This window comes from Amia ocellicauda, chromosome 12 (assembly GCF_036373705.1).
Source record: "Amia ocellicauda isolate fAmiCal2 chromosome 12, fAmiCal2.hap1, whole genome shotgun sequence".
NCBI classification, from domain to species: Eukaryota; Metazoa; Chordata; class Actinopteri; order Amiiformes; family Amiidae; genus Amia; species Amia ocellicauda.
Genome location: NC_089861.1, coordinates 32318786 through 32390380, shown reverse-complemented (window position 1 = coordinate 32390380; position 71595 = coordinate 32318786). Strand labels below are relative to the sequence as shown.

General features: G+C 44.0%; 3 protein-coding genes and 1 pseudogene across 9 annotated transcripts; 2 read left to right on the top strand and 2 right to left on the bottom strand.

The window, feature by feature from the left end:
- Positions 1–1716: 1716 nt before the first annotated feature.
- erfl1 (Ets2 repressor factor like 1) lies at positions 1717–6872 on the top strand. Its single transcript, XM_066717898.1, has 5 exons — positions 1717–1790; positions 2027–2261; positions 3379–3562; positions 4417–4546; positions 5926–6872. The coding sequence occupies exons 1-5, from the start codon at positions 1727–1729 to the stop codon at positions 6870–6872; spliced, it is 1560 nt and encodes a 519-aa protein (XP_066573995.1). The 5' UTR covers positions 1717–1726.
- Positions 6873–13705: 6833 nt separating this feature from the next.
- arhgef1 (Rho guanine nucleotide exchange factor (GEF) 1) lies at positions 13706–43950 on the top strand. 7 transcript variants are annotated; one of them, XM_066719355.1, is made up of 32 exons: positions 13706–14243; positions 19732–19794; positions 19986–20066; positions 21268–21381; positions 21853–21951; positions 22441–22483; positions 22957–23062; positions 23218–23361; positions 26443–26472; positions 27033–27129; positions 27236–27350; positions 27716–27748; positions 28321–28518; positions 28673–28805; positions 31368–31556; positions 31909–32093; positions 32179–32325; positions 32506–32588; positions 32714–32839; positions 33486–33600; positions 33975–34075; positions 34169–34243; positions 36323–36398; positions 36513–36680; positions 36816–36903; positions 37040–37168; positions 37372–37439; positions 37699–37839; positions 40825–40929; positions 41058–41224; positions 41425–41526; positions 41787–43950. In XM_066719355.1, the coding sequence occupies exons 2-31, from the start codon at positions 19771–19773 to the stop codon at positions 41491–41493; spliced, it is 3249 nt and encodes a 1082-aa protein (XP_066575452.1). In that variant the 5' UTR covers positions 13706–14243; positions 19732–19770; the 3' UTR covers positions 41494–41526; positions 41787–43950. The 7 variants fall into 7 exon arrangements, with proteins under 7 accessions (XP_066575452.1, XP_066575448.1, XP_066575453.1 ...); XM_066719351.1 differs by having other exon boundaries at positions 13707–14243; positions 41055–41224; XM_066719352.1 differs by having other exon boundaries at positions 13708–13810; positions 41055–41224.
- Positions 43951–55165: 11215 nt separating this feature from the next.
- LOC136764071 (stonustoxin subunit beta-like) lies at positions 55166–56282 on the bottom strand (annotated as a pseudogene).
- Positions 56115–70595, bottom strand: LOC136764069 (tripartite motif-containing protein 16). The gene is made up of 7 exons (XM_066717897.1): positions 70484–70595; positions 69871–69930; positions 60611–60693; positions 60241–60474; positions 59732–59891; positions 59409–59468; positions 56115–56369 (listed from the first exon to the last, which is right to left on the bottom strand). The coding sequence occupies exons 1-7, from the start codon at positions 70593–70595 to the stop codon at positions 56290–56292; spliced, it is 789 nt and encodes a 262-aa protein (XP_066573994.1). The 3' UTR covers positions 56115–56289.
- Between the last annotated feature and the right edge of the window lie 1000 nt (positions 70596–71595).

Here is a 71595-nt window from a genome sequence, read left to right as displayed (position 1 = left end):
TAGTGTGTATGAGTGTGTTTGTCTGTCTGTATTAGTGTGAACCTGTGTTTTTCTATGTATTTAAGTGCCTGTTTATGTGTCCATGTTAGAGTGTGTGTGTCTTAATGTATGTGTGTTTCTGTTTGTGTGTCTGTGTTAGCATGTGTGTTTGTGTGTGTTAGTATGTGAGTGTATGAGTGTGTGTATTAGTATGTGTGTGTTAGTGTGTGTGTTAATGTGTGTGTATGTGTGTGTTAATGTATATGTGTGTGTGTTAGTGTCTGTGTGTGCGTGTGTTAGTATGTGTGTCTGTGTGTGTGCGGTGCGCTGCTCTCGCGGCGGCTCCCCCTCGCTGAATTCCCGGCGCTACTTGTTAAAATGTTCCTGCGGGTGATGGGAAGTTGAAAGCCCTCAGATTCCAAATCAAAACTAACAAGGAAATGATCCGTGCCTGTAATCTGCGCCGCGCCGCCGGGGGGGCCTGGGGGGAAGCGGGGGGTGCAGAAAGGAGAGAGAGAAAGAGAGGGAGAGGGAAGGTAGAAGGGGGGACGGAGGAGTAACGAGGAGGAGGGGGGGGTAGGACGAGAGACGAGGGAGCATCCTCTTTGATTTGTAAAAAATGCATTACCTCCGAAATCAAACGGAAAATTACTGCACAGAAGCAGAAAAAAAAGAAAAACACACCGAGAGAAAATAGGAGGGAGGAGTGTGTGTATATATAGGAAAATAATATAAAAGCACACACACATATACACGCACACTCCGTGCGCCATAGCCATTCGTGCGCAAAATTGACGATTTCCCATATGCAGTACGTGTTTAAAAGTCACTGCATAGACACACAATTATACAATTTTATGTATATATGTATGTATGTATACATTTATTATTATTACAACTGAAGTTTTAATTATGCTGTAATGATAATTCATACTAACACGCCTTAATAGAACCATGGATTCATATTCAGCATTATTATCTACACACAGTACATTGTAATTCAATATTAATATTATAGTATAGTGTAATAAAGTACGTTACAATAGTATATAATGTAATATGGAATAGTATAGAGTATTGTACTCTAGTAAAGTGTAGTATAATGTTGTGTAGCATGGAAGTCTGTATTGCAGTATAGTTTTAGTGGTAAACAGCATAGCATAGTATAGTGTAATAAAGTACAGGATACTGTAGTATAGTATAATATTGTGTAGCATAGTATTGTGTAATATAGTATTGTATAGTATAGTGTAATATGGAATAGTATAGAGAAGTGTATACTAGTAAAGTGTAGTACAATGTGTAGCATGGAAGTCTATTGCAGTATAGTTTTAGTGTTATATGGTAAACAGCATAGCATAGTGTAATAGAGTATAGTCTAGTGTAATATGATATAGTGTAGTATAGTATACTGTTGTATAGTGTAATATAGTATAGTGTTGTACAGTATATTAGTGTAATATAGTATACTTTAGTGCAGCATGTTATAGTGCAGCATTACATAGTATATTATAAATTATTCTATAGTTTAGCTCAGAGTCAACTAATAGAACTTCTCTTAACCTGCTCTGTCTGTCTGTGTGTCTCTATGAATCGTAACTCTTTTCGTCCGTGTCTTCTTCCCTCCCTCTCTCTCTGTCCCAGTGCAGTGTGAATGTACGGTGGTGTCTCATTGGTATGTCTATATTAACCTCTCCTTTTCCTTTTCTCCACCCCCCCTCCCTCTCAGGTGTGACTCAGGGTGGCTATGGACTGTAACTGTGTGAGTGACCTGCTCCTGACCCCCCCGGTACCTGCACTCTGGACCCCAGGTAACCCCTCTCTCTTTCTATGCATTGTACTGTAATGTTAAGTCAGTCAGTCAGTGTATCAGTCATTGTGTTAGTGTATCAGTCATTGTGTTAGTGTGTCAGTCAGTGTGTCAGTCAGTCAGTGTATCAGTCAGTGTGTCAGTCAGTGAGTGAATGACTCTACAGTAACTCCACAATACTAAACCCTGTATCTCCATGTGTTTCTGTGTGTCTGTCCCTCTCCCTCTCTCTTCCAGGCATAGCATTCCCTGACTGGGCCTACAAGCCGGAGTCCAGCCCAGGTTCGAGGCAGATCCAGCTTTGGCACTTTATCCTGGAGCTGCTGCAGAAGGAGGAGTACCAGGGCGTGATTGCCTGGCAGGGGGACTACGGGGAGTTTGTGATCAAGGACCCTGATGAGGTGGCACGGCTCTGGGGCATCAGGAAGTGCAAACCGCACATGAACTATGACAAGCTGAGCCGGGCCCTGAGGTGCATTTTTTCTCTGTGCCTCTGTGTGTTTGTGTGTCACTGTGTGTCCCTGTGTCTGTGTCTCTCTGTTTCTCTCTGTGTGTCTCTGTGTTTCTGTGTGTCTCTCTGTGTCTTTGTGTCTCTCTGTGTCTATATGCTTTTCTGTGTGTGTCTCTGTGTCTTTCTGTCTCTCTGTGTGTCTCTGTGTCTCTCTGTCTCTGTGTGTCTCTGTGTCTCTCTGTTTCTCTCTGTGTGTCTCTCTTTGTCTATATGTTTTTCTGTGTGTGTCTCTGTGTCTCTCTGTCTCTCTGTGTCTCTCTGTTTGTCGCTGTGTCTCTATGTCTCTCTGTGTCTCTCTGTGTTTCTCTGTGTCTCTATGTGTCTCTCTGTGTTTCTCTGTCTGTGTCTCTCTCTGTGACCCTGTGTGTCTCTCTGTGTTTCTGTGTCTCTCTGTGTGTCTCTCTGTGTGTCTCTGTGTGTCTCTCTGTGTGTCTCTGTGTCTCTCTCTGTGTCGCTGTGTCTCTCTCTATCTATCTGTGTGTTTCTGTCTTTCTGTCTCTCTCCTCCATTCCTCAGTTAAACAGCAACTCTGTGCTCTTCTCTCTCTCTCCCAGTATTTTCCTACACCCTGTCCCTCTGTGCACCCCCACCCCCCTCATTACACCAGCCTTTTCTCTAATTAACCCTGTGTTCTGCAGATGAGTGTAACAGATTAGACCTCCTTAACTGCACGATTAACATCTAGTTACAGCTGGCACTCTGACACTCTGACTGACTGACACACTGACTGACTGACACAATGACTGACATACTGACTGATACACTGTCTGACTGACACACTGACTGACTGACTGATACACTGACTGATTGATACACGGACTGACTGACACACTGATGGCCTGACTGACACACTGACTGACTGACACAATGACTGACTGACTAACACACTCTGACTGACTGTCCGATTGACTGACTGACTGACACACTGACTGAATGATGCACTGTCTCTCTCTCAGCACAGTGTTATCATATGGAAGGTGTGTATCTGTACTAATCCCTTCCTCCTTCCTCTCCTTCCCACCTCTCCTTCTCCCTACTCCCTCCCTCACTCATTTTCTACCTCGCTCCCTCCCCTCAGGTATTACTACAACAAGCGCATCCTGCACAAGACAAAGGGCAAACGTTTCACCTACAAGTTTAACTTCAGTAAGGTGGTCCTGGTCAACTACCCTCTGCTGGATATGGCGGCCCCTCCCTTGCTCCTGACCCAGAACCACTTTGCTGGATCCCCGGCCCCCGAATGCGGCCCCCTCACCCCAGAGGTCAGAGGTCAAAGTGCCTAGAGGGGACACTGAGGGACAGAGACAGACACTGAGAGACAGAGAGACTGACACACACAGACACAGAGGCACTGACAAAAACACACACACACACACACACACACACACACTGAATGAGAGAGACACAGATGAAAAATACATAGACACTGACAGACATAGACACTGACAGACATTGAATAACAATATTCCATCCCTTCCTTTTAAAAATACCCTTTCAATAAAGAAATAAAATAATACACAGACAGACAGATACACAGGCAGGAAGGCAGACAGACAGACAGAGCTTAATTATATTCAGGCTACTTAAGATCAGGGATCAACCATCTGAAGCCACAGCCTCTCCTCACTGCCAACTGAAATAAATAAATATAGAGACAGTATTGATTTGTATGGCGGTGAAATCCTTCTCTCCTTTTTGCTCTCTTTTCTTCTTCACTCTCTCTCTCTTCCCCTTACTTTCTCCCTAGGGACTGTCGTGACTTTGCTCCTTCAGTCTCCCTCCCTCTCTCTCTCTCTCTCTATCTCTCTCTCTCTCCTCCCTCTCCTCCCTCTCCTCCCTCTGTTCTTCCCACTCATCCTGCCCTTGAGAAGTCTGAGTGAGAGCCTCTGTCAGTGTTCTGCACTGATGGGGGTCGAGGACAATTTTGCAGGATCAGTATCGCTGACCAGACTGATATGAATAAAATGATTATTGAACACCAGTTTATTCCACTCAGTCAGTCAGGCAGTGAGTGTATCAGTGTGTCAGTCAGTCAGTGTGTCAGTCAGTTCGTCAATGTGTCAGTCAGTCAATGTGTCTGTATTAACCTCTTCCCTTCTCTCTCTCTCTCTCTTAGGCTCTGCAGTCGTTGTTTCCGCGGTTACCAGACTCCACGGCCCGGGCTGCACTATTTGACAGGGGGGCGGCGCCAGGACCCGAATCGGACAAACTCAGACTGGACTCTACCTTCCCCTTCCTCAGCTCTGGTGAGAGAGCAGAAGAAAGAAAGGGGGAGAGAAAGAGAGGCATGGATAGAGAGGGATAAAGAGACAGAGAGAGGGAGTGGGATTGACAGTGGGGAAAGCAGGGAGAGAATGGTAGCTTGAATGGGAGGAACAGGTGGGAGGGAGAAAGAAAGAGAGAAAGAAAGAAAGATAAAATGCATGACTGAAAGGAGAACGACAGAAGCGAAAGAGAGAGAGAGAGAGAGAGAGAGAGAGAGAGAGAGGGAGGGAGGGAGGAAGAGAGAGACAGATGACTGGCCAGTGCCACAGACTGTCCCGAGGAATCTGTGTCTCTCCTCTCCCTCCCTCTCTCTTACTCCCCTGTGTCCACCCTCTCTCTCCCTCTCTCTCTCTCTCTTAATCCTGATACTGAGGGGCTGGCCCTAATTGTGAAAGCTGCTTTGGCCTGTGGGTTCCCATTAGTGTGTGTGCACAGAGAGAGGGAGAGGGGGGTGCAGACACTGTACTGTGATGCAATATTCATGTTGCTTCTGGGTGTGTTACTAATAACAGGCAGCCTGCAAATTAGACAGGATATCAAACACACTCTGACACACACACACACACACTTATATACACACACTTACATACACACACACAAACTTAAATACACACAGGCACATACACTTATACACAGTGATACGCATACTAATACACACACACATACAAACACTTATCCAGACTTATCCAGGCTTTGACCTGGACACACACACATACTGACTGACAAAATCTCTCTCACACACACACACTTACACACTGACTGACAAACTCACTCACACATACACACACTCACACACACTCTCTCTCTCACACATAGACTGATTGACAAACATGCACGAACACTGACTGACAAACTCTCTCACACACACACTCATGAATACTTACACACACTCACACACACTGACTGACAAACACTAACACACAGACTTTCACACACACAATCAAACTGAGAAACACATACACACTGACTGACAAACTCTCTCACACACACACACACACACACACACACACACACACACACACACACTCACACACACAGACCAGTGGGGCAGTGGTAACATAATAAGCGGCTATACAATGGGCCACAGATGACTGTCCACTATGATACGCCTTGATCACTATGACACGTCCTGACCACTATGAAACGCCCCCGGGCCACTATGACATGCCCCTGATCACTATGACATGCCCTGTCCACAATGATACGCCCCTGGCCACTATGACACACCCCTGTCACTGATACTAAATTGTATCTTTGGTGACTAAAATCTAGTTATTATTATTATTATTATTATTATTATTATTATTATTATTATTTTATTTATATCTTATTAATGTCTGTCTGTCTGTCTGTCCCACAGGCTCTCAGTGCTACTCCAAGCCGCCATCCCTGTTGACACCGTACGGCCGCACCCCCCCCTTTGGCGACTACCCCTGGGGCTTTAACCCTTATCTGCCCGGAGCCTTCTCCCTCGGCACCCCCAAATTGCCCCCGGGCTCCCTCTACCCCTCCCACTTCTACCCCAACCCCCTGCAGACCCCCCTCTCCCAGCTCCCCAACCCCTTCACCTCACTCCTGCCCAGCGGAGGGGCAGGTGGGGCAGAGGGGGCAACCCCAGCCAGTGGTGGAGGAGCGGGGGGTGCAGGAGGGACACAGACTAGGGTGGGTGCCCCCCCCTACCACAGCCTCTCTCTGAGCAGGATGGAGATGCCGGTGGGAGAGAGGGAGAGGGAGAGAGGGGAGAGGGGAATGGAGGGGGGTCCGCCCACCCAGGTCCTCACAGGGCTGGGGCTCGGGGGGGCGAACGTGGCTGTAGGGGGGGCCCAGGCTGCCCTGGACCGGCGAGCGGGGGGCGTGAAGGCAGACCCCGAGAGCGACTCCGACCTGGAGATCACTGACCTGAGCGACTGCAGCTCTGAGGTCGACAACGAGAGCGAGAGAGACTACAGGGGGGGACCCGGAGGGGTGGGGCGAGGGGGCACTGTCGTCAAGGATATGACAGCGCGGCAGCCAGGCGGCAACATTAGCAGCAACGGCACCGGAATCCTCATGGACAACAGGAAATCGGCCGTGGCCCCGCCCCTGGCCCTGCCCCCTGCCCCCACCGCTTCTCCCACGGGCTCCACCCACAGCCTGCAGATTGTGCCGCCTCTCGCCCTCCCTCCCCCTCCTCTTCCTCCTGCCTCTTCCTCCCCCTCTCCTTCTGCTGTCTCCCCCTCCTCCCCTTTACCTTCTCCTTCTCTCCTTTTCTCCTGTGGAGTGGGGGGCCCTGGACAGACCGCCCCCCCCGCCACTCAGAGACACTGACAACACGCACACCCCTCCCTCCCCACCTGGCCTCCTTTACCTCACTCCCTCGCTCTCTCTATCTCTCTATCTCTCTCCCTCACTCTCTCTCTCTCTCTCTCTGATTGTCTGAATCTCTCTCACACTCTTCCCCTCTCCCTCCCTCTCCCCTTCTCCCCCTCTCCCTCTCTCATTGGCTCTTGAAGAGGACTGCTCGGCAATCGTGTCGTCCTGTTCTTTGCAGATAATAATTATTAGCCACTTAACTAATTAGTAGAGTATTTAGTATCTGTCGTGAGGTTTTCTGGTTGGTCACAATTTATTTGTATTTGTTGCTCAAAGACTCTGTTGCACTAATTTGCCTGTTTTTTATTTTGTATGTATTATTATTATTATTATGATTGGAAAGGGGGAAGGGTTAAATGCTCTTTAAATTTGCCACCTCCCCTTCTGCCCCCCCAAGGTGCTCACAGATGTGTTCTAAAGCCTTCTTTGCACTGTGGGGGGGTTTCCGTTCCAGTTCTGAATTGCTTAATTGGGCAGGATACAACAGTGCCCAGGGGAGGAGGGGAGGGGGGGCAGAGATAGAGAGGGAGAAGTCAAAGGAGAGAGAGAGAGAGAGAGAGAGAGAGAGAGAGAGAGAGAGAGAGAGAGAGAGGGAGGGGGGTGTTCAGCATTCAGCAATAATGATAATTAATACAAACACTTCATAATTATTCCAGTGCATCATGATTAATGGATATTTGGTTGTAGGGGATTCAAGATAAATCCACAATTCAGAGTAAAATATCATTAAATATAAATCAAGCCTCCTGGACTGGGACTCTCGCTCTCTCTCTTTCCCTCTTTCCCTCTACTTTTCTCCCTCTCCTTCTCTCCCCCTTTCCCTCTCTGTTCCTCTCTCTCTCTCTCTGCACCTGTATATTGGACTAACTGGCCACAGACACTACAGGAGCTGCAATACTAGGCTGTGCTGTGTAGAGAGGGGTGTATGTGAGTGTGAGTGTGTTTGTATGTGGGGAGATGGGGGAAGTGTGTGTGTGGGGGGTCCTGGCCTAACAAGTGCAGAACAGTGTTTCTGGGGTATTGTGGGTGTGACAGTGTGACTGTACTGGACTGGACTGATGGAGTTCCAGTTTATAGACCGTTTGGGGCTATGCATTTACACAACACAACTCAAAAGCACAACCCAGCATAGCAAACAAACACAACACAACACCACAGAACACTATACACTTATACTGGATAAGGGCGTCTGCCAATAAATTAATAATAATAATAATAATAATAATAATAATAATAATACAACACAACACAACAGCACACCACACAAAAGTGCTCCCTGTCACAAAGTGCAGTAGTGCCATATAGTACAGTATAGATAATATAGATCAATGTAGTGTAGTATAGTACAGTATAGTAGAGTGCGGTGTAGTGTAGTAAAGCATTGGAAACATTTTGTGGGACTGGTGGAATTATGCAATAGAGTACAATACAAGTTGTGGTCGGTGTCGCCCTCTTGTGCTGGTACTGTGGTATAACGAGTGAACAGATGAAGACGGAAGGACAGGCTAGAGATAGACACACAGACAGACATACACACACACACACCAACACAGTCACAGACACACATAAACACACATACACAGTCACTGATTATCTGTGTGTTCTGCTTGCCCCTTGAAAACTGCAAAAACTACTATGTATGTATGTATGTATGTATTTATTGATTTCACATCAATGTATTTACTTATGCACCTATTTATTCCTTGTCAACATGTGCAGTCAGACAGCGTGTGTGTACGCGTGTACAGATAGAGAGAGAGGGAGAGAGAGAGAGAGGCAGGGAGAATTAAATTCTGTATACATATATATTAATAACAGGAAATTGGTTATGATGATATTTCACTTCAATTGATTCTTACTTTTTAAAAGTGTGTGAGAGAGAGAAAGAGAATATTGCATTTTTATGTGTGTTTTCCAGTGTGTACAGTTATTATGACTATTATTATTATGATGAAAGATGACTGTATCGTTGTTCCAGATAAAATAATAATTAAAGATCTATATAAATATATATATATATATATTACAACAAAATAATCATAATAATTTGAGACTTCAGAGACAAAGTGAGGGTTTTGCAAGAAAATATACAAAATAACAATAATATAATATTATGTGTCAGTCAGTCGTCACAATGGGGTTAAAATGGTGACTGACCACTCCAGTGCAATTTGCTTAAGCAAGTTACTCTCAATTCCACTTCCCCTCTTTCTCTGTGACCCCCGTTTGCTTGTGACAAAGGGCAAAGGTCACACTGGCGCCCATGGTTGGACACTCCAGTCCTATTGCTGGCAGAGTTCCTGGGCTGCACATGAGGAGGACAGGGAGGGATTTGCTCACACAGAGACAGTTCTCGCCAGGTGACAACACTGGGGGGCGGGGGGGGTAGAAACTAAACAACAAAAAACTGCTTCCTTTGGGTAGGGGTCCCACAGCCCAGTCCAGCACAAACCAACCCAGCCCAGCACACAACAGTCTAGTCCAGCACAAACCAGCCCAATCCAGTACAAACAAGTCCAGTCAAGCCCAGTCCAACACAAATCACCTCAGCCCAGCCCAGCCCAGCCCAGCCCAGCCCTGTCCAGTAAAAACTATCCCAGCCCGGCCAGATGCCACCACAGCATGGCAGAGTGGGCAGGACTCCACAGTGGATGGGGTGGACGCTGGGCAGGGTACAGGTGAACATTGTAGCCCTTTGTTCACTTTGACTAAGGAGATCCTCTGACTGCCCACAGTCTTGGAGCTGCCAATGTTTGTGAGCTGCCCACTGTCTCTGAGTTGCCAATGTCACTAAACTGCCCACTGTCTCTGAGCTACCAATGTCATGAAACTGCCCACTGTCTCTGAGCTACCCAGTGTCTATGAGCTGGCATTGTGCCCGCAGGCCCTTGTGCAACAGTGCCCTAGTGAAATGAAGGCTCCCTCCCTGTCCCTGTAGATATACTGCATCTGTATATTGGACTAACAGGCCACAGACACTACAGGAGCTGTAGTACTGGGCTGTGCTGTGTAGAGAGGGGTGTACACAACAAACAACACTGCACTGCACTGCACACAACAATAACAAGCTGAGTGGTATACAGTGGGCTCTGACATAGCAGTGCACAGTACAGTGTAGTGTAGTGTAGTGTAGTATAGTGTAGTTTGGTACTGTTCAGTATAGTACAGTGTATTGCAGAAGAAAACAATACAACACTGATGTAAAGTTTACAGTCCAGTATAGTGCAGCCAAGCCCAGTCCGTTCCAGTCCAATTTAGTCTAGTATATTTCAGTACAGTGCAGTTCAATACAGCACAATACACTCACCTAAAGGATTATTAGGAACACCATACTAATACTGTGTTTGACCCCCTTTCGCCTTCAGAACTGCCTTAATTCTACATGGCATTGATTCAACAATCTGCTGAAAGCATTCTTTAGAAATGTTGGCCCATATTGATAGGATAGCATCTTGCAGTTGATGGAGATTTGTGGGATGCACATCCAGGGCACGAAGCTCCCGTTCCACCACATCCCAAAGATGCTCTATTGGGTTGAGATCTGGTGACTGTGGGGGCCAGTTTAGTACAGTGAACTCATTGTCATGTTCAAGAAACCAATTTGAAATGATTCGACCTTTGTGACATGGTGCATTATCCTGCTGGAAGTAGCCATCAGAGGATGGGTACATGGTGGTCATAAAGGGATGGACATGGTCAGAAACAATGCTCAGGTAGGCCGTGGCATTTAAACGATGCCCAATTGGCACTAAGGGGCCTAAAGTGTGCCAAGAAAACATCCCCCACACCATTACACCACCACCACCAGCCTGCACAGTGGTAACAAGGCATGATGGATCCATGTTCTCATTCTATTTACGCCAAATTCTGACTCTACCATCTGAATGTCTCAACAGAAATCGAGACTCATCAGACCAGGCAACATTTTTCCAGTCTTCAACTGTCCAATTTTGGTGAGCTTGTGCAAATTGTAGCCTCTTTTTCCTATTTGTAGTGGAGATGAGTGGTACCCGGTGGGGTCTTCTGCTGTTGTAGCCCATCCGCCTCAAGGTTGTACGTGTTTTGGCTTCACAAATGCTTTGCTGCATACCTCGGTTGTAACGAGTGGTTATTTCAGTCAAAGTTGCTCTTCTATCAGCTTGAATCAGTCGGCCCATTCTCCTCTGACCTCTAGCATCAACAAGGCATTTTCGCCCACAGGACTACCGCATACTGGATGTTCTTCCCTTTTCACACCATTCTCTGTAAACCCTAGAAATGGTTGTGCGTGAAAATCCCAGTAACTGAGCAGATTGTGAAATACTCAGACCGGCCCGTCTGGCACCAACAACCATGCCACGCTCAAAATTGCTTAAATCACCTTTCTTTCCCATTCAGACATTCAGTTTGGAGTTCAGGAGATTGTCTTGACCAGGACCACACCCCTAAATGCATTGAAGCAACTGCCATGTGATTGGTTGGTTAGATAATTGCATTAATGAGAAATTGAACAGGTGTTCCTAATAATCCTTTAGGTGAGTGTATAGCGAACAGCAAAGCAGTGGTAGAGTCACACACACACACTGTATCAGCAGTGTAAATACGCATTCAGTGACTCAGACTGTACAGTATGTGCTCACTCTCGCTGTAGTTTATTCACAGTCACTCTCTGTCATTGCCCATTGTAAAAAAAAAAAAAAAAATGAAAAATAACAAAATAAAAATACATTTTAAAGGAAGAATGGGGAGAATTTTGAAACGAAGAAAGAATGAAAGGATGAAAGCAGAAAAATGACTAAAAATCTGATATCTTGGAAAAAGCAATAAAAAAAATCTGGAGTTTAAAAAAGTCAGTCAGGCGAGTCTTTTGTGAGTGTGAATGTGAGTGTGTGTGTGTGAGTGTGGCACAGGCTTTGTTACCACCCCTGCCCACAAGACAGCGCCAGAACTCAATTTATCCCCTGGGCTGCTTCCTGTGTAACAACAGCGATTTTTCTTGCTTTAATTCTGTTGTTGTTCCTCTGATCCTTCAGTATAATACAGAGAAAATAGAAAAAGAAGACAGAGAGAGATGGAGAGTTGGACACAACAATAATGAGAGATTGCCTTCATTGATGGTTTTCTTTGCTGGAGGTAAATGAAAGAGAGGGAGAGAGAGAAGCAGAGGGAGGGAGAGATGTCAGGAAATGAGTGTGAGATAAAAAGATGCAAAGAGCACTCTGAAGAGATAATGGTTTCCTGTGAAAAGAGGGAGAGAAAAAAGATCATGAAGAGAGAGAAGTCAGAGGACAGATACATTGTGTATACTTACCCGTCTTTCTGTGTGTCTGTTTATCTGTGTGTGTGTGTCTGTGTGAGACTTTGTGTCTGTCTGTCTCTTTCTGTGTGACTGTATGTGTGTCTATCTGTATCTTTGTCTGTCTATCTGCATGTGTCTCTGTCTCAGCTTATATTCAGTTCTGTCCAGTCTTCTCTCTGGGGCTGAATCAGTGTTTCAACCAGCAGCTGATCAGACAGCCCTGATAAAGCAGTTACAGTTTAATGAGCAGTGACTGAGACACCAAACCCAGAGCACAGCCACACTGTGTCACATGTAAAAATTTGATACAATGACTATATATATATATATATATATATATATATATTGACTCACTGACTGACTGACTGGACACTACAGTACAGTAACACTGACTGACTGACTGGACACTACAGTACAGTAACACTGACTGACTGACTGGACACTACAGGACAGTAAAACTGACTGACTGACTGGACACTTCAGGACAGTAACACTGACTGACTGACTGGACACTACAGTACAGTAACACTGACCTACTGGACACTAGAGTACAGTAACACTGACTGACTGGACACTAGAGTACAGTAACACTGACTGACTGACTGGACACTACAGGACAGTAACACTGACTGGACACTACAGTACAGTAACACTGACTGACTGACTGGACACTACAGGACAGTAACACTGACTGACTGACTGGACACTACAGGACGGTAACACTGACTCACTGACTGGACACTACAGTACAGTAACACTGACTCACTGACTGAACACTACAGGACAGTAACACTGACTGACTGACTGGACACTACAGTACAGTAACACTGACCTACTGGACACTAGAGTACAGTAACACTGACTGACTGACTGGACAATACATTACAGTAACACTGACTGACTGGACACTACAGTACAGTAACACTGACTGACTGGACACTACAGTACAGTAACACTGACTGACTGACTGGACACTACAGTACAGTAACACTGACTGACTGACTGGACACTACAGGACAGTAAAACTGACTGACTGACTGGACACTTCAGGACAGTAACACTGACTGACTGACTGGACACTACAGTACAGTAACACTGACCTACTGGACACTAGAGTACAGTAACACTGACTGACTGGACACTAGAGTACAGTAACACTGACTGACTGACTGGACACTACAGGACAGTAACACTGACTGGACACTACAGTACAGTAACACTGACTGACTGACTGGACACTACAGGACAGTAACACTGACTGACTGACTGGACACTACAGGACAGTAACACTGACTGACTGGACACTACAGGACAGTAACACTGACGGACTGACTGGACACTACAGGACAGTAACACTGACTGACTGGACACTACAGGACAGTAACACTGACTAACTGTGCACCAAAACAGAGCACTGTGAGAGACACACAGAGAGAGGGGGGGAAACATAACAGTGTGACACAATCCGGAACTGAACGCTGAACTCGTCAGTGAGAGAGAGAGCCGACTACACTAGCTGTTCCCTTGCTCGTCCGCCCCCCCTCTTCTGAGAGAGAGAGAGATTTAGGGGAAGTAAAACAGGAAGAGAGTGGTAGCGGAAAACAGATAAAAAAAAGTAAGTTACCAAAAAGAAGATATAAAAATAATACATAGATTGTAATAATTCTCAATATAGCAACCGACCACAACCACTCGCGCGATCTGCATTTGGAGCAAGTCCCAGGGACATTAGATTCAAGATTACTATTATATAGCTGCAGTGAGGGAGAGAGAGTATATTTTTATCCTGCGATCATTAAGGGGGAGAGAGAGATAGAGAGAAAGAGATAATAGCCCGTCTTTGCGGATGTCTCTTTTATTGATGATGAAATAATTCAAAATATCATTAAGAATCAGCGTGCATTTGGGAAAGTTTTGCGCGGTTCGCCGGACACGGGTGACGCTCGACTGACTTCCGCGATCTTTTTCAAAATGCCCCTTTCAACCTCCGAGCACCGAGACTGTTATTAACAGGAAATACCCCGTCTGATCGACTCGGGCTATTTAAGGTAAGCGATTGTCTGCATTCCAGTTTCTCGCCTCTTCTCCTTCTCGCCTCCAATCAACACATCAATCAATAAACGAGCCAGCCGGATCGATAATATGAGCAAATCAGCGGCCGGCTGGGTAACTTGCTAGTAAGTCAGTGTTATTGTTATTAATGAAGATTGACAGCGGCGAGCTCTTTGAAGTCGCACGCAACTTGTGTGTGAGTTTTGTGAACTCGAGTACAGTCGTGCTATTGTTGTTGTTGTAATTGTGTCTGTCTGTGTGTGTGTGTTGGGGTGGATGGTGCAAAGTGTGCCCTTCTTCTGTGTGTGTTTAATTGAACTGAACACAAGTCTGGCGTGGAGGCCGCGGTGTCGGTTGTTACAAATTATCCACGGCTCGATACATCGAGCGGACCCGGACCCGGATACTTTGTAATGTGTCCCCTCTACTGTGACACTACGAGCCCTCATAATAATAACAACAACACTGGACATGCTGGCACAAGTCTAAGCCTGGCACGCGTTTTTTCTATTATTATTATTATTATTATTATTATTATTATTATTATTATGATTATGATGATGATGCTGATGATCATGATTATTATTATTTGTTTGTTGTTGTTGTTGTAGTTGTTTAACCTTGTTTTTTTGTAAAATGAATGAACAAGTGAAATTAAATATTTGGTGAAAGTACAAGAACAGGTTGATAATAGTATTTAATACTATTTAATAAGTGCTGTGTGTCATTTCTGATGCTCTGCTTCCTATTACAAAGTTGAGAGGACTGTGTGCTGCAGTGCAGTGCAGTGCAGTGCACTGGACTGGACTGGACTTGACTGGACTGGACTAGATTATAGTGACTTTTCCCCACAGTGGACCAGCACAGTATGAGCTACACAGGCCGGCACACTGGACTGCAGGAAATGCACAGAACATTGGACTGCACTATAGAACTGCACTGTAGAACTGCAGTGCACTGTACTTCACTGCACTATGGAATTGCACTACACTACACTGCACTGTACTGTACTCCACTATAAAACTGCACTATGGAATTGCAGTGCACTCCATTATAGAACTGAACTGTACTATAGAACAATAATACACTATAGAACTGCATTATACCACAATATATAACTGCACTATAGAATGGCACTACACTATAGAACTGTAGTGCACTATAGAACTGCAGTATTGAACAGTAATACACTATAGAACTGGACTGCATTATACAACTGCACTGTAGAACTGCAGTGCACTGTACTTCACTGCACTATGGAATTGCACTACACTACACTGCACTGTACTGTATTCCACTATAAAACTGCACTATGGAATTGCAGTGCACTCCATTATAGAACTGAACTGTACTATATAACAATAATGCACTATAGAACTGCACTGCAGTGCACAATAGAACAGTATTGCACTATAGAACTGCACTGTACTGCGGTATAGAACTGCATTATAGAACTGCAGTTTAGAACAGTAATGCACTATAGAACTGCACTGTACTGCAGTATAGAACTGCAGTATAGAACAGTAATGCACTATAGAACTGTACTGCACTATCGAACTACAGTATAGAACAGTAATGCACTACAGGACTGCACTGCACTGCACTATAGAACAGTAATGCACTATAGAACTGCACTGCACTACACTGTACTAGAACTGCAGTATAGAACTGCACTGTAGAACTGTACTGCACTAAAGAACTGCAGTATAGAACTGCAGTATAGAACAGTAATGCATTATATAACTGCACTGCACTACACTGCACCATAGAACTGCACTGTACCACACCATAGAACTGCACTGCGCTGCAGTATAGAACTGCACTGTACCATATCATAGAGCTGCACTGCACTGCACCACACCATAAAACTGCACTGTACTGCAGTATAGAATTGCACTGCACTGTACCACACTATGGCACTGCACTAGTGTGTCAGTCAGTGCTGTAGGTAGTCTCTACCTGTCAGTCAGACACAGTGTGAGTCAGTCAGTCTCTCTCAGGGGGGGCAGGTTCAATTTGGGGGTGCAGGTTCAGTCTTGTGTGAGCAAGGAGGGGGGACAGCTCTTCAGGAATTTGAGCAATTCCCCCCCAGCATCCCCACCCACACCTGCCTGCCATAGACCAGTGAAGTGTAGTACAGTATAGAACAGCACAGTGTATCTGGAATAGTATAGTATAGAGAACAATACTATGCTCAGTACAGAACATAATATAGAAAAGCACAGTATGGTACACAACAGTATAGTATAGACTGTACACACTGTACACCTGCTCTATATAGACTGTGCACCTGGTCTATAGCAGGGTTTCCCACAGAAATTAGCATTGGCATGGTGGTCTAGTACTTAATTATCGAGGTGGTGGGGCTAGCGGATTGTCAAGTGGGCAGGGGGTTTAGCTGTAGCAAATGAAAGCGGGGGGTGAAGATGTGCATTCAAGTTTTTTGTTGTTGTTTTTGCTGTTCATGCATTTGTTTGGCCAGGTGGCACTGATTTTTGGACAGGCGAGGCCACTTGGTCTGAATAGTGCTGTGGGAAACTCTGCTATATACTGTACATACTGTACACCTGATCTATAGACTGTGTGCACAGTAGACCTGGTCTATAGGGTCTGTAACAATCTGGTCTGTATATGATGCAGAAATGTAATCCAGATTGTGTGTGAGAGAGAGGTGCATGTGCGTGTTTATGTATGTCTGTCTGTAAATGTGCGTGTACATGTCTGTGGGTGTGATTGAGAGTGTGTGTCTGTGAGTGGGGTGTGTGTGTGTGTGTCTAGCCAGGTAAGTGTGGAAAAACAGTGTGTGTGAATGAGTCAGAGGGAGGGACTGAGGAAGAGACAGAAAGGGCATTCATTCACTGGTCAGTGTGGAAAATGTACACCTCTTTTAGACACTGTTTACAGAGAGAGAGAGAGAGAGAGAGAGAGAGAGAGAGATTCCTGTTGTAAGTTTTGAATATTTTACTACTTAAATACTTCAGTAGTGTCCAGTCAGTCAGCGTTACTGTACTGTAGTGCCCAGTCAGTCAGTGTTACTGTAGTGTCTGTTCATTGTGGGGGGGGGGAGATTGGCAGTAGGGTCAGACAGAGGTTATCAAAGACACTTGTGACATCTGCACAGAGAGAGAGAGGGACAGTGTCTTCCTCATTCCTTATTCTTTATAGCGATGGAAGGGGTTGAGTTTCAGTCCCAGGCTAAAAATGAGCAGTCTCTCTGTCCCTCCTCCTTCTCTCTCATTATACAGTGTGAGTTTGTGTGTACTCCTCCCAACCTTGACTTCTCCCTCATTCTCCTGTCTCTTTCTCACCATCTTTCCCTCTCACCCTCTCTCTCCCTCTCCCCTGAGATCTTTGGTCAGTATATGTAATGCCCTCATTCTTTTTTCTCCCTCAAATGTTTCTGTTTTTATCTGTGGTGCAGCAGTGTAACTTGGAGCTGTGAGAGGGACAGTGGGCGGCCAGATTTCAGGCTAAGAAGGCCAAACGTCAAACCAGGCAATATACACTCACCTAAAGGATTATTAGGAACACCATACTAATACTGTGTTTGACCCCCTTTCGCCTTCAGAACTGCCTTAATTCTACGTGGCATTGATTCAACAAGGTGCTGAAAGCATTCTTTAGAAATGTTGGCCCATATTGATAGGATAGCATCTTGCAGTTGATGGAGATTTGTGGGATGCACATCCAGGGCACGAAGCTCCCGTTCCACCACATCCCAAAGATGCTCTATTGGGTTGAGATCTGGTGACTGTGGGGGCCAGTTTAGTACAGTGAACTCATTGTCATGTTCAAGAAACCAATTTGAAATGATTCGACCTTTGTGACATGGTGCATTATCCTGCTGGAAGTAGCCATCAGAGGATGGGTACATGGTGGTCATAAAGGGATGGACATGGTCAGAAACAATGCTCAGGTAGGCCGTGGCATTTAAACGATGCCCAATTGGCACTAAGGGGCCTAAAGTGTGCCAAGAAAACATCCCCCACACCATTACACCACCACCACCAGCCTGCACAGTGGTAACAAGGCATGATGGATCCATGTTCTCATTCTGTTTACGCCAAATTCTGACTCTACCATCTGAATGTCTCAACAGAAATCGAGACTCATCAGACCAGGCAACATTTTTCCAGTCTTCAACTGTCCAATTTTGGTGAGCTTGTGCAAATTGTAGCCTCTTTTTCCTATTTGTAGTGGAGATGAGTGGTACCCGGTGGGGTCTTCTGCTGTTGTAGCCCATCCGCCTCAAGGTTGTACGTGTTTTGGCTTCACAAATGCTTTGCTGCATACCTCGGTTGTAACGAGTGGTTATTTCAGTCAAAGTTGCTCTTCTATCAGCTTGAATCAGTCGGCCCATTCTCCTCTGACCTCTAGCATCAACAAGGCATTTTCGCCCCCCCAGGACTGCCGCATACTGGATGTTTTTCCCTTTTCACACCATTCTTTGTAAACCCTAGAAATGGTTGTGCGTGAAAATCCCAGTAACTGAGCAGATTGTGAAATACTCAGACCGGCCCGTCTGGCACCAACAACCATGCCACGCTCAAAATTGCTTAAATCACCTTTCTTTCCCATTCAGACATTCAGTTTGGAGTTCAGGAGATTGTCTTGACCAGGACCACACCCCTACATGCATTGAAGCAACTGCCATGTGATTGGTTGGTTAGATAATTTCATTAATGAGAAATTGAACAGATGTTCCTAATAATCCTTTAGGTGAGTGTAAATGTAACAGGGTGCCCCAGCGTTGCTACCGCAATCTGCGCCATCAGGGGGCGAGCTCTTCTCTGCACACTGTGGTGCTTTTTTCCTGATGTTTTTTCTTCGTTCTTTACTTTCATCTCTTGGAAATATTCTGCAAACCGATCTCATGTTACTTGGTTTACTGAAGTGTTTGGTCAAACTCAAACTCTCCCTCTCTCTATTTCTCTATCGCCTTTTTTTTTTTCTCTGCATGCGTTCAGTACAAGGGGCGCAGTCAGGTCAGGAGGAAATGGGTTTGATGACTTCCTGAGTGAGACACGCCCACTTCCTGTAATGGCTCACAACCTCACAGGGAACCCTCTTGCTTTTCTGGGCAGGCGTGCAGAGGCCCGCAGCATGAGGACCCAACCGGTGGAGAGGGACAACACCCTCAGCTACTATAACACACACACACACACATAGAGAGAGAGAAAGAAATTGGTTAATAGAGCTATATACACACTCTGGTTGTGCGTTAATACAGGCTGAGTGGACACAACTGCACAGGTAGAGAGAGGGAGAGGTTTATACAGTCCTTGCTGTCTTGTAGCACTGTAATGAGCAAGAGAGGTGGTTAATATTGGACTATATTGTCTGTACTGGTCTATACTGGACTATATTGTTTTTTACTGCTCTGTACTTGTTTCTACTGTTCTTTACTGGTGTAGAATGACCTTTACTAATTTGTGGGCTCCGCAGCAGTTGCTCCTCTGTGTGACAGTGATGATGTCATTGCAGGAACCTTGACATTCAGACAGAGGCCCCTCCCACTGCAGCATGGACTGTGATGACCACGAGGGGGTGAGATCCAATTAAACAATTAATTAATTAGTGGATTATTATGATTTTATTGTATTATTTGTATTTAAAAAAAAAAAAAAAAAAAAAAAATATATATATATATATATATATATATATATATATATATATATATATATATATAATCTCTGACTTACATCTTACACCTCATCTTCCCTCTCTCGCTCTCTCAGCGGTTTGGGGCATCTCGCACAAATCCGGCCCTCAATATCATCGGAGCGGAGGATGAAGACTTTGAGAACGACATTGACCCGGTGAGAGAGAGAGAGACATCAGCGATTTTCCACCTCGGGACCTAGTCTAAATCTTCCAGTAATGTGTCTATGTGAATGGAGCGGGAAAACGAATGCTGACATATGACGTGTCACGTCCTTGTGTTGTTGACACAGTGCATCAGTGAACTGACATAACCAATCAGAATACGGGCACATTTTCGTGGTTTGACCACAACACAACCAGGTTAAGCCACCTTTGACCAAGAACTTGTGACCTTGACGAAAAACGGACCGGCTCGTTAGAAATGGCGGAGATATATAATGTAGTCGCAGTAATTCTGAATGTTATTGATGAACCAACAGGTTGGTGACATATGTAATACTAACTAATGTCACACATATCTCAGAAGTTAAATACCAATAAATCATGCAAAATATAATCTTTATAAATAGGCAATCATGTTATTAGACTTTGTTACAGTGTACACTGATGGTTGTTTGTTTCAAGTTATTTAATTTTAAGGCAGTAATGTCAAACTTGCAGATCTCTACACCCAGACTGGTAGATATAGATATACACACAATGTAATGTCATGCTTTTTCCCCCTAATTTATTTTAGTTTATTTAACTTTGCTGCAGTATATGTCAAGACCCACACAATGCCTCTCGTTACTCAACCATGAACTGAGAACCGAGTCTCATACTGGGTTCACTGGTCCAAATGATCTGTGAGCGCTAGGTCCGGTGACCACACCGCAAAAACACACAACCATACAACTGATTAACTGGGCATAGCGTGACAGCCCACCTAGATTGACATATTTTTTACATTTCCCTCCTGACTATTTGTTCTTGGTAGTGAGTCTGAACTGAACCAGCATACCAATAGCTTAGAACCAATAGCCCAGTAAACACAATGGGAGGAAACTGGCAAAATGGGGAAATTATCAAACTTTTACAAACACCTCCAGAGTATCAGTCCGTGTCTCCTGCATCCACAGGCTTCAGTAGCGACTCATTTCCATGGCTACAGCACTATTGCCAGCATTCTGTTTTGTGTGTGAAAGGGTACAAACTGGCATTTTGCAGGCATTCAAAGCCAGTGCGAATGGGGAGCAACAGGAAAAAAGCAAGCAAATGTTGTCTGCATTTTGCTGGAATCTCACTGTGAATGGGGCTATAGTGGGTCAGTCAGTCAGTCAGTCAGTGTATTAACCCCCCATCCTATCTCTCTCTCAGACAGTGGATGACAGCAGCAGTGCCTTCAACAGTATTGAGCTTCTGAAGAGCAGACCTGCTCACCTGCTGGTGTTCCTGCAACATGTCATGCTTCAGTTCGACTGCGCACCTGTGGTGAGAGACGGAAAGGAGAGAGGGAGAGGAAAGAGGAAGCAAGAGGAGGGATAGATTTACATGTCTGACTGTTGTGTGTTTTGTGTGCTTTGCATACGGTTTGTGTTGTGTGTAGTGTGTTGTTGAGTGTTTTTGTGTTTTGTTTGTGTTTTGCAGTCTGTGTTGTACGTTATTCAGTGTGCTAATCTCTCCCTTTGTTGTCCTGCATGCAGACACTGTGAGTAACAACCAGGTACCTACCCCCCCCCTCCGTCCCTCAGTGTTAGTGTCCTGTAGTGTCCAGTCAGTGTTAATGTACTATAGTGTCTAGTCAGTCAGTCAGTCAGTCAGTGTTACTGCCCTGTAGTGTCCAGTCAGTCAGTCAGTGTTACTGTACTGTAGTGTCCAGTCAGATCTGTCAGTATTACTGTCCTGTCGTGTCCAATCGGTGTCTTTACTATATTAACCCCTCTCCCTCTCCATCTCTCTCAGCTGTGTTTTCTTCATGCTGAAATATACAAAAACCTCAGTGCCAAGGAGTTGAAGAAACAGTTTGTGGATTTCTACAACAGCTTCCTGGATAAAGGAGCGGTCAGTGTCCATCCCCCTCCGTCCGTCCCCTCTCAAATTCAAAACAAGCTGTATTTGCATGACAAGTTTACACAAGTGTTGCCAAAGCATTTACAGATACAGGCAAGGGAATATAGTAAATACAATAACAAACTAAATGTAAACAATGTAGTTGGCTTTACAGATTGTACAGGTGTACAGTTTTTACATGCATGTCCAGACATTTCCAGGGCTTACTGTCATTCTTGTGCCGTGTTGTTGGTGCTGGTGAGGAGACCTCTGTCTCTCTATGCCTCTCCCTCTGTGTGTGACCCACGCTGTCATTCTGTTTCCTGTCACAGTCGTGGGAACAACACTGACAGTCTGTTTTATATCATTAAAGGGGGGTGCTGGAGACTGTGCCGTGCTGTACTGTACTGTTATGTATACACCATTTAAACACCATCTGGTGGTGGTTAGTGGTATTGCATGTGAGTGTGTATTAATCACCTTCTCTCCCTCCTGCTGTAGGTTCTCAGAGTTCCGGTGCCTTATAATGTCTCCTATGAACTAGGTCAGTGGTGAGATATTAGTGGGAGATGTGTGTTATGTTGTGATGTATGTGGTCTGTTATGTTGTACCATAGTGTCCAGTCAGTCAGTGTTACTGTACTGTAGTGTCCAGTCAGTCAGTGTTACTGTACTATAGTGTCCAGTCATTCAGTTAGTCTGTTACTGTCCTGTAGTGTCCAGTCAGTCAGTGTTACTGTACTGTAGTGTCCAGTCAGTCAGTCAATGTTACTGTACTGTAGTGTCTAGTCAGTCAATGTTACTGTCCTGTAGTGTCCAGTCAGTCAGTGTTACTGTTCTGTAGTGTCCAGTCAGCCAGTCAGTGTTACTGTACTGTAGTGTCCAGTCAGTCTCCCAATGTCTGTATTAACCACCCTCTAACACTCCTCTGGACTCTCTTCCCCTCCCTCTCTCTCTCCTTCCCCCTCTGCTTGTCTCTGTCCCTCTGTCCCTCCCTCCCTCTCTCTTTCTCTCTCAGATCGCACTCGTCCAGACCTGCTCCCGGAGGACAGTCAGCGTCGGTTTGTTCAAGAAATCCAGAATATGCACGGGGCTGAGGTCCTCCGCCAGCTGGACGACTTCCGGTGAATGACCTCACTAAACAATTGACTGCTAAATTAGTTCATTGATTTGTTTTTTCCAATTAACCAATTAACTTATTTTTTCTCTCCCAGTCAGTCAGTGTGTTTGTCAGTCAATCAGAGTGTGTCTATTTACTCTTTCTCTTTCTCTCTCTCAGTCAGAAGAGGATGATGGGAATGACCCCATGTGAGAGTGAGCTGCTGGAAGTGGAGGAGTGGGAGCGGACAGGTGACCGGTTGGTGCAGGAGAGCCGGGAGAGGGGCATGGCCGAGCAACTGCTGGAGAGGCTGGCGGAGATACAGTGAGTCAAGACACCTGTCAAGACGCTCAACCTGACACAGGATCCCACAGAGGGCGAGAGAGAGAGATGCAGAGAGGGGGATGGAGAGGGAGAATCACTCACATTAATACGGGACCCCACTGACAGAGAGAGGGAGACTGAAAGAGAGAGAGACAGACACACAAATACACTTAACCACTGAGTGAATACACACACATACTGTTGATGTGGACTGTGAAAGTCTGCCCTCTTGTGGTGAAACCATGACACTGCATGGTTTTGAATCTCCTTTTGCGACATCTGCAAGATGGGAAGTGTGTGTTGCAAAGGTAGCTGATGGGTGGGAGGGTGGAGGGAGAGAGGAGGAGGGATGGGACCAGAGGATGGGAGATAGAGGGATGGATGAGATAGTGAAAGGAGATGGAGGGAGAATTATGTGTATGTCTGTGTGTGTGTACGTGCGTGCACGTGCGTGCGCGCGTGCGTGTGTGTGTATGCATCTGTGTGTGTTTCTTGTAGAATCAGAAATTAACTTGAAGAAATGGAGACAGAGAAAGGAGGTGGGAGGGGAAGGAAAGAAGGATGCCACGCTGGCAGAGAGGGACGGGTGTTCCTTGGCACACTGCCAATCCTCCTGTTCTCAGAGAGGGAGAGATTGGAAGGAGAAGAGAGGAAGGGAAGGCTGGGGGAGAATGAGAGAAAGAGAGAGAGGTGGGGAAATGTAACAGGGAGAGAGAAAGAGGAGAGGAGAGGGAGAGAAGGATTACATAAAGTTATTGTCTTATGTGAAGTAATTGCATTGTTGTCAGTTATTAATATTTTACTGTATGAATATTTTATAGTTGCTTAAATGCTTTGGCAACACTTGCGTTTTGGTCTTAATTGATTTTGCATTACTGGTGTATTCTGAGTCGGGTCCCTAAGCTCAGTGCTACGGCAGCAGCACCTGCTCAACAGGAGTCATGTGTTGTTTAAGTGCTTTGGCAACACTGGTTTTCTCCTGTCATGCCATTAAAGCAATTTCTGAATTAGAATTTTGGAGGGAGAGTGAGAGAGCAAGAAAGAGAGAGAGTTACAAAGACAATGTGGTTTACTTTTTCCCCTCTGTCCTCTTTTTCTTTTCTCATGTTCACAATCACAGATGTTAAGTGTACAGCCTCCCCTCCTCTCGTTCCTGTTGTACACAATTGTTCTCACCTTTCTTTTCTTCTACACACTCCTGTCCTCTCTTTCTCTCCTTCCTCTTCTCCAAAAGTCTCTCTTTCTCTCATTCTTCCTTACATTCAGACACAGCTGTCCCCCCTCCCCCCCTTGTCCACCTCTTTCTTTTTATAAAAATAGCCTCTCTCTCTCTCCCCTTCTTTCTCACGCTCTTTCAAGCACAGATGTGCCAGTGTACAAGTAGCCCCGCCTCTCCCTCTCTCTGATGTCATCTCCTCTCATTCCCATTGGCCAGCTCAGTGCCAGCGAGGGAGGGGACAGCCGAAAGGGTTGTTCTCCAGCTCTGCGATTGGTCGGACATCAGAGAACCCCTGTCTAACTGCACCCCCCGTTCTCCCTTTCCACTTCACTCATAAAAAAGAAAACCGCAATTTAACAATAATATCAGATTTCTGAACTGTTGCACTAGAATTGCATCAGAAAGAAAGTGGAGTATAATAGCCTCTTTGCAACTGGAAGCAACTGCATTCACACCCTAACAAACAGACAGAGAGAGAGTAGTAGTAACTTGGAGGAAAATATAGCATCATTTAGAATCAGAATTGTAGTAGTTATTTGATCTTTTAAAAAAAAGACTTGTTTACAGAAGAAGTGCTACCGAATCATTTTAACTTTTTTCCCTTTTTTTATTATTATTATTATTTTTTTCCTCCCAGAATTAGATTGTGGAATGGGAGTTTGAATTGGTTGTGCAGTTACTTTTGTTTTTCTTTGATTCTTTGCAAAGTTTTTTGTCTTCTCAGAGGGGTTCTCCCAGAATATGCTCTGTTTCCTTGTATCGCTGTCCAATAGGAACCACCTTGTGCTTTCGCCCAGCTGTTGTTGTTGTAGCTGCTGTTGTGGTGACAGGTTGTGTAGTCAGAGGTTGCGTAGTGAAGTGTGTTGCTGCCCAGAGTTGTGCAGTGGAAGTGTGGACAGTGAGAGCGGACAGCTGGGAGAGATAGAGAGAGACAGACTTGCAGAATGTGGTTCAAACGGTGAGTGATGATGTGCGAATGTAATTGTATGTGTTTGCATGTGTTTGTGTGTGTTTGCTCAAGTGTGTGTGAGTTTGCACATGTGTATGTGTGAGTGAGTGTGGGTGTGAGAGGGTGTGAGTGTGGGTGTGTGACAGTATGTATGTTTGTTGTATTTTTCTGTAATATTAAAAAGGAGAAGGAGAAGTGGGAGACAGAAAGACCAAGAGGGGCAGAGTGTCTACTCAAGCCTGCACTGAGAGTGAGGGAGAGACAGAGAGAGAGATAGAGGAGGCAGAGAGGCAGGATGTTAAATGTATCCATGTGTGTTTGTAATTGTGTAGGTCTGTGTTTTTGTGTCTGTGTCTGGTGTATCACTTTCTGTCACTCTTTTTGCCTACCAATCTATCTGTCTTCCTCCCTCCCTCTCTCCCCGCTCTCAAATTGCTTTATTGGCAGGACCAAAATAAGTCTTGCCAAAGCATTAGTACTAAATGTCAAACAGTTTCCAATGTAAAGACACATATATACATACAGATACTTATGGCCCACAATTAACAATTATAAACATGTTGATATATATGAATGAAAAGTAGATTCATACATTTAAACAAATTGTAATTTGTTTTATTAAGGAGAAGATCAAGTAATAAATTACACATAAATAGTAGCAATCTTAAAGAAAAATAATTAAAATACTCTTCAAGTATTCCACTGGGCTGTCATGTCTTATTAGGGCCTGGTGGCACTCCAGTTTACCTTGTGCTTTTCTGTGTGTTTCCCAGTGGGTGATGTTGTTGTCTGTGTTTGTGTGCTGCTGTCCTGAGGATGATTTGTGTCTCTGTGTCCCCTTCTCTCTCCCTCCCTTCCCCCCCTCTCTCTTTCTCTCTCTCTAATTAACATTTCTGTTTCTCTCTTCCTTCAGCCCCACGATCTGTTCGGATGAAGATCGATGGTGAGCGTTTTAGTTTTTATTTCTCAGTCTTAATTGCTTTTGCATTACTGATGCATTTTGAGTTGGGTGCCTGCGCTCAGTGCTACGGCAGCAGCGCCTCGAACCCACTGCTCAGGAGTCACGTTTTTACATTGGGCGCCTGTTCCGGACAGCCCAAGCCCTTGGGACCCCTGCCAAGACATCACCACCTGAGAACAGCTGTGAGAACAGGCTCATTCACTAGGGTCCTTCAGGCGGGCTGTCCGGAGGGCTGCCCGAGGTGCTGTGACTCCGGAGTTTATAATCTAACAAAGGGTCCCTATGTTGAGCAGTGCGATACGAGTGAGCTCATACTTCTCACAAGATCCTGCAGATACAACCCCCCCCCCCATCTCCTTTCTCTCTATTTCTTTATGCTCTTTTTGATTTAATGTATCAGCCAGTGTGTGAGACAGTCAGTGTATCTGAGTCAGTCAGTCGGTGTATGTGTGAGACAGTCAATATGCGAGATGTGACAGTCAGTGTGTGAATCAGTCAGTCCGTGTGGGTTTCTGTATTAACCTTTCTGTCTCTCTCTCCAGCTCGGCGATGTTTACTGCTGTTGTCTCCTACATGAAGCATCTGGGAGTGAAGACCAAGACTGACAGCAAGAAATCCAGAGGGTTCTTCAGGAAGAAGGTCAGACATAACAGAACTCTGACACACTGACTGACTGACTGACACACTGACTGACTGTCTCAGTGTGAGTGTGTATTAAGCCTCTGTCTCTTTCTCTGTCTCTCAGCTCCCTGGGATTAAGAAGCCAGCTGATGACTCCTCCTCCTCCTCTTCCTTCTCAAAGCACAAGCAGCCTTTTCCAAAAATCCTGACCGACACGGCGCGCTGGATCAGTGGTGGAAGTATGTACCGTCCTCCAAACGCAACACTCCTCCCACTCTTGCTGCTGCTGGACAGATTATCAGTATTCTCATTATTATTAATATTGTTAATGTTGTACATAAATGCAACACTACATTGAGATACAACGTCCATCACACATAGTCAGTGCGTCACATCAGCCAATCATTGTGTCAGCCAGTCAGTGTGTCAGTCAGTCAGTCAGAGCAGAAGGCAGTGTTAGTACAGCTATACTAAGGAGCAGTGCAGGAGAGAGAGACCACAGTGCCTCCTGCAGTCTGTTCTCGTGTGGAGGAGCAATACACGAGATGGTGGATTATCATTATTAGAGACATATTTCCTCTCGCTGTCTGCTTTCTTTTTCCAGATGAACACAGAGCGTCTAAATCGGAGAGTGAAGGTACCCTAAACACCCCCCCAATATCCCCCCCCCCACACATATTCACACCATGGTCCTTCCTGCACTAATCTAAACCCCTGTGCATGCTGGCATGTACCAAATCAAACCAGGAGGGGTCGGACGTGATTTTCAGTAACCAATAGGGAGCAGAATAGTCTAATGATGTCATCGATCTCTTCTCATTGCATGTTCTCTGTCAATCACCCAGAGTCCAGGGCTGATTGCTGTGAGTGACCGATTGATTGATCAGCAAGACGATCGATGAGTTGGGTGCTCTACTATACTGTACTATACAATGTGCTGTAGTATACTTTACTATACTCTAGTATTCTCTGTGCTATACTGGACTCTGGGTATAACAGCACTGTCTAATTCTGATGGACACTTAGCTACCCTCCTGACTAACCCCCCCCACTGCACTACTATACTACACTACTACTGCACTGCATCCCTTTCTCTCCCCCTCTCTCAGTGCAGCGTTAAAGTGATGTCACTTAGTGTGTCTTTATTAACACCTCAGCATCGCTCTCCTCCCTCCCCCTCTCCCACTCTCCATCTCCCCTCTCTCTCAGGCGACAAAGACAAATCCTCTCAGGACAAGAAGGTGAACAATGGTCCCCCCAGCCGCACCCCCCCTGACCGGCCCGAACACCCACCCACAGGGGGCAGGAAGCTGGGGGTCCCTGCCCCCCCCACGGGGTCAGATGGCAGCGACGGGTCAGGGGTCACCATCAGCGTGACCTCCAGCTCTGACTCTGTCCACAGTGAAGGTGAGAGGGGCTGGTCAATGCATGAGTGTGTATGTGTGAGTGTCTGTCTGTCTGTCTGTGTCTCTCTCGCTCAGCAGTGTTGAACTATACTAACCTCTCTCTTTTCTTTCTCCTACCCTCCTCCCTCTCTCCCTCTATTCCCGCTTTCCTACAGTGACCATTTCGCGCTCTGACTCCCTGTCTCCCAGTGAAAGTATTGACCCATCAGTGCGGGGGGGCGGGACTTCTCCCTGGGAACTACCCCCCCCCAGTGACACGCCTTCTGAGGACAGCCAGGATTGGGAGAGGTGAGCAGGGGGGAGGAGAGCGGCAAGGAGAGGAAAGGGGAAGGACTGAAGAAGGACAGACGGGAGGGAATGAGAGATGAAGGATGACAGGAAGAGAGAGGAAGAGAGAATTAAAGTGGAAGAGAGATTAAAGGGATACTTTGGTATTTTAGCCGAATCCACACGAGTCCAGTCTGAAGGAATTTTAATTTTTCATTTCATTAGCTTAGCTCAATTGATTCAAAAGTTGACTCTCAAAAGTGGCTAATAGATCTTTTAAATACCCAAAAGCTGGGTGAAGCACATTTGTACATGAAGTATTATCTACAAGTCTATACAAAATCAAAAGTATTTTGATTTAATATGTTTAGAAATATTTTTATTTTGGATCTGTCTCATTGAACTACGCATTTCATCAACTGTGATGAGGCAGGCGCAGGGATATGCTTGCTGTGCACGAATGAAAACACAGAGAGAACCGAATGTAGTCTGTAAATCAGGAAGTATGTGGAAACTAATTTCTTACGATTACCAGTAAATTAATGAGTTTATTGAACTATTTATTTACTATTTATTGTATTGAAAGACAACAAATGACAAACAGCCAAGCTTTTGAATATTTAAAATATTTATTAGCCAGCGTTTGAGAGTCAGCGATTTGCGACCAATTGCTTCCAGCATTTGTGCTAAGCTAACAAAATAATAAATTCAAATTTCTTCAAACTGGATGCACAAAATTAAAAAAGTAACCATGCATTCGTATGACTCTGGGTGAGTAAGCAATCAGGCTAAAATATCAAAATACCGAAGTATCCCTTTAAGAGGTAGAGTGACAGATACACAGACAGACAGATGTATACATGAAGAGGAGGGTGTGAGAGAGATTGATAGGGGGAGGGAGTGAAATGGAGGTACAGAGAGGGGGAGGGGGAGGGGGGGGGGGGGACACAGCCCCTCCAGCTGCAGTACGGGGGCTGCTCCTTGTCCAGGGAGCGTGGTAAAACTCACTGGGTAGAGAGCAGGAAGAAAACTGCCTGCTGCTGCTGCCGCCGCCGCCGCTACTGCTGCTGACAAAACACTGCACTTTGGAGACGAGACCTGACCTGCCCAGTTCCACCTCTCCCTCCCAACCTCCCTACCTCTCTCTCTCTCTCTCTCTCTCTCTCTCTCTCTCTCTCTCTCTCTCTTTCTCTGTTAGTGTGTGCTTTTGGAACAAGTGAAAGGAGAACAGATTACTGTTTTGCAGAACCCTTAAAATTTCCATGTAACTTTCCTGTCTTTTAGCTCGATAAGAACCACTGAAAGTCAATCAGACCCATTCTGTACATCAGCTCTATGTATAGCACTATAATGACCGCATTTCTCAGCCCCATAGTGAAGGTAGAGTTTGTGTTGTGTTGTGTTGTGTTGTGCTGCACTGCGCTGTGCTGTCGTTGCATTGTGCAATTGGTTTTCTGGACCATGTTGCTTTTGTTGTTGTTGTTGTTGTTGTTGTTGTTGCTGCATTGCTAGCGCGACTGTGCGACGGCTGGCTTGTACAACAAGGTGGTGGGTGGGGGGGGCAGGAAATTGGATTGAAGCTGTGTAGCTGGGGGTTAGCATAACACAGTGTGTGTGTGTGTGTGTGTGTGTGTGATTGTGTGTTTTAGAATGTGTGCGTGTGTGTGTGGGAGTGTCTGTGTATATCAGACAGTAACTTGAAGATCCTGTGTTTTACAGACGGAAGCCGAGGTGGGTCTCTGACGGCTGAGAGAGGATGCTACAAACACACATACACACACACTCACACACACATAAACACACTAACTCACTCACTCACACATAAACACACACACACACACACACTCACACAAGCATACTCACTCAGTCAGACTCACAGACAAACTCACACACACACACACACACACACACTAACACAGACACTGCATGGCTAAGTATTGCTGTACTTGAATATATAAAAGTTTTGAGCATGTTGTTTAGTAAGGATATAGGCCTGCAGTAGGCAGAACGATCTATCTGTGACTCTGTACACACTGGAGGACATACCGAAATATGAAAGAAACTAATGACTGAAGAAATACTTGAATAAACTAATATATATAGGTGTTAAATAAATAAATAACCATCAAAACAATCAAATAAGTAACCTGTTGAAATGAACCAATGTCTTCATCAGTAAGTAGAGATGAGTAAATAGAGATTCATTCATTTCTACATCGACCCGATTTACTTGTTTATAAAGCTGGTGTTGTGCCGTTCTCCCCATGGCAGGGTCTTTGTGGCCCCCGATGTGAGAGAGCATTTATTCCTGCAGAGGCTCCCGGTGTTCAGGAGTGCGTTGTGTGTCGTGGGCAGCAGTGGACTGCATGTTGAACACTTGTCTTTTCCTCTAATTCATGAGCACTGAATACAATGGGTAGATTCTGCAAGTCATGCTATCACCCCTCTCTCTCTCTCTCCTCTCTCTCCCCATCGATCTCTCTATCTCCATCTTCCTCCTTCTCTTTCCCTCTTAAATTCTTTCTTGCCTTGTTTGGTACTTCTCTATTCCCTCTTCTCCCTCTCCCCTCACCCCTCCCCCAGGCTGGCAGTACGTCTGGGCCGCAGTGAGAGCCTGTGTGTGGACCGGCGCCGCTCGGTCCGCAATTCGGGCCGGGCCAAGCAGTCCCGCTCCCGCAGTGATGTGGACATCCAGGCGGCCACCACGGCCACCGGTCACCCACCCCCTTCCCCCGGTTCTCCCGCCCATCCCCCCAAGAGACACACCGCCTCGTACGTCAAGGAGGAGAGGGGAACAGGGGGAGGAAGCGGAGGGAGAGGAGGAAAGAAAGGAGAGGGGAGAGAGGGAGGTGGGGGAGAAGAGAGAAGTGGTAGGGGAATGGGGAGGAGGGAGGAAGGAGAGGATGGGGGAGGGAGAGGGGGAGTAGGGGACAGAGGAGCAAGGGATAAGAGAAGGGAGAGCAGGGAAGAGAAGGAAAAAGGGTGAAGATGGAAGAGGGAGGGTACAGGGGGCGGAAGGAGGACGCCGGTATTGGCCGTGGCTCAATCAGTCAATGTGTGTCTTGTCTTCTTGCCCGTGTCTTGCTTTCCCCTCTTTCTCTGGCGCTCTTGCTTCCTCTCTCAGCTCGGACAGTGTGGTGATGCAGGGCGAAGTGGTGCAGTCCCCCAACACTGCCGTCACCACGGAGGAGGTGGACCCCCGGGCAGCAGAGCTGGAACAGGACCCCCCCAACTGGAGAGAGAGTGCCACCTCCAACATCCTGAGCAAACTGAACAAGAAAGAGACTAAGAGGCAGGAGGTCATCAATGGTGAGAGAAGGGGACTGACTGACTGACTGACTGACACTCTGATTGACTGACTGACACTCTCTCTCTTGCTGTCTCTCTCTGTCAGAGCTGTTTGTGACGGAGCATGCTCACGTGCGCATGCTCTCAGTCCTGCAGTCTGTGTTCTTCAAGCCTCTGGAACGTGAGCAGATCATGACGCTGACTGAGCTGCAGGCCATCTTCCCCAGCCTGGACGAGATCATCGACATGCACTGTGAGTCACTGACCACGGGCCACTTAATTACACAAAGACACTACACACTGTGCCTGCAGGGATTGCTGGGTTGCTCTGTGTGTGAGAGAGTGTGGTGTGTGTGTGTGGTGTACTGACCTGACCTAGACACACAGAGTATCTTTCACCCCTGCAGTGTGCGTCTCTGCTTGTCGTCAATAGATTCCTTCTGCGAGAGTTTGAAGAAGCTGAGACAGGAGCAGCACTTCATAGTGAGGGAGCTGGGACAGACACTTCTCAACAGGGTAACTGTCCCGCCCACTGTCCACTCACTGTGTCTCCCTGTGTCTTTGTATCTCTCTGTGTCTCTCTGTCTTTGTCTGTGTTCATCAATATGCCTCTACAATATAAACATTTGTGCGTGCTGCAGTTCAGTGGTACAGAGGGAGAGTGGTTCCAGAAGCTGTCGGCCAGGTTCTGCAGTCACCAGACCTATGCTCTGGACCAGATCAAGGCCCGGCAGAAGAAGGACGCGCGCTTCAACACATTCATCCTGGTGAGACTCGCACACCTTGTCACACCTCAACACACCTAAGCACACATCATGAGGTGGAATGGCCTTCCCACCAAGTCCCTGATCACCGTCCAGCGATTCTTCCAGACACATCTGTTCACACTGTCCCTGTCATACAGCAGCTTATTCTCCTGAGCTGCTCAGCACTCCTGTAGTTTCACACTTTATAGAATTGCGCTTCCTTATCCTGCTGCTTCCTATACTGACAGATCTGCTGTTGTTTTACTGTGGTTTCTCCTCTGCCCCTCTCCCTGTAGTTCAGACCGCATCATGTCTGCACTTGTTACCTATTGAACTGCGATGTATGCATTGTATTTTATATGTACTGTACTTCTGCACTTTTGTCATTCTTAAATTGTACTTCGTATTGTATATACTACTGCACTTGTTTAATGCCAAAATATAATTTTGTATTGATTTCTATTACTATTTTGTAATGATTGTGTATTCTGTTAATTGCCCTGGATAAGGGCATCTACCAAGAAAGACATATTATTATTAATAATAATAATAATAATAATGATAATAAACACACCTCAACTTGAATAAGCATATTTGAGCACTCCTGGATACATCTGTGCAAAAAACACCATGACTAACTCCCCAACTCCCCTCCCTACCCCCCCAGGAAGCGGAGAGTAAGCCCCAGTGCCGGCGTCTCCAGCTGAAGGACATCATTCCCATCGAGATGCAGAGGCTGACCAAGTACCCCCTGCTGCTGGAGAACATCGCCAAGAGCACAGGTCCATCCCTCTGTCTGTCCCTCTGTGTGTCTGTCCAACTGTCCATCAATCCGGGTGTCCTCTCTCTCTGTCTGATTTGTCTCTTGTGTTTCTCGGTGTGTATCTCTTTCTATGTGTCCGTGTGTCTGTGTCCCTTTCTGTGTGTCTTTGGTGTCTGTCTTTCTGTATTTTAACCTCCTCCCCCCCTTTTTCACGTACAATTCAACAACTTCAAAAGCTTTATTGGCAGGACTTAGTGACAGGCCCAGTGCTCAGGAACAGGGCGATGGGAACAACATGCAACACAAACCGGTATTATAAATTTAACATGTATTTACAGACCTCCCTCTCTCTCTCTCTCTCTCTCTCTCTCTCTCTCTCTCTCTCTCTCTCAGAGGATGAGAAAGAGAGGAAAAACGTCCATCAGGCTGCTGAGTGCTGCAGGAAGATCCTCAACCACGTCAATGAGGAAGTGAAGACGATGGAGAACCTGCTGGTGAGAGACAGAGAGAGAACTGACTGACTGACACACTAACTGACACACTCACACTCTGACTTGACTGTCTTTCTGTCTGTTTTTCTTTATCAGACTTTGAAAGACTACCAGCGCAGACTGGATGTGTCTGGTCTCAAAACTTCCAACGACTTACTGGCAGAATACAAGGTGAGGAAGAGTGGGAGGGAAAGGGGAGGAGAGGGAGAGGGCTGAAGAGAAAGGCAGGGACAAATGGAGAGAAGGACTGTGAGTGAGAGGATTGATTCCTTCAATCTGGCACCATTGATCTGATATTATGAATCGCCCTGAAGGGGGGGACACTTTATAAATCGTCTCTCTCTCTCGCTGTGACAATGCTGCAGCTCAGGCCACTTCCATTCCTTAGAGTAATAAAGTTGCACTGCTCAATACACAGTCTCTCTCCAACAAAACGTTTATTGTAAATTATTTTATTTGTGGTAACAGCTTGTATTTGCTTTGCTTAACTGAGACATGGCAGGCATAAGAAAGGTTAAAATGTGTTTATTGAATGAAGCTGCTCCCCCGGATTACATGTACATAGACCAGGCTCACACCGACAAGGAGGAGGTCTTGTTGTTTAGTATCACAGCAACTTCAAAGTTACTCCATTTCCTCTTCTTGCTTATGTCATTTGACAGCATTGCATTTTAATGTACGTTCCTTCCAAATCTCATTGTTCTAGTCCAGTATTGCCCTCCCCCAACCTTATCTGTCTTTCATAAATGAGTTTTCAGAACTATTGACATCTCTATCAAAGATAATGATACTTGGTGATTTCATGTTGATAACCCACAGTGCTCTCTTGCGCTTGACGTCTGTAATTGGCTCAATTTAGAGCAGCATGTTGATGTCCCCACCCATAATCATGGTCATAATATATTAGATCTCGTTATCACCAGTGAGCTTGTAATTTCTGACCTCACTGTACTGGAATTGGGTGTTTCTGACTACAGAGCAATGAACATTACTTTGCCAAACCCTCCCAAAAATTGAAAATGGCTCATTAAGATCCGTAATATCAGGTCCATCAACAAGGACCAATTTCTTGAGGAAATGACTCCCTTCCTTGTAAATATCTAATGTAAATAGCCTATCAATAGATTAAATGGTCACCCTCTATAATAGTAGTACAATGTGTCATCTAGCTCCTGAGAAAATATGGCCAGTATCATTTACCCACTCATCTCCCTGGTACACAGATGAGTTTTGGATTTAATTACCAGGCCGTAGACTCGAATGCCAATGGCATAAATTCAACCATACCATTCCATCTGCTGGCTCTTAAAAAACACTGAGTTGCTTATGTTATAGCTGTTAAACTCACTAGGTCCACCTACTACTTTGCCCTAATAGACGCCCGCCATCTTTTTTTCTACCATCAACTGTCTACTCAAACCAGCCGAGTCTTCTACCAATGCTCCAACCACAGAAGATTGCATTCCCAATCTTCCTTTTCTGTCTAAAGTCATGGAATAAGTTGTGGCTAGTCAATTACAGTCACACTTGACCCTCAATGACCTTTGAGACTTTTCAATCTGGTTTCAGAATCCACCTCGATCACATGTGGCGTTCCTCAAGACTCTGTTTTAGGTCCCATTTTATTTCTCATCTACATCTTTAGTCTTGGTCTTTTAATCGGAAAACATGGTGTTCAGTTCCACTGGGAAATTCACATCACCCCTGTACTAGCTTCCCTTCACTGGCTACCCATCAAATTCAGAATTAAGACCAAAATGCTTTTGTTAGTCTTTAAAGCACTTTATGCCACTGGTCCACATTATCTTAGTGAGCTTCTCGATCTACTTCGGTCCATTGATCACAGACTTCGTTCACTCCCAAAGTCTTGCACTTAATCAATGGGGTATCATGCATTCTGCTCCCTTGGCCTCCAGCTCTGGAATGATCTTCCCCACCCTCTTTGTATGTCTTGAACCATCACTGCCTTTGTCTGGGCTAAAGACTCAATTTTACCAGCTGGCTTTTGTTTAAATTTAGTTGTCGTGTCTTCTGTCTGTTTTATATTATGTTTTAATTCTTAATGTCCACTCGTTGTTATTAATTAATTATTATTATTAATTGAAATTGTTGTTGATGTACAGAGATTTCTGTGATTTATGTGTGAAATGAAAAGTGCCCAATAAATAAAATGTTTTTCTATTATTATGAGTGTTAGGTTTATAAGTTACATTATCTCTCCCTCTCTCTGTCTCTCTCTTTGTCTCTCAGAATATTGACCTTACCCAGAGGAGAATGATCTATGAGGGACAGCTGACCTGGAGAGTGACCAAAGAGAAGGCAATCGGTTAGTCTTTCCGTCTGTCCAACTCTGTGTGTCTTTGTGTCTTTGAGTCAGTCATTGTTTTAGACAGTCAGTCTGTATTGAGCCCTCCCTTTCTCTCTCTCTCTCTCTGTGTAGAGGTCCAGGCTCTACTGCTCTCTGACATGCTGGTGCTACTGCAGCGGCAGGACGACCGCATGCTGCTCAAGGTGCAGAGCAAAAGCAACGTCTCCATCCCAGAGGGCAAGCAGATGCTCAGCCCCATCATCAAGCTGGGCTCTGTGTTCCTGCGCGACGTGGCCACAGGTACTATCCACTGTGCTGTACTGGCCAGGACTTGAATCACTGGAGTTCTGTCAGCAAGCTGGGCTCTGTCTTCTTGCTGGTCACTATTTCTGTATTAACTCTCCTTCGCTCCCTCTCTCCCCCTCCCTCTCTCAGATCGAAAGGCGTTCTATGTGATCTTCACCTGGGAGAGTGGAGCTCAGATCTACGAGCTGGTGGCCCAGACTGTATCAGACATGAAGAAGTGAGGGACTGACTGCCACACTGTCTGACTGTCTGACTGACACACTGTCTGACTGACACACTAACTGACTGACACAGAGAGTATTTATCTGACCCAACCCCTGCCAATCCCTCACTCTGTTTCTCTGTCTCCCTAGTTGGACTGAACTGATTATGGATGCAGTGAGTGAGCTGAAGCAGTCGGGGACACTGATTCCCTCCCTGGACAGGAAGAGGAGCACCACCATGGCTCCCTCTGGTGCCAACTTCCCACAGAGCCCCACCCTGTAAATACCCCACCCTGTCACTCTGAGACTAAGCCAAACAGTTACTGAGACAATTAATTGTACTGATACTTAAACTATAGATGCTCTTGTTACTGCTACTGTTTCTGATACCTCTGTTACTGTTAATGACACTGATACAATTAAATTAAACCTATTCCTCTCCCTCTTTCCCTCTCTCCCACCCTCTTCCCCTGTCTCTCCAGCACCCATCCTCCGCTCAGCCCATCTGAGAATGGAGGTGGTCCACTGAAAGACCATCTGAGCAACACAGGTGAGAGAGGGGCACTGGAGGAGTGAGAGAAGGGTAGGTGTGGGAGAGGTGCAGAATGAGAGAAGGGGAGGGGGGTTAGAGGAAGAGAAGGTAGAAGGGGAGGAGAGAATCTGTGAGGGAGGGAGAGAATGAAAGGGGGGTCCATGCCAATCCTATTTGACTGCAGACACAGAGAGAGAGAAGGGATTCCGAGAGCTCCACTCATCGACGTCTGATGCCCAGTTAAATGCACAATTGCCTAATTACTGATTCATTATAGATCGAGACAAGGACAACTTGTCGGACTCCAAACCAGGGGAACCCAGTTTGCTGGCTGATTTCCTGACCACCCAAGGCATCAAGACATTGCATCGGGCCCACACCTCCCAGGAGAAGATAGCCAATGGGGCGCTAAAGGAAGGTGAGGCGAGGGTTCTGATTGGCTGCAGTCCCTATTTGTTTTGTTTTCATATCTCTGTTGGTCTCTCTCTCTCTCTCGCTCTCTGTCTCTCTCTCTCTCTCTCTCTCAATTCAATTAATCTGTGCTTTATTGGCATTGCCAAAGTGTTTCCAAAGCAGTTGACATCATTATAAATATCGGTAAGCACAGCGGGAGGGAAGTGTGTGTGTATATATAGCACAGACATGCTCAAATTTGTTTGTACCCCTCTACAAAAAACGAAGAATGCACAATTGTCTCTGAAATAATCTGAAACTGACAAAAGTAATTGGCATCCACCATTGTTTATTCCATATGTAATAGAAGTCAGACTTTGCTTTTGATTTTGTTTTTCAACATAATAGTGTAAATAATAAAACAAATGAAAATGGCATGGACAGAAATAATGGGACCCTCAACCTAATATTTTGTTGCACAACCTTTAGAGGCAATCACTGCAGTCAAACGTTTTCTGTAGCTCTCAATGAGACTTCTGCACCTGTTAACAGGTAGTTTGGCCCACTCTTCCTGAGCAAACTGCTCCAGCTGTCTCAGGTTTGATGAGTGCCTTCTCCAAACTGCAAGTTTCAGCTCTTTCCATAGATGTTCAATAGGATTCAGATTAGGACTCACAGAAGGCCACTTCAGAACAGTCCACTGTTTTGTTCTGATCCATTCTTGGGTGCTTTTAGCTGTGTGTTTTGGGTCATTATCCTGTTGGAGGACCCATGACCTGCGACTGAGACAGAGCTTTCTGACACTGGGCAGTACATTTTGCTCCAGAATGCCTTGATAGTCTTGAGATTTCATTGTGCCCTGCACAGATTCAGGGCACCCTGTGCCAGGCACAGCAAAGCAGCCCCAAAACATAACCGCACCTCCTCCATATTTCACTGTAGGTATGGTGTTCTTTTCTTTGAAAGCTTCATTTTTTAATCTGCGAACATAGAGCTGATGTGACTTGCCAAAAAGCTCCAGTTTTGACTCATCTGTCCAAAGGACATTCTCCCAGAAGGATTTTAGCTTGTCAATATGCATTTTAGCAAATTCCAGTCTGGCTTTTTTGTTTGGAGTCCTCCTGGGTCTTCTTCCATGGAGGCCACTTTTGCTCAAAAAGCGACAGATGGTGCGATCAGAAACTGACGTACCTTCACTTTGGAGTTCAGCTTGTATCTATTTGGCAATTATCCTTGGTTCTTTTTCTGCCATTCGCACTATCCTTCTGTTCAATCTGGGGTCGATTTTCCTCTTGCGGCCGCGCCCAGGGAGGTTGGCTACAGTTCCATGGACCTTGTACTTCTTAATGATATTTGCAACTGTTGTCACAGTAACATCAAGCTGCTTGGAGATGGTCTTGTATCCTTTACCTTTACCATGCTTGTCTATTATTTTCTTTCTGATCTCCTCAGACAGCTCTCTCCTTTGCTTTCTCTGGTCCATGTTCAGTGTGGTGCACACAATGAATACGAACAGCACAGTGACTACTTTCCTCCATTTAAATAGGCTGAATGACTGATTACAAAATTGGAGACGTGTGATACTAATTAAAGAAACTAATTAGTTTGGAATATCACTATAATCCAATTATTTATTATCTTTTCTAAGGGGTACCAACAGATGTGTCCAGGCCATTTTAGAATATCTTTGTAGAATCTCTTTTCACAGCTTCTTTACTTTATTCTATGACATACCAAAGGCATACAAGTATACATGATGCAATAGCTTTTAATTTCATCACTTTTCAGGAGGACTGAAACATTATTTCAATGAGCTGTAAGGGTACCAACAAATTTGAGCACGCCTGTATGTACAGCTCTGGAAAAAATTAAGAGACTACTGCAAAATTATCAGTTTCTCTGGTTTTATAATGTATAGGTATGTGTTTGGGTAAAATTAACATTTTTGTTTTATTCTATAAGCTACTGACAACATTTCTTCCAAATTCCAAATAAAAATATGACTGGAATGGAATGGCTGCCATACATGTAGAGATGCTGATTTAAGAAAAAATTCTCTCTCTTAATTTTTTCCAGAGCTGTATATAAATATACAACAGGCAAACCATAAGACAGTAGGAATAATCACAGAACCCATAGACAGAAAACAGAGGAGTGACTGATAATTATAATTATATGGGAAGAATAGGAGAGGAGGAGAGAGTAAAAATAAATATATTAATAATAATACATAAATTAATAAAAAAGTTAGAAATGTTTTACATAAATACATGTATACTCAGCAAAAAAAGAAACGTCCTCTCACTTTCAACTGCTTTTATTTTCAGCAAACTTAATGTGTAAATATTTGTATGAACATAAAAAAGATTCAACAACTAAGACATAAACTGAACAAGTTTCACAGACATGTGACTAACAGAAATGGAATAATGTGTCCCTGAACAAAGGGGGGTCAAAATCAAAAGTAACAGTCAGTATCTGGTGTGGCCACCAGCTGCATTAAGTACTGCAGTGCATCTCCTCCTCATGGACTGCACCAGATTTGCACCAGATTTGCCAGTTCTTGCTGTGAGATGTTACCCGACCACCAAGGCACTTGCAAGTTCCCGGACTTTTCTGGGGGGAATGGCCCTAGCCCTCACCCTCCGATCCAACAGGTCCCAGACGTGCTCCATTGGATTGATATCCGGGCTCTTTGTTGGCCATAGCAGAACACTGACATTCCTGTCTTGCAGGAAATCACGCACAGAACGTTTGTGCCCATAGGTGACGTTGTTGCCAGTGATGTCTGGTAAGGACCTGCCTTACAACAGGCCTACAAGCCCTCAGTCCAGCCTCTCTCAGCCTATTGCGGACAGTCTAAACACTGTTCCTGGTGTAACTCGGGCAGTTGTTGTTGCCATCGTGTTCCTTTTCTCTTAGTGTTCTATGAAGTGTTAATATACTGGTATATCCAGTTACTCCTTCAATATGTGAATAATACATCTCCCTCTCTCTCCCCCTCCCTCAGTCCTGTCTCTGAAGCGGTTGCTAGTTCGTAGTATCAGTGTATCAGAAGAGTCACAGCCACCAACCACTTCCCAGAATGCACCTGGAGGAGAGGAGGAGAAGCCAGGTGAAACTCTGACACACTGACTGACACACTAACTGACCGACCGAACAACACATGGGACCGACTGACACACTGACAGACCGACACACCAACCAACGACACACTGACCAGCTGATCTATTTGTTTAGAAGATGTTGCTGCTGCCGAAGACCGAACAGGAGCAGCAGGTGGGGGAGAGGAAGGGCAGAAGAGTGACTGGGAGGACAGTATCAGCGCCCCCCTGGTCCTGACACAAGACCAGGCCACCGATGTGAGGCAGCACCTCGCCAACCTGGAGCAGCAACTGAGACAACTGCAGGTACAGAGAGAGGAGAGGGGAAAGAGTGGGGCGTTGTGTGAAGATGAGAGGGAGAGAGGTAGCAGGGAGGAGTGTCCAGGAGTGTGTATAGTCAGTCAGTTTTTTTTTTTTAACCATTTTAACCCCTTCTTTTATCCCTCTTTTTCATTCCTCTCCATCTCTCAATATCTCTCCTTCCCCCCCCCCCTCTCCCTCCTCAGTCTGTAGAGGAGAACTTTCAGAGGCTCCAAGAATACGTGTCAAAGTCCTCTTTCTCTCCACAATTCTAGTCCTAGAGCACAGCACCCCAAGTGGACACACAGGTGAACTGCCACGTGCAACCTGATCATTATTATAATAATAATAATAATAATAATAATAATAATAATAATATTAATAATAATAATAATAATAATAATAATCATCATCATCATAATAGCTTATACTATCATGTTAACTTTAACTTGACTGATTTCAGTAGTAGTAGTGACAATAATTATAATAATTCCAATAATAATGTTATTAATGAGAATACATTATTCATGGTAAACAAAAATCTCTTTCTTTCCCCATTTCTATACAGTGCTGTTTTCTTTGCTGGTCTGAGCTCTGGGTTGGTGCCTTGCCCTTCTGGATGTGAAAGTGTCTGTGTGCGTCTGTGTGCATCTGTGTGTGTTTCCTGTTTTTTCTCTCCACTACTGTGCCTGGCCTGGCCCACCCTCCCAGCAAGGATTGACAGCTAGACAGCCAATCAGTATCCAGAGCCCAGGCTGGAGTAGTCTGGAGAGCCGGGACAGCGAGAGATCACAGATGCTGGTTTCTAAAGAGGGAATGTCTGTCTGTCTGTCTGTCTGTTGTGTAAACTGGAAAGATGTCCGTGGGCTGGGTTTGGGCATTGGTTGGGGATCAGTTGGGGTGGTGGTGGGGTTTTCCTATGTTTCAAATACAACTTTGCTGTACTGCCTTCGGAGAATGTTACTGACACTCACACACCCACTGTCACGCATTCACACACACACACACACACACACACACACACACACACACACACACTGCTACCACACACTGTTACACTGACAGAAATGAAAAGTTTTTATTGTTCTTACAATTATGGTTGCACCATTTGATATTGAAAGTGTTTTTAAATTAAAGAAAATATTGTAGTTGCCAAACATTCACATTGTGTGTGCGTACGGCTGTGGGATTGTCTGTGTTTGTGTGTGTGTATACACACTTCACATACCCACACTCAAATGCCCTCTCGCACACAGGAGACTGTATATTTGATTTGGGGGCCAAGAAACTGGTTAATTTTCATTTTTTTATTCTATATTTTAAATGGTTTATTCTGTACTGTACTTGACCATACTGTAGTGTACATACCATACTGTACTGTACTATTCTACTCTGTACTGCACTGCACCATACTATACTGTGCAGTACTGTGCTATAATGTATTGTACTATACTACTCTGAGCAGTATTGTACTCAACTGTTATGTACTATACTATACTATGCTAAGTTATAGTGTAGAGTAGCATAGTGCTGTATAGAGAGATTGTTTTGTAACGGGAGGGGGGGTCTGTCTCATTTTACAAGGAGGAAGAATAGTAGATACTATCTGTTGCAGCAGTAGGAATGGCGGGTATAGTAGTAGTGGGAGAGTAACAGTTACGTTGAGATAGTTGGGTGAGGGGAGGAGAGGGAGGTGGAAAGGTGGAGTAAGAGGGAGGTGAGGAGACAGGATTGAGGACTTTAGACTGCAAAAAGAATCTATGGAGAGACAGATTGAATCAATAGAGCAACAGATAGATGCAGAGACAGAGAGAGACAGTGTATCAATTTTATTTCAGTTTTGTCTTATTTTAATGTACAATGGCAGTAGTACTATTTGTATAAGTAGCAGATATTTTATGTTAATATTATTATTTTTATTGTTGTTGTTGTGTTCATGGTATTTTCAACTGGACACAGGCTATATTCAAATGTTTCCGAAGTATTCAGCAGGACCAAAAATAGGACTGTCTCCCTCTCCCTCTCTCTATCCCCCCTTCTCTCTCTCCCCCTCTTTCCTACCTCTCTCTCTCTGCAGTCCATCACTTCCATAACTCTGAACTCCTCCCCATTGTTAGCTAACAAGCCAAAAAGTAATGAAAGGATGGTAGAAAACAATGCTCCCCTAGTGTCCAACTTTGGGACAGCGTTTTTTGTTTTAACTTGTATTTTATTATCTTTATTTTTAAATAATTGAGATGAAACTTACTATTATAATTATTATTATTATTATTTAGGCTAAAAAACAGTATTGCAATTTTATCAAAAGGATTATGCAAATGGTTGCTTTTTGAGTTGTTTTATTTTGGAAAACAAAAGTATATTTCTATTCACAAGCTATGCATTTTCACTCTAGCTTTTATATATATTTCTGCTTTATGAAGATGTGTGTGTGAATCTGTGTGCATTTCACTCTATATAAATATATATAAATATACTATATATATATATATATATATATATATATATATAGTATATTTATATATATATATATATACACACACACACACACACACACACACACACACATTGAACTATACTGTGTATTTTGAGATGGGCTAGTTATAGCTGTGTTTTTCTGGGGCGATTTTTCCTGTATAAAAGTTTGTCGGCCTGGTTGTGTTACAAATGTCGGATTCTCTTTTGTTTTTTACTCTAAATAAATAAATAAATAAATAAATAAATAAATACGTTTTTGGAGTCTTGGCTGATCTTTCACATCCCTGAAAGGGAGAGGGAGAAGGGAGGGAGATAGAAGGAAGGAGGAGGGAGGGAAGCGAGAAATGGGCATAGACAAGAAATAAAAACAAATCTTAGCAGCCAGATGAGATGGTGTGAGATGGAGAGGTGAGGGAGAGAGATAGGAGAGATGAGGAGGTAAAGGAGGAGGCAGACAGGCTGACCCGAGGAAGGGAGAAGGGGTGAAGAAGAAAAAGCCACGAGTGGCAGGAAGGAGAGCAGAAAAATGGAAAAGAGGGGTGAGAGACAAGGGCAGGCCAGGGTCACCCCATTGCCCCTGCTCTCATCACCCCAGTGGAACATAAAAAATAGCTAAACAAAAAAATGTAGCAGCAGCGGAATTATGATGCTTTAAGGAGACGGACTCGCATCAGTATCAACTTAATATATGGCAAAACTGGCTAAATTTGATGCGTCCGTATAGCACAGATTTCCGCAGTTCTGCGCAGATTTGCAGAATTCTACCTGTCCGATTAGTGGAGCAGCGCAGACCCACGTAGAACTCCATAAATCCGTGCTACGCGAACGTGACATTACTTTTCACAACAGCATATCACTTTTGGAAACAACCAAACTGTTACAGGTGAGCAAATACGGTTTCAAAACAAGATTGTTTAATGTTATATAAATGTGTAAGCTTAGTGGGTGTAGAGTCTATAAGAGCAAAGCCTTGAATTTGAATATATTTGTGAATATTTTAGCTAGAAACCATAACAATCAGATGATACAGCTGTTGTAAAATGATTGGTTTGTGTTCTCTGCCTGCCCACTCAATGGATACATCTTTCATGAAACAATGTGTTGTGATGTGTGATTTACCTGCTGCAATTACTGTGCTCAAGAGTAGCCAAATTGGTTAATTTGTTGTGTTGGTGGTATCTACAGAGATAAGAAAAACGTGCTCTGTCATTGAATAACTACATATACAGACGGGTGACAAATTAAAGGAAAAAACAACATAAAGTGTCTCAGTAAGGTGTTGGGCCACCACGAGACACCAGAACACCTTCAATGTGCCTTGGCACAGATTCTACGACTATCTGTAACTCTACTGGAGGGATGGAACACCATTCTTCCAAAAGATATTCCCTCCCATTTGGGGTTTTCATGATAGTGGTGGAGAGCGCTGTCTAACATGTCGGTCCAAAATCTCCCTTAGGTGTTCAATTGAGGTGAGATCTGCATATGATTCACATTATTTTCATGCTCATCAAACCATTCAGTGACCCCTCATGCCCGGTGGATGGCGGCATTGTCATCCTTGAAGAGACCACTCCCATCAGGATAGAAATGTTTCACCATAGGATAAAGATGATCACTCAGAATAACTTGATAATGATTTGCAGTGACCCTTCCCTCTAAGGGGGCACTAAATACAGGAAAATTCTTTCAGTCTTCCAGAGATGTGAGACTGGGACAGAGGTTAACCTCCCAGCAGGACAATGACCCTAAGCATACTGCTAAGCAACACTCAAGTGGTTTAAGGGGAAACATTTAAATGTCTTGGAATGGCCTAGTCAAAGTCCAGACCTCAATCCAATTGAGAATCGGTGGTATGACTTAAAAATTGCTGTACACCAGCGGAACCCATCCAACTTTAAGGAGCTGGAGCACGTTGGATTGAAGTGGAAATATGCCCTTAGCAGACAGGCAAAACCCCACAAACTCGACTTCAGGGGCTGTGAACACATATTTTTCAACACTGAGGGTGAGTTTGTGTTGCTGGAGTGCAGAAAATACCCTGTCCAGATGCTGATTGTGTGTCAGCATCAGACCCATGGACCACAATGTCATCTAGGTAGACAGCTTCCCTTGGAATTTTGGCAGAGATAGATGTGTAGAGTAAGGTACACTTATAAATTTCAGTTAAATAAGTGAATTTAAGTATCACCTTATCAAGAATCCTAGAATCTTGTAGAACTCAATTTCTGCAATAATTGGACACAGACACCAATTCCAAAGATATAAATTCTCAAATTTATTAAAAACAAAGATAAAATGTAGCACTAAAAAGGGAAAAACGAATTAAAATTCACTCAAGATCAACAAATCAAAGACAAATCACTTCCATGACCAAATCAAAGACCATGGAATCGCATATGATAACACACAAATCGTTAAACAAAATTACAAACACATTGAATACAATACCAGTTAGTAAGACGAAGGTGAGTCTCTCATTAGTATTGTTAGTCGGACATTAAATAACTAATGCAGGTTAGTATTTATGTATTTATGTCAAATAACTTCTCGTTATATGGGTGCCGAGAAAGATTATATCATTTTTTGTTACCACAATTCTCCCTAATTGATTCCTGTTCAATGATTAAGGATAGGCAGGGCCACCAATAATCTAATGTCTATTAACGTGTGTCAATTTCAGACTAAACAGTTAAACAGGAATGAGAAGATATTTCTCAGCGTTGACAGATTTTATTTCTAAAATTGTCAAACAAAACAGTTTAATGCAGCACTCATTTATATTTAAGAAAATACTAAATGATATTACACATTCAAAAGTTTATGACTCACATAATAACATTTCTAATTGATTTCTCAAATGTCATGAATAATAAACTCCAAACTGTTAAACTTATCTGAACTTCCTTGTAGAAAAAAACACACGGCACGAGGTTCCATGGGGTGGGATGAGGTCCGTGTGGTTTGGAACAAAGGCAGTCCGGTTCGGCTTTCTCCAATAACTTCCACTTCAGTCGATGCGTCTGGAAGTTGGGGTTTCACGAAAATAGAGTCTTTTCCAAACAGATTTTCTACTGGTTTGAAGGCTCCAAGGGTGTGCACAGGATGTCTTCTTGGCAAGCAGGGTTTTCCACCGTAGTTACTTGAAGACAAAGTCTTTGAGGAAAGCAGGGCCCTGTTAGTTTCCAAGGGTCAAGTTTCTTAAGACTCAATAGCTATTTAAATGACTGAACACTTCTGTATTACAGTCGACTTAGTCAATTGTCCAGCTGCATACACTCCACTGATCAGGTGGGTACAGGTGGGCAGGCGCAGTTTCTAATGTTCTTTACTTAGTAGAGTTCTTTAAAGAACGTACGGCTCAATCTCAATCTCTAATGTTCTTTACTTAGTAGAGTTCTTTAAAGATCGTATGGCTCAATCTCCTTCTCCCAGTTAAACTCTTCTGTTGCTGGCAAAGACTTGGTTGGTTTCCGGTTCCGTTTCTGGCGACAGAGCTACAGGTTGAGCTGTGGCAGCGAGTTACTGGTTCAGGTGAGAGAGAGAGAAAAAGGTGCTGTGTGCTACTTTTTATGCCCTCAGATCATAGGCGATTGGTCCTTGAGTTTGCGAGGTTGGATTTGTGCCAACCCCCCAGTCTCCTATTGGAGGAGGCTCGATTCATAGATTCAATATACACCCCCCTTAACGCTACAGATTACATTATTTTTTGAAAGCAACTCGCTGCAGAACTGAGACCAAATGGAATGCGTGTGTACCTGAACACGCCAGTGTGTGAGACGAGGTCCCTGCTGTTGGGGTGGAGGGGTACCTGCAAGTAACCCTGCCAAAGGTCAAGCTTGGAGAAGACCTTAGAGCTGTAGAAGTTGGCAGTGAGCTCCTATGGGGTGGGGAGAGGGTATTTGCCTGGTATTACAGACTTAATCACCTCATGGAGATCACCGCAGATTCGCAGGCCACACGACAATGACGCGGTTGGACATCCAGGGTGAGGCGTTGACCGGTTCAATGATTCCAGCGTCCAGCATGAGGCGGAGTTCAGCCGTGACATCATCACGCAGTGCAAGGGAAACCAGCAGGGGCTGATGTGTGGAAGAAGGGAGACAGCCCAAACCTTCAAAAACAGGCGTCCACATCTGCTGCCAGGAGGAGATGACATGTAGAATCTTCGTATTGCAGTTGTCAGTGAGGGAGAACCCCAACCCCACAAAAAGGTTGAGGCCCAAAAGGTTGGTACCGCACCGTGTCACATGGAAAGTAAAAGAGGGCAGGGATCTAGTGCCATAATGGACTGGAAGCTGGAGAGCACCAACAACTGCGATCCTAGCTTGGCCATAGCCAGTGCATGGGGGCTGAAGGGGAAGGTGGGCAAACAACTGCTGGTAGGTGTCGAAGTTCAGCAGTGACACTTTAGCGCCAGTGTCCAGAAGCAGAGGTATGCACACATCCCCCAGTTGCACAGCACAGGACTGGAAATCAGGTGAGCCAGAGCAGACAGTGTGGATAACTGTAGGTGTTGTGTCGGTGGGCTGAGGCCGTGACCAGAGGTGGTAGTGGGGACAACAGTGATGGCAGCAGCAGCAGGGGCAGAGCGGCACAACCATGCAAAATTATTGCATTTGAGGCAGTTCCGAAATTTTTGCCCACGGGCTGGGCAGCTGGATGCCTTTGTGGTACGGCTGGAAGACCCACAGTTATGGCAGTGAATCCCAGGGTACACAGACTGTGGCTGTGCCTGTTGTATTGGGAGAGTGGGGCCAGTGTATGCTACTGCAGCAGATAGCTGTGAGGCTCGCACAACGTGCTCTGTGGAAATGAGAGTTGGACGTGCTTTGACAATATTCTTGTCTTCTGTCCTACATTTTCCACTCATGCCTCCCATGTTTGCCAGGTCCTGCACAGTCTTCTGCAGTACGGGGAAAGAGGAAAAGTGTGAGTTCCACTATGAGCAGGTCAGTTTCCTGGGCTGTCATCAATGCAGATGGTGTGCATATGGACTTCCACAAGGTGGGATTGGCTCCAACCCTGATCTGTCAAGGAGCAATTCTTGGGCGTTGCCAACTTCTATCTGCGTTTTATACAGAACTTTAGTTCTGTTGCAGCTCATTTAACATCTCTCCTCAAGGGGTCTGCCTGCAGCCTTGCTTGGACCTCCTTGGCATCTACTGCTTTTGCATGGCTAAAGACCCTTTTCACCACAGTGCCCATACTGAAGCATCCGGACCCCTCGCTTCTCTTTGTCGCTTCAGAATCTGGGGTAGGGGCAGCATTATCGCAACGTCACGGGCAACCACCTAAGCTTTTTCCTTGTGCCTTTTTTTCTAGGAAACTCTCCTCCGCTGACCAAAGCTATGACATCGGTAACTGGGAACTGCTGGCCATCATACTGGCATTTGAGGAGTGGCGCCACTTGGTAGAAGATGCTAATCACTCTTTTCTTGTTCTTACAGACCATCACAACCTGGAAAAAATTCATTCTGCAAAAAGGCTCAAGCCATGACAGGTTCGATGGGCACTTTTCTTCACACGTTCACTACACCATACAGACCTTGGTCAGCAGTAGTTATAGTCAACTCAACACAGCAGCAGTCAGTTTAATGCAGCAGTAGCAACAGTCACTCTATTCAGTACTGTATTTATTATTAGTAGTAGTAATTAGTAATAACACATTCGTACACGATAGAAAAAAATATTCCTAACTGTTGGCAACAAGTGTTGTGTTGTGTAATACCTAATTAAAACATTTTCTATAAAATACTTTGGGAGTTGCAGGCATTCATATGGGTTTTGTTTTATGGTGACTGTTGTAAACTATGTGGTTTTCATTTCTAATAGTTTATAGATTATTTCAGAAAAGTGGCCTGTCCTTGTATACTAGCATCCTGGCCTGTAACCCAGTCAGTCCGCCCCTGGGTGTACCCCCCTGAGACTCTATAATACGATATGTCTAGTATATGAGACTATAAATCTAGAATGCCCCCCGGGTTATGTTTTAATTGTTTGGTACTATTATCAATACTATTTGGTGATTTTTCAAAACTCTTAGTACAAAACTCCAAACTGATCACACTTGTAAAACAGCAAGTCGTACATTGAAAACAACTGATTGTGCTTTCATTGGTTTGTAAACATCTTTCACCATAAGATAATTGATTTAACCATTAAGTATTCTTAGTGAAATACAATGAATACATTGGTTAAGTCATCCAAACACAACATAATGCAATCCTCTTCTCAGTTTTGTCATTGTAACAACCAGTTAATCCAAGAGCAAGCAATGGAGTGAAGTGCTGAAGGTAATCTAATACAGTATATGACACTGATTTCACATTAGGCAAAACGTACTGTACACTACCCATCACAACTGACTGTAATAATTCCTATCCAATAATCAAGTGTGATCAATGAAGACATCTTCTACAATCATTGACGCAATAACTTGTATTGCAACACAGGTGTTCTGTCTAATCAAATGTAACATATACTGTAAGAAAGAAATGTAATTAAATTAATTTTGAGCACACACTACATCAATTTGCATCAATTCTGTCTCCTGCACTTGGCCATAAGTTCTTGTCCACATCACTGTCACGGTTGCCTCATGAGAGGACCATAAAGCTAATAGAGAAAGGACCCAAGTGCAGAGCTACTACACTGAGCGGACAGAAATCAAGGAGAATCCAATAGCGAGGTCGAGGTCACAGGCAAAAGGTTGAAGTCCAGGAGGTCAATAGAAACAGGTACAGGACAAGGGGTTAAGGAGAACAAGGAACCAGGAGAACAAGGAACCAGGAGAACAAGGAACCAGGAGAACAAGGAACCAGGAGAACAAGGAACCAGGAGAACAAGGAACCAGGAGAACAAGGAACCAGGAGAAGCAGATAGATCTGACAACACTTTGCCCAGAGTGAGGGCAGTGAGGGGTTTATAAAGGAGAGCAGAACCAATGAGAACAAAGGACAGGAGTAGAAGTGCACAAGGGTGAGGTGGAATGTTAATTGATAGAATGAAAAAAGGAAAGCAGTGAAGGGATCAGGAAAAGGCAAGAGAACATTGGCGGCCTCTAGTGGAGGAAGAGGGTCAGGGCTAGGGAACTGTGACAGTACCCCCCCTCCACACTCGGCGCAGCTGAATAGGACTGGATACAGCGGGGAAAGCCATGGGACAGAAGAGCAGGACCAAAGGTAGTGGGGATTCAGAAGACATGAAGGAGGGAAAGGGCAAGATTTCTAGAGGGTGGCCATAAGGCAAGGTCGGGAGGTCTGGGAGGTGGCCACAAGTCAGGGTCAAAAGATCTGAAAGACGGCCATGGGATAGGATCGGGTTCTGGAGGTCTTGGAGGTGGCCACAGGTAAGGAACGGGATCAGGAGGTCTGGGAGGCGATCTCAGGACAGGAACAGGTTCAGGAGGTCTGAGGAACGGCCACAGGACAGGAACGGTTTCAGGTGGTCTGGGAGATGGCCTCAGGACAGAAACGGGTTCAGGAGGTCTAGGAGATGGCCTCAGGACAAAGACAGGGTCTGGAGGTCTGAAAGACAATTGCAGGACAGAGGTGAGATCCAAAGAGCCGGAAGGTAGTTTCCGGACAGATGCAGAGTCTGGAGAACTGGAAGGCGATATATTATATATATATATATATATATATAATACTCTTGGTAATCTCCATTAAAGACTTAGATCCATTCTGTCTTATCCACTGTACTCAGTAGATGGTTGTTCCTCTCATATACTCTTCAACTTGACTGATAAGTTGCTTATTTTTCTTCAGCCACTCCGAAATTTTGTTACTGTCTGCCTCACTCACATCTGAATCTGTATGAATCACAGAGCATCAGAGTGATTAATATCACAACAACTTAAGAACAAACACAATATGGGTTCCAGCACCTTCCTGATATTTTTTTCCTCAACCGGCAATAAAGTGATGTGATCAGTCACAGTAGCTCAGCGCTCATATATGGTCCGTGACCTCTGTCCTGATGTTGAACTGTGCCTGTGGAGTTGTCATTCTGTACTTTCAATCTGAATATAGTAGGCAAACCAATGTAAAATCTATATACTAACCAAATGGTTAAGTGATGATCAATTAAGAGCAATCGAATTAGTGATAGTAATAGGTATTGTAACAGTAGAGAAAACAATTCTATCAAAAGTTATGCAAATATTTTATATGAACGTCATGTACAGTTAGGTCCATAAATATTTGAACAGTGACACAATTGTCATCGTTTTGGCTCTGTACGCCACCACAATGGATTTGAAAGGAAACACGGTGTGCTTTAATTGTAGACTTTCATCTTTATTTGAGGGTAGTTACATCCAATCACAATTAAATTGTGAGTTTCAATACTTGTTTGCAAATCCTTTGAAGTCAATGACTGCCTGAAGTCTGGAACCCACAGACATCACCAGATGCTGGGTTTCTTCTCTGGTGATGCTCTGCCAGCCCTGTACTGCAGCTGTCTATAGTTCCTGCTTGTTCTTGGGGCATTTTGCCTTCAGTTTTGCCAAGTGAAATGCATGCTCAATTGGATTCAGGTCAGCTGATTGACTTGGCCATTGCAGAACATTCCACTTCTTCCCCTTTTAAAAAGTGCTTTGTGTCATTGTCCATCTGCACTGAGAAGTGCTGTCCAATGAGTTTTGAAGTATTTGGCTGAATCTGAGCAGATAATATAGCCCTAAACACTTCAGAATTAATCCTGCTGTTTTTGTCAGCAGTCACATCATCACAAAATACAAGGGAGCCAGTTCCCTTGGCAGCCATATATGCCCATGCCATAACACTACCTCCACCATGCTTCACAGATGAGGTGTTATGCTTCAGATCATGAGCAGTTCCTTCCCTTCTCCATACTCTTCTCTTACCATCATTCTAGTACACGTTGATCTTTGTCTCATCTGTTCATAGGATGTTGTTCCAGAACTGTACAGGGTTCTTTAGATGTTTTTTTGGCAAACTCTAATCTGGTCTTCCTGTTTTTGGGGCTTACCAATGGTTTACATCTTGTGGTAAACCCTCTGTATTTACTCTGGTGAAGTCTTCTCTTGATTGTTGACGTTGACACAGATACGCCTACCTCCTGGAGGGTGTTCTTGATCTGGCCAACTGTTGTGAAGGGGTTCTATCCAATACTCGAGTTTTGACTCAAGGCACAAAACATGTAAAATAACAAACAAGTATTATGATTACGCTACACGTTCCTAGAGTTTAGATCTCATACACAACTAGGTTTTATGTAATTGTGGTTTACCTAATTCTTGACTTGTACACAAAATATACTACCTGTGTGGTTTACTGAGATTCAGTTATGCAGACGGTTGAAAGCGGGGAGGGCTGGCAGACTGTCGATTTGAGGACGGTTGCAAAGCTTTCAGGTTTTTGGTGGAGAAGTTCTGGTTCTGGTTCCGTTCAGTCTTCCTGGATTTCGTCTCCTTGGTTTCTTCTCCCAGGATGTTCCACTCCACTCCAAATTGTACCACTCCCCATTGCTGGTTTTAATTTTCTGTTTTCATAAATTTTAGACTGAGATTCTAATCTCTTTCCTTCCAAACTTCTGATTGGTCAGGTTTGGGGTAATACAATTGAAAATCGTATTGAAGTAGTCTTTGCCATTCCTCTCCCTTGATTCCTACAGAATGTGTATTGGGGGTGTGATGGCTTTGAGGAATGTGAAAATGGTTCAAATGTTACCTAGAGTTTCTAACTCTCAAAATTGTCAAATTTTAGTTCTATCAATTACATTTTCAAGTCCCTCAAAACATGACCTTACAGCTGATACCAAACAAGCCAGGTGTTCTTTCTCAGTAATGTTAAATTATTCTTGGAATTGCGGGGGGGCTGGTCTGATGCCCATGTCAGTGGAGGATCAATTAGGATGTGTGAATAATTCTCTTTTCAAATGTTAATTTTGCATTGTATGTGAAATATAAATGGTCCAATTGTTGTTTAAGCTAATGCTCTTTCTTTTAAGACCTGTTGGGTCAGGGCCTTAGCTAGAATTATAACATCAACATTGAGGAGGGAAATGGGGTGATAGGAGCTGCAGTCATAATGATCAATTTTTTTTTTAAGTAATGGATTTGTGGCAGGACAGAGTTGGAAAAAGATTCAGTAAACATAGCATAATAAGGGAGAGAGTTGTGAAGAAATGTAAACTCAATGGGAAAACTGTCCAGCCCGTGATTTGCTACTTTGCATAGCACTTATTGCAGAAACAAGAAAAAACAAACAAACAAAAAACGCACTAGTGGTAATTAAGAAAAATAGACGGCTATTGATATATGCCTTGCCCAAATTTGCTAGACTGGCGATTGTCCCTCATACAATAATGCCTATAATGTCTAAAGTAACAATACCTTTTCAGAAAGTGAGAAAGCAGGTTTTCATTTGATGTTCAAAAGGATAAGCTTTGTGTCAAACTCCTTAGCTTCTTCAGGCAAGTTAAACACTTTGTCTGTGCCATTGAATATGATCCGCAGCCGGGCTGGGTGCAGCAGACTGAATTGAGTTCCGGCCTCGAAGAGAAGGGATTTTATTTATACGTAAGCAGCTCATTTCCTGGACAGCTCAGGGCTAAAATCAGGGAAATTGTGAACTTTTGCACCCTGATACTGAAGAGCACTTTGTTCATGGTTCAAACAGAGAATAGTTTCCTTTATTCGATAATGGTGCATTCTTAGAATAATTGGCCGGGGTGAACCTCCCTCTCTTCTGGGACCCACAGAGCAATGGACGTGGTCAGTGACCGGAGGGGAATCCCATTTGTCCCTACCAAATAGTTCCATGATAAAATCAGATATAAAGGCAGCTGGACTGGTACCCTCTTTGCCCTCTGGTATACCCACCACTCGGAGGTTTGCTGGCGGGAGCGGTTTTCCAAGTCATCTGCCTTGGCCCAAAGCTTCCTGTTGTCAGCCGACAGCTGTGGACTCCAAGGAAGCAACTCGGCTGTATGCATGAGTGAGGTCTCCACCTCTGGTCTCACAGCTTCCAGAATGTGTCCAGAATTAGTGCCAATTCAGATACAGGGGGAGAGGCCGTATCCACAGGCCTGGCAGAAGGAATTGCCATGTCATCAGCGGAGCATGATTCAGTGGTTTGGTTTCGCTTTTGCTTAGATTTTGACATTGTACTGATGTCCGGTAAAGATAAATTAGAGTGCGTGGCAAAATATAACGCATGTAATACTGGTTTACAATATTATTTATCTTAAATTGAGAGGAGCCTAGATTCCGACCGACTTTACAGCATGGCCGCCAACCAGAAGTCCCACTACCTGAATATTAAGAGTAACCTTCCTCTTAAGTGTAATAAATTGTCACTGTATAATCACTATGGAAATACTTAAACTATATTTGAACTACTCTTTCAGAAACTTAGCATAGTCAGTGTACCTTGTGTTTGTGTCTGATCTTTTCTTATTAATTTAGCTCTATTGGTCAAATGACTGACATGAGTTTATAAATAATTGGGAAAATGAACTTATTATAAAAAGCACTACAAGAAGAACAGAGTGTTCACAGACCTGCATCACATAGTAGCATCTGATCTTTAGTCACTCATAATCCATCACACATTCTTGCTATGAACTGCATTACAATCTGAAGTCAATATCATTGAAGAGAATTTATTGAAACTCAACAGATAAAACTCCCTGTTAAAGCGATAGAAATTAATTCCACATACAGTCCATGTGTTTCTGAACTCCGCGTCAGAACTGATCACTAGATTCACCTGAGGAGTGGGGGGCACAGACAGGGAGCTCAACAGAGACAGAGGAGGCTATTTCAGCTGGCACAAGGTCACACTGTCTCCAATATAAGAAAACCCAAACCCAGGATAGAGCTTGTCAGTGACGGTGGTCTGGACTCTGTGGAGGAGGGTCATGGTGTCAGAGACGCTGTAGAATGACAGAGTTCCGGCTCCATGGTCCACAAACACTCCTATTCTGTGGGGAGTGCAAGTGGATATAACAGTGTTCTCATTATTGTGCCAGACAGAGCAACTGGACCCAGAGCAATCCAAACTCCAGGACTTGTCATTGTATCCAAGGCGACAGTCATTATCATATCCTTTCCTGCTGATTGCTCTATATGTGACTCCTATAGCAGCCTGTCTCCCTCTCCACTCAGCCTCCCAGTAACAGCGAGTCCCAGACAGACCCTTCTCTGCACAGCACTTGACACCAGCCATCAAATCTCTCTGGGTGATCATGATAGGGCTGGGTGTTTCCACTCACTGTCACAGTTCTGCCCTGCTGTATCAGCAGTCTGTTAATTGAATTGGGATCCAGTGTGAGTTCACAGGAATCTGATTGGAGAGGAGAGACAAGATATGCAGGTGAAAAAGACCAATCACTGGAGATTCCCACTAAAATCCAGCACAGAAAAACACACGGAATATTAGAAAACTGAACTTAGAACTTACCGTAATTACTTGTGTAAAAGGAGCATACAAAATGCTGAATTTAACAGCACCAACTGTAGAATGAGGCTGCGTTCACTACACGCATACTTTACCGAGTCTGCTCAGAATCTGTTCAGACTCTGCGACCGACCAGTCCAACTCACCAGGTCACGCATCCACAGGCTAAAAAGTCTGCACAGCCGCGCAGCTGCTCAAGAGGAACTGCGCTGGTGCAGTTGCGGCTGCAAAACAATATGCGAGCGCTGTGGGACAAAGACGTGTTTTAATCAGAGACAGAGCTCACTGCATGGGCAGCGCCACCTAGTCAGGGGGTGTGAATCGCCCCTGAGTCATGTCATGAAGGATCTTACGAATCTCATGCTATATATGGCAAAGTACATCAGAAATATAATATTGTAAAGATTGTAAGTTCAACAATAAAATAATATGCATGTTTTAGTGGTGTACGTATACATTATAATCTAATTTTCACGTATTATGTGTGTTTGTAAGTTGCACACCTGGCAAGGAAATCCATAATAATACATACAAAATGTTTTACATGTGTATTTCTTTCAGATCACACATTTAATATAGATTCGAAACCAGTGTAAATATAATATTGTACAAAAAAAAAGTTGTAATTAATTTGATAAGTATTTTAGTATTTAACCCTTAAGTAGGGTTGCCATCTTTGAGAAACAAAAAAAGGAACGGGGCAGTGATGGAGTCAAGCTAGGTGGGTCTGGGGCCATGCTTCCCTGGGAGAAAATCTATGGATAAAGCCTTTAAATGGCCATATCTGGTGACTTCTAAAAACACAATTCTGACTAAATGTACCTTTATTTTAAGTAAATATGAGGTAAAAAAAAGTGTTACAGTTGAACAGATGTCTTTTCTTTTTTGCCTTATATTGTAATGTTTCATTAGTAAAAATCTTTATTACTGCTCATTGTTGGGATACTTAATGCTTAAATACTCACATATTGATCAAATTCATTACAACTATTTTTTTGTGTATAATATCATATTTACACTGGATTCCAATATACATTTAATGTGTGCTTTGAGAGTAATACACATGTAGTTCCAATACCAAAGCTGTACACGCGCCGTCTTCCATCTGCAATCTAGCGCCACAAAAGTGTTGTGAATGCGGCCTGAGGCTCCGGGGCTTCCACCAATGCGCATGCTCAGTGCAACGTTGAAAACGTAAGTGGGGAATGACATAAATCAAGAGGACGTAAGTCGTGGGATGACTGAAAAGATCATTGAAACTGTCAGGTGCGCAAGGGCGAAAAAAGAAAGGAGGAGGAGGGGAAAAAATCTCAAAAGATAGTTATGTCATTATGGTCGTTTAGGCTAGTTTAGTTAATCTAGGTTTGTCAAAATGTATGTGATCAGTGACCAGCAGAATGACCAGCAGCCCTGTCTCCAGCGGAACTGTTTGCTACTTGAAGGCGATCCCAGAAAACAGGCTTTCTGTTGCTTTTTGTGGCGCTATTTCTCAGTGATTCCTTGCTATAACATTGGAGAAATCACCTCTTTAGAATAATTTACTTTGTCACAGTTTGAGCTTCCTTTCAAAATATATATCGGTCCATTTCCACCTTCCTCTGTCACAAATAAGTTTTGGACACTATAAGGTAAATACACATTTAATATGAAGTATGTAAGTACTGACGAAGTTTCATGATTAAATTATTAGGAAGTTAAATTAATTCCACTGTCTACCAAAGTATCTACCAAATAGGTTACTGTCTCATTCTTTTAAAGATACTTTAACCTGGTTTTGCAGAAAGTTTCATTAAATTATTTTTAATTTTAATGGAGTTAAGAGCTTTTAAAAAATGTTTTCGAGCACAGTTTTTTGTTCAACTTCAGTGGTAAATCAATGGAAGAAAAAAAAATCATCTGATTGTTGTTGTCAATAACTTCCTTAATTGTGTGCTGCATTTATGAACGTGTTTTCACGTTTATAACTGTGTTGATGTTTTGACTGTATTTCGTGACTATTTCATTAACCAGGTTTGTGTCTTTGTATGTTAAGTGCTCTGCTTTTAAAATTAAGGGTCTTACTTAAATAAACGTGGTAATGATTACATATGAATAACAAGGTATAATTTGAAAATCAATTTAATATCTTACAAAAAGTGATTTCCATTGCATTCTTTTTGAAAAGATATATTTAAAATTCTGCATTATATACAGACGGGTGACATTGAAGAAAAAAACCTGAATAAATGAGTGGAGGAATATAACAAATGCAGATGCCTCCAAAGAGGAGTACTGCATGATACAATTAAGCAATTAACAACCTATCATGCTCTGTGGCATGTATAAAAATGCTGAGCAGGCCCAGTTGACCTGGATTTTGGATCAAGTTGGCAAGAGGAAATTATCTCAGTGACTTTGAAAGAGGGTTCATTATTGGGGCACGAATGGCAGCAGCTTCAGTCACAAAGACTGCTGAACTGGCTAGTGTTCTCAACAAGTGGGCGAGTGCATGTGTGGCGACACCAAGAGAATGGTACAGGCCTGACGGCTTGACTCCTACAGTGAGGGGGTCTGGAGGCTCTGTAATGCTGTGGGGGGCATTTTCCTGGCATAGTTTGGGTCTCATTAACCATGATGCACAAAGGTCCCAGAAAACATGTAATAAACCATTTGCTGATTAATTAGTTAAGATGAATAAGCACTGATCATATTTAGTAAAAATATCAATAGTTTCCTTTATGTTAACAAAGGTATTTAATGTTATTCCATAAGATCATTACATTAATCGTGGAAAATCTGGTGACTATTTTGACAACTCTTAGGATTAAGAAACATCTCAATATATGTCATCCTTGACATGAGTAATGTTTATTCATGTTAGTTAGTTAGGCGGTAGTTACTGCCTCCGAATATTCAGACATGAAGAAAGACAAACCAATACATGAATTTATGCAGTAGTTAATTAATTAGTTACCATTAAAGTAATTACTTTTCATGACTTGTTGATGTTGATGTTACTGGTTTGTTCATGTTAACTAATATATTAGTTAATGTCTGATAAGGGGTACTTATTGTAAAGTGTTAACTGTGAAGGTAATATTGAAAAAATAGATTCCCCAAATCTCGCCTAGGGCAGCAAAAAAGCAATGGACCGTTAGCAATGTTGGGTGTATATTACTTATGTTTTTGTATTGTAGTGTAGGTCTGTCAGTGTGAGTGTGTGTGTCTCTGTTCTGTGCTGTCAGCGCCTCTCTAAAGGAGTCGGGCATCTTTCAGTGGAGAGTTGCAGTGTGAAACAGACTCACATTGTAAAAACTCTGCTCGGGTCCTGGGCTCTGGATCCTGCAGACTGGAGACTCTCTTCACTACAGAGACACACAGACAGAGAGACAACTGAACCTTTTGGATTAATCCAGGACACAAACAGCACTCCTTTCCTCATGAGAGAAACTGAGTGTCTCTGATCACTGTGTGCAGCTGACATCAGAAGTCTATAACACAAGAGCTGTTCTCATAAACCTCCAGCCTCTCTGTCAGCGAGGGGTCAGGTCCCTCCAGGGCTGACAATGGCAGTGAGGTCAGCTGCTCCCTGGACACCTGTGACAATGTGTTTCTCATCTCCACCAACCTGTCTGTGAGATCTTGACCAGTTCCCCCTTGCAGACATCTTCCAGTCGCTCCTTCAGTTCAGTGACAGCTTTCCCCACAGCCTCAAGAGAGAAGAGTGGACTGACAGTGATGTTGGGCGAGTCTGCAGCTCCAGGAGGGGCACAGATAGAATGGCAATTCTGAGAGAGAGAGGGGGAGAGGGGGAGAGGGGGATAGAGAGATGGGGAGAGAGAGAGAGGGGGAGAGGGGGAGAAGGAGATGGGGAGAGGGAGGGAGGGAGAGGGAGAGAGAGGGGGAGAGGGAGGAGAGAGGGGGAGGGGGAGGGGGAGAGAGGGGGAGGGGTGATTAACTGAGGTAGAGACTGGTAATTCTAAACCAGTGTGAGAGAGTGGGATAGGGAGTAAGAGAGAAGGAGTGCAAATTGTGAAGCAGATTCCTGGGGAGAAACCAGGAGCAGCTCCATTGGAGAGCTCTGTGTGAAATACACCCCCTTCAGTCCTGCAGATTGTCCCAGAGCAGCGACGCTACCTGGAGGAAGTGGATGTGATCCTTTGTGAGGGAGAGCTTCTTCAGATCAGTGTCTTTCGTCCTCAGCTCAGCAATCTCCTGCTCCAGTTTCTCTATGAGCCCCTCAGCCTGACTCACTGCAGCCCTCTCTTGAGCTCTGATCATCTGTGTGACCTCACAGCGCCTTCTCTCAATGGAGCAGATCAGCTCAGTGAAGATCCTCTCACTGTCCTGCACTGCTGTCTGTGCAGAGCTCTGAGTGAGAGACACACAGGGGTTATTACAGAGGGACGGTACTGAAATTGGATTGTACCTGAGTATATATTTTCCAGTGGATTTGGGGGGGTGTCAGTGTGTGTTAATGTTGGCCCCTCCTCTGGTCAGTTCCCACCTTGAGTGACTCAGTGTCTTCAGCTCCTTCTCTCTCTGCTCGAGTCTCTGCTGGTATTGTCCTCGTGTTTTCCCCAGCTGCTTCTGTGGACAGAGACACAGCATCATTCCTAAAGAGGCTTTTCCCAACTTTAATGAACAAAACTATATTCTAAATCCAATGCAATGGTATAGCACTTTAGAGTTATATATATAAAGAGCAATTTAGAGCAATATATATAAATGCAGCTTATTAAGGGTTAAAGGCTCCAAAGCTGTATTTAGTTATTTATATATGGGAGTAAATTAATTAAAAATACAATGTCATATTACAAATCTGGAAATAATAAATACAAAAATCAATAAATACAGTAATTAAGCACAAATAATATCGCATAAAGAAACCATTGGAAACATACTGAAGAAGGAAAAATTGACTTTCCTAAGAGACAGACAGGACTCTGCATTAAACACCATGGCCTGGAGTAGCCCTTGCTTGCAGGCAGGTTGGAGACCAGGTTTACATAAACACAATAGCTGGCTGCAGCTCTGGTTTACATACAGGTTTGCCAATCAGGCCTGCAGACACACAATGGATAAGTGTAGCTCCTGTTTGTTTGCTTGCATCAGAAACAAAAGACCCCTGAAACTAAATATATGGGATCTCCTGCTATGATAGGAATGAGATGTCTGCTTCAGAAAATGGTCAACCAAGCCAGAACTTCTCAAAACTCCTTCCCTGTCTCCCCTCACGCCAATTTCATATGAATGGTTTTGATAGATTAGACACACCCAGGTTCCTCCAGCTACATGTGTATCTGTCACTGTACTTCTGCTTCATCACTTCATGGGTGATGGGGTGCTCTTCCCTTGCATGCATTGAATAAAATATCCAGAGCTGAGAATCAACCTGAGTCCTGAGGCTCAATGATAACAGAGAATAAATCCACTACAATATAGAAATAGAAATGTCATACTGTGATTTATTGTATGATTTATATTGATATTGAAGGTCTGAGATATTTAAAATGTATTTCACAAAACATTATTTTGTGTTCACTTGCACAGAATTTGTCATCCTGCAAGGAATTAAGCAAACAAAGAAAAATACATGTTTGAACTGTAGTGGGAAGATTTACTTTTATTATTTTCTGTATATTATTTCTCTATTATTGTTTCATGTTGTTATAGTATTAATTGTTTCAGTTTTGTCTGAAGCAATAATTTGCATTTGTTTGTGGGAACTACTTTAATTATTAGTTTATTATCACTCTGCCTCTGCATTAAGGCTCACTGTTTCTTGAATATATAGGCCTACAGCTTTTGTCTTTTGAATACCTGATCAACAACTGTATCAGTATATTGAACTCATACAGCTGGATTGAACTGGATTTGCTGTAAGCTATTGTCCATTAAAGATACAAAGGGGCTTCTTCCAGTTCATATCTCTAGTTATTTTCCTCACTTCATGTGAGAGGAGAGCTCCGGGTTAACCTGTATTTATGTTTTGTATTAATTGGTGTATCCTGAGATTTACTAAAACGACTACAGAACACAAGCCCCAGATTAAATAAAGAAATATTCTGAAGATGTACATACTCATAATCATAATTATAGACACTGTACCTTTAAGATTTCTGGTTTAATCCAGTATGGGCACCAATTAATTTTTTTAAATATAACCTTGAAAATTCTACTATCCCACCATACCCTGAGTCAGAGAGCTCCCAGTACAGAGTTACAGTTCTCACCTGTTTCTCCGCCCTTTCTGTTGCAGCGAAGACTGTATCGTGGCCTTTATGATCATCCATTGTACACAGAAAACAGATACACTTCTGATCAGTGCGGCAATAGACCTCCAGCAGTCTCTGATGATTAGAACAGAGAACATCGTCCAGACACCCTTTGGCATCGACCAGTTTATGCTTCTTCAGTGGGGCCACTTCATAGTGAGGTTGGAGGTGAGTCTGACAGTAAGAGGCCAGACAAATCAGAAAGGATTTCACAGCTCTCGTCTTTTCTTCAGTGCAGAAATCACACAACAGATTTCCAGGTCCAGCAGAACTGTGAACAGGAGGAGGAGGAGGAGGAGTATTTAATCCTGTCTTCTTCAGTCTCTCCACAACTTCAGTGAACATGGTGTTTCTGCAGAGTACAGGCCTCGGGGTGAAGGTCTTTCTGCACTGGGGACAGCTGTAGATACCTATGTTATCATCCTTGTCCCAGCAGCTCTTAATACAGCCAAGACAGTAACTGTGTCCACAGGGAATAGTCACTGGATCCCTCAGTGTGTCCAGACACACTGAGCAACTGATCTGGTCCAGGAAATCTCCAGCTTCAGCCATTTCACTGCAGAGACTGAGAGGCAGAGAGACGCAGTTTCAGTCTAAATGAAACTTAACTGTGTGTGTGGGAGGGACTTCCTGGATCTGCCCAGAGCTGCAGGAGGTGTGGTTCGTGGCTGAGGCCAGGCTGGGGAGAGCTGTACTGCTCCTATTAGAATTGCTGTGCTGTTTTCAGCTTGGCCCCAGCCTGTAACATACCTGTTGTCTGAAGCCACTGCTGTCCCAGATCACCCAACAACATTGTGGCAACAATTAAATGAAGTTACCACAATATGCCATTGTGGAAACATTGTAGAGGTAGTGAATCTTAGAAAGAGGTGGTAACCAATAGCAGTACTGTCTTTTATTGACCATGAAATGATCAGATCATTGTACAGACATTGCAGCTAACCACGCTGTAAATTATGAGTATGTTGACATCTTTGAAGATCTTCTGGAGACTTTAAACAATGTACAAAAACACAGTGATGATGGACAGAATTGTGTAGCTGAGGGAAATGATAATGGGGTTAGTCAAGTGATTAGAGATGGTCAACATATTAACGATGAGGATGTTGTGGTTCGAGGGGGGAACGATAGATCAAATGCTAATGGATTGGTGATGTCCAAGATAATGTCGATAGCCATAATGTCGATGATAACAGTGAACATCTGATGATTGGACCAGGTTACAGCATTACACAAGTCTATTGGTGAGGCGCCATGAAAGAGAGCACACAACATGGCCTGTCCCCTTGTTGTTATTATTATTATTATTTATTTATTAGCAGACATCCTTGTGCAGGGTTACCTGTAAAATATATGCGCAATACAAAGTGCAATAATACAGTGCAGTTCAAGGCATAATACATTTTACAAATTCACAATTTGTAAAAGTGTATACGAGATATACAGTAAACAATATATAAGGTCTTACATCCTAGAATGTAAGTGAAGACAAGATGTTAAGTGCTAAGTGAAAGGGAGCGTAGGGGAAATCAAAATAAGCAATACTAGTGCTAGTAATGCAAAGGCAAAAGTATGAATTAAACATTGTATAATTGTAATCTTATCTTATCAATGAATAAATCACTAAATTACAAGTAGAGTCTGAAAAGATGCATCTTGAGTAATCTCCGGAAGGACTTCAGGGACAGGTTGTTTTGACTTCAGTGGGAAGGTCATTCCACCACTTAGGGGCCAGGGATGAGAAGGAGCGGCTCTGGAGGAAGGGGAGTGGAGAGGAGGCAGAGTTATTTTTCTGGCACCGGAAGACCACAGCAGTCTGGAGGGGATGTATGGAGAGACGAGGGACTGAAGGTAGCTTGGTGCAGTGTGGTCAAGACAGCGGTAGGTGAGGGTCAGTGTCTTGAACTGAATGCGTGCCAGGATCGGGAGCCAGTGGAGGGAGCAGAGCAGTGGAGTAGTGTGTGCGAATCGGGGTAGAGAGAACACCGCCAGCCAGGAGGGAGTTGTAGTAGTCCAGGCAGGAAAAGGATCAGAGACACAACAAGAGTCGAGTAGTCGGTGAGGAAGTCGGATTATGAAACAGTCCAATTGGCAATATATTTTGAGATTTTCAATTTAACTTACTAACTACATAACAAATTATGGAGCTATTATCTTCAGCTAGTTGTTTTTTTGTATTTGGCATTACCTAAATTAGTACCATCCTCTGTACTCACCAGAGGTTATATTCAAGAAGGCTATTGTCATACTTGAGAACAGGTTTATGACACATTCAAACTTAATGAAGGATGCATTGTTAGATCCCAGAAATTACAAGAAACTTGTGGAGCCAGGTATTGTATTTCAGCCTGAAAGTCTGGAAGGTATTGCCACCATGGCTAATGTTGGTATTTAGATGTTCATCATGATTTAAATATTCATAGTCTAACTCCTAAAAGGCAGCAGTAGCAGTCAGTCAGCTAAACTCAACTTGTCAGTAGTCATAGTCAAATCAACTCAGCAGCAGTTATAGTCATCTCGACTCAGTAGCAGTCATAGTCAACTCAACTCAGCAGCAGTCAAGGTCAAAGTTAAGGTCAACGAAATATTCTGTAGAATACTAAAAATATAAAATATCATATACAATATACAATCCAAATATACAATATGCACATCAAAATATCCAAACCCAATAATGTAGTTGGACATCTATCTATCATTTAATAATCTAATTGCTGTAGGCACAAATTATTTACTGTACCTCGTTCTAATTTTCTGCTGCAGGATTCTGCCATTAGACCTGCTACTCCTCCGGAATTTCAGATGGAGAGGATGGATTGGATCCTTGAGGATCTGATCAGCCTTTTTTTAAATAAGGTCATTATACAACTGTGCTACAGACACCTGATCGACCCCAATGATCCCACTTGCTATCTTGATCATGCGCTGCAATTTGGCATGATCTTGAACACACATGTTTCCGAAGGTGCAGATCAGGCCAAAGGACAGAACACTCTGCAAAACAGATTTATAGAACATATGGAGGATATGACAATCTACTCTAAAATGATTCAGTTTCTTAAGAAAGAACAACCTCTGTTGTAGTTTCTTATACTTAATCCCTGCGCATTCATTGAATCTTAGGTGATCATCAATATCAACTCCAAGATATTTATAAATTGAGACCCGCTCAACTAATTCACCATTAATCTTAGAAGAGGGAACTATTGTTTTTTTCCTTCTAAAACTATGACCATCTCTTTAGTTTTCTTTATGTTAACCTCAAGAAAATTATCTGAACATCACTAAATAAAACCCTGTATCTCCCTCTCAAAACCCTCCACCGACATAGTCAGCAGCAGTCATAGTCATCTTGACTCAGTAGCAGTCATAGTCAACTCAACTCAGTAGCAGTCATAGTCAACTCAACTCAGCAGCAGTCATAGTCAACTCAACTCAGTAGCAATCATAGTCATCACGACTCAGTAGCAGTCATAGTCAACTCAACCCAGTAGCAATCATTATTATTATTTTATTTTTATTTTTTTCTTGGCAGACGCCCTTATCCAGTGCGACTTACAACATAAGTGCAAACAAAGTGCAAAAATACAGTGAAGCACAAGGCATCAATCATTACAAATTCAATTTAGCTAAAACAGCAATTCACAATAATACATTTTACAAATTCCAATTTACAATTTACACAAGTACAGTAAGTGACTTCCTACATCCTGGACGGTGAAAGCTAAGTGCTGTCAAGATGTAGGGTCGCAGACAAGGGCTACGGGAAAGGGAGCAAGAAGGAAAACAATCAAGGACGCGAGAAGCATAATAAAAACTGTGAAGTGCTATCTAGCAGGGATAGAGGACTAATATTACAATTACTGTCGGAAAAGATGCGTCTTGAGTAAGCACCGGAATGAGGTCAAGGACTCTGCTGTTTTGACTTCGGTGGGCAGGTCGTTCCACCATTTAGGGGCCAGGGATGAGAAGGAGTGGCTCTGGAGGAAGGAGAGTGGAGAGGAGGCAGAGTTAGTCTTCTGGCGCTGGAGGAACGCAGTGGTCTGGAGGGGATGTATGGAGAGACGAGTGACTGAAGGTAGCTTGGTGCAGTGTGGTGTAGACAGCGGTAGGTGAGGGTCAAAGTCTTGAACTGAATGCGTTCCGCTATTGGGAGCCAGTGGAGGGAGCGGAGCAGTGGAGGGAGCGGAGCAGTGGAGTAGCGTGTGGGAATCATGGCAGAGAGAATACCAGACAAGCCACAGAGTTCTGGATGAGCTGGAGTGGGCGGGTAGTAGATGCAGGCAGGCCGGCCAGGAGGGAGTTGCAGTAGTCCAGGTGGGAGAGGACCAGTGACTGGACGAGTAGCTGAGTCGAGTAGTCGGTGAGTAAGGGACGGATCCAGCGTATGTTGCTCAGGAAGAATCTACAGGTGCGTGTCAGCATGGTGATGTGCTGGGTGTAGGAGAGCGCAGGATCGAGGGTGACTCCTAGATTTTTAGCAGAAGAAGAAGGAGAGAGTGTGGTGGATTCCAAGGGGATCGAGATGGGGAGGTCAGCAGAAGGTGAGGAAGAGTGGGGGAAAAAGAGGAGATCCGATTTGGAGAGGTTGAGCTTGAGGTGGTGCGAGTGCATCCAGGCGGAAATAGTAGACAAACAGGAAGAGATGCGAGAGGGGATGAGAGGGTCAGAAGAGGGAAAAGACAGGAAGATCTGGGCATCATCAGTGTAGAAGTAGTAGGAGAAACCATGGGAAGCGATGAGGGGACCCAGGGAGCAAGTGTAGAGAGAGAACAGGAGTGGGTCCAGGACGGAGCCTTGGGGAACGCCTGTGAGGAGAGGTTGGGGGGTGGATGAGGAGCCTCGCCATGTCACTTGGTAGGACCGGTCACTGAGGTAGGAGGAGAACCAGGTGAGAGCAGTCCCAGAGATCCCAAGGTCAGCGAGGCAGGAGAGGAGGATGGAGTGATCAACGGTGTCAAATGCTGCGGAGAGGTCAAGGAGGATGAGGACTGAGGAGAGGGAGGCCGTCCGAGCACAGCTGAGGGAGTCAGTGATAGCCAGGAGAGCCGTCCCAGTGGAGTGAGCTGTATGGAAGCCGGATTGCAGAGGATCAAGGAGTCATCATAGTCATAGTCTGATCAAAGTCATCACGACTCAGTAGCAATCATAGTCAACTCAACTCAGCAGCAGTCATAGTCATATCGACTCAGTAGCAATCATAGTCAACTCAACTCAGCAGTAGTCGGTTTAATGCAGCAGTAGCAACAGTCACTGTATTGAGTACTGTATTTATTATTATTACATGATAGAAAAAATATTTCTAACTTGGCAAAAAGTGTGAGTGTGTTGTGTAATACCTAAAAACATTTTCTATAAAATACTTTGGGAGTTGCAGGCATTCTTATGGGTTTTATTTTTATGGTGGTTGTTGTAAACATGTGTTGTATGTGGTTTTAATTTCCAATAGATTATTTCCAGAAAGTGGCCTGTCCTTGTATATTAACATCCCGGCCTGTGACCCAGCCAGTCCGCCCATGCCCTTGTGTTTTGCATTCTCCCCATTGCGTCTGATCTTTGACCCCCTGCTTGCATTATCGCCCTTGCCTTCCAGATTCTCCAGGACATTGTTGTTGTTCGCTGGCATTAGCCCAGGTATCCTTCTCTCTGCACCTGGATTCCTCTCCACTGGCAGCTCTTCATGACAGTGAGATTGACTAATTTTATACATTACTCATTTGAGCTAATAGGAGGTTTAGTGATGAAAGGGCGCGCTACTCAGAATTATCTTTTTAAGATGGGATAAGATTAAGAGGTTATGCTACAACCGAGTGTTAAGTGACCTGTGAGCAGTAGAGGTCATTGTTTCTACTAACCATGCCTCTAGTTCCATTAGCCATTCCAGATATTTGAGCTTTGCCACCAATTGTTTAATTGTTCTGATGATGAACTGAGGGTTTATGGAATAGTAATTAGGTGACACATTGGGGTGGGCACTGTGCAGATTTAGACATTTTAAATGGCTGAAGGTAATTAAACATGGAGGGAGGACTGAAGGGATTTTCAGTCTAGAAGGTGCAGTGTATGAAGTGAAATTAGTTCTACATTGATTTGGCCAACTATAGCAAAACATTGTTCTCCTAATCACTCTATTATAGTTACATTTATTGACATAAAATGTATTGACAAACATTGAGTGCCTTAAATAGCTCCCTTAACACATTTTTCACAAGCGACCCCAAAATAACTACTGGGCCTGTCACAGAGTGGAAATAACTCTACTTGGATGTAAAACTATTATACAAGCACGACTATACCACCTAGAGATTATCTACAGGTGCTAGGACCCACTGAGAGGTTGTCAATTCCCCAAATAGGTCTGGTTCTTAGACTACCTTAGTTCTCCCTTTGGTTTAGGTTCTTTAAATTGGGGGTTCACAAGCCAGGAGCACACCACAGATCACACAGGACAGTTGAACAATTAAATTTATTACAAAGATCTCTATTATATAAAATCAGGCAGACTCCCTCTTTTTAATTTAAGACAATAAAAAGGTTAAACCCCCAAAAATGTAAGTTCTTGCAGAGACTGTTGGTCTCTTCAGGTAACACCAGGAGCTGGAATGGGGCAGATCCATGTGTCCTAATACACAGTAAAAAGGGGCGGGGACAAACAAATCCAGCTTCTGCTCTGGTTTGGGGTTGGTAATCCAAGGAAACCACAATGTCCATGTACAATCCAAGAAAACAAAAATGGCCAAGTTGAAATGGAATAAAAAGGGAAATAAAAACCCAATGCCTTTACTTTTTTAACAGTCTGTTTGTGGTTAAAAATACTGATAAAAATCTTCCATAAATCTTCCTTTCTAGTCCACAAAATAGGTCCACAAAGGCAAAAGTAAAATTATTAAAAAGTAAAAAAAAAAAAAAAAACAACTCTAAAATGATTATTAAAATACTAAAAACGAGGGATGCAAGTGGAAGCAATATCAACAGGTTCTGTTAGTTCTTATCCGGTAAAACACTACTGTAGCTCTAAAAACCTAGCGGTCGTTTCGGCTCTCCTCTGGGTCTCTCTTAGCCCTTTTACTTGTCTAAAAAGTTCTGTTTCGGCTTTGACTTTTGGCAATCACCCCTCACAGCTCACCACCTGGGAGCTTTCTACTTCCAGCCTAACAGGTGTTCCTCATTGTCAATTATTGACGCTCGTATAACCTGGCGAATCAGCGAGTAATCTCGTGAATGCGTGATTAGCCATGTGCATATTTAAATCAATCAATCGTAAATAAAACGTGCATATCTGTGAAGTGAGGGGGGGAAAGGAAAGTAAACAAACGTGATTTTAATAAGAATAAATGTGATAATATAAGAAAGATTTAAAGTGAATAAGTGAAAAAACGATACACAGCAAAGAAAATACAAAAATAGGCTAACACGCATTATTTCAATGTCCCGTGGGTGACATTACTCCTCCCTCTTATGACGATTGTCGTCCCGACAATCTGGTTACTCGCGACTTGGATCTCCACAGGCTCTTCCATTTCTGGAGGCACCAGGAGAGCTTCTGGAGCTGCAGGAAGAGGGGTTAGCGGTCGCAACATCATTGGCCAGAGCGGACCATCAGCTGGGACATTACTGTGTGAAGGGGTTGCTCTGGGGATAGGGTGGTCCTCAACTGGTAGGTGAAACCTGCATTCCTGCAAGTTGTTGCGGTGAATGGTACATTCAGGGCCGTCTCTACCTTCAGGCCATATCCGATATGCCGGATAGCTTGGCCTTAATGGGGCAATCACAATATGTGGTCGATTATCCCAATACAGGACAAGCTTGTCCCTGTCCCTTTGTCTGAAATTTCAGAATTGTCTGAAAGTCTTTTCCCACCCCAAGTGTCCAACAGCCCAGTGGTACTCTTCCCAGACAGCTGTGGAACAACAATCTGTTGTTGCATCTCACCTGTAGTGGGATCATGCCATTCTCGAACCAACAGTACATTAATGTTCTCCAACTTCTTCCATTCTCTCAGGAGGAGTTGGCACCTAGCTGAAGCAACCTTCCGCTCTGGTGCAGATGGCAATCGCTGTCGCTGTAATTGTTCCTGGATCCAAACCAGGTCTAGGTCTTGCCGTTGCCATTCTCGCCATTGGGTAGCTCTCCATCCTGCACATTGGGGCTGGCTCTCCTCTTGTTCCTCTTCCTCAGGGTGGACTTGGACCAGGCAGCTCTCAACCTGTACATCTTGGGGCAGCCTAGAGTGTACAGCTGTGTTTTTATTCTGTAACCCTGGGCGATACTTCTACTCGTAGTTATAATTCGCCAACTGGGCTACACAGCATTGCTCTTCAGCTCCCAAATTAGCTGTGGCTAGGTGTACTAAAGGATTATTGTCTGTGTAGACCACAAATTGTGCCCCCCGCAAATAATCTTTAAATTTCTCGGTTACTGCACATTTGAGAGCCAACAGCTCTAATTTAAAAGAGCTGTAATTCTTGTCATTGCACTCTGTTGGATGTAGGCTTCGAATTGCATAGGAAATTACTTGCTCTTTTCCTTCCTGCTCCTGCGACAACACTGCTCCCACTAAGGCTGGCATCAGTGTAAATCTGAAAAGGCTGGCTGAAGTCTGCAAAAGCCAACAATGGGGGAGAAGTTAATGCAGTCTTTAAAGCATCAAATGTGGTCTGGCACTCTGAGCTCCACAGCACTGCTGCATTTTTCTTTGTTGCAGTGCCCACTAATAGTGCATGTAATGGAGCTGCAATTTTAGAAAATGAGATGAACCTCCGGTAATATCTGGCAAACCCCAGGAATGAGCGTACCTGTCTCACGGTCTTCAGAGGTTCCCATCCCTGAATAGCATTACATTTCTCCAGGTCGGGGGCTACTCCCTGTTCACTTACGACATGCCCCAAGTACTTCACCTACCTCTGGAAAAACTGGCACTTCTTGGGCTGGAGTTTTAGGCCATGTTGTCGTAAGCATTGAAACACTGCCTCTAGGTGTTGCAGGTGAGTATCGATGTCAGGCGAGTACACAATCACATTGTCTAAATAAATGAGCAGTCTTCATCATTGGCCGCAAATACTGTCCTCCATAGTCTCAGCAGGTCATCCAAGTGCCTTCCCTCTCCTTTAATCTGCAGTTCTTCACCCTCATCTTCTTGCACTTGGGTGCGGTGCACATCCACTTCCACTACTCCGGGCTGCAGTTCCAGGAGGTGGATGTCTTGGTCTGTCCA

Bases quoted from the DNA above. Each gene is read 5' to 3' on its own strand.
- erfl1 (XM_066717898.1), top strand. From the start codon at position 1,727: ATGGACTGTAACTGTGTGAGTGACCTGCTCCTGACCCCCCCGGTACCT. The intron at 1,791-2,026 runs GTAACCCCTCTC...TCTCTCTTCCAG, and splicing joins ACCTGCACTCTGGACCCCAG to GCATAGCATTCCCTGACTGG. The intron at 4,547-5,925 runs GTGAGAGAGCAG...TCTGTCCCACAG, and splicing joins CTTCCCCTTCCTCAGCTCTG to GCTCTCAGTGCTACTCCAAG.
- arhgef1 (XM_066719351.1), top strand. From the start codon at position 19,771: ATGGACTGTGATGACCACGAGGGG. The intron at 20,067-21,267 runs GTGAGAGAGAGA...TCTCTCTCTCAG, and splicing joins TTGAGAACGACATTGACCCG to ACAGTGGATGACAGCAGCAG. The intron at 21,382-21,852 runs GTGAGAGACGGA...CATCTCTCTCAG, and splicing joins AGTTCGACTGCGCACCTGTG to CTGTGTTTTCTTCATGCTGA.
- LOC136764069 (XM_066717897.1), bottom strand. From the start codon at position 70,595: ATGTACAGGTTGAGAGCTGCCTGGTCCAAGTCCACCCTGAGGAAGAGG. The intron at 60,694-69,870 runs GTAACCAGATTG...CTCTGTCCACAG, and splicing joins TGTGGAGATCCAAGTCGCGA to AAGCAGCTGGGGAAAACACG. The intron at 59,469-59,731 runs GTTGGTGGAGAT...GTGTCTCTGTAG, and splicing joins GGTCAAGATCTCACAGACAG to TGAAGAGAGTCTCCAGTCTG.